The sequence below is a fragment of the Lissotriton vulgaris genome, chromosome 1_1, assembly GCF_964263255.1.
Source record: "Lissotriton vulgaris chromosome 1_1, aLisVul1.2, whole genome shotgun sequence".
Lineage (NCBI taxonomy): Eukaryota > Metazoa > Chordata > Amphibia > Caudata > Salamandridae > Lissotriton > Lissotriton vulgaris.
In genome coordinates, this window is record NC_141685.1 from 939,292,905 (window position 1) to 939,364,993 (window position 72,089).

The following is a 72,089-nucleotide window of genomic DNA, read 5'->3' on the forward strand; positions in this document are numbered from 1 at the left end:
CAACCTCAACATCATCTCCTACGCGGATGACACTCAACTAATCCTTTCTCTCACCAATGACCCCAGCACCGCCAAAACTAACCTACACGAAGGAATGAAAGAAGTTGCCGAATGGATGAAACAAAGCCGTCTGAAACTGAACTCAGACAAAACAGAAGTCCTCATCTTAGGTACATCCCCCTCTGCATGGGACGACTCCTGGTGGCCGGAAGCCCTCGGAAAGGCACCCATCCCGACAGACCACGCACGGAACTTAGGCATCATACTGGACTCTTCACTCTCAATGAATAGACAAGTCAGCGCCGTATCCTCTTCCTGCTTCAACATTCTTCGCATGCTGAGAAAAACATTTCGCTGGATCCCCACCGAAACAAGGAAAACAGTCACCCATGCTCTGGTCACGAGCCGACTGGACTACGGAAACACCCTCTACGCAGGCATTACCGCTAAACTCCAGAAGAAACTCCAACGAATCCAAAACGCCTCAGCCAGGATCATATTAGACATCCCACGCAACGAACACATCTCCGGTCACCTTAAAGACCTCCACTGGCTACCCGTCAATAAGAGGATCACTTTCCGACTGCTAACCCACGCACACAAATCACTCTACGACATCGGACCAGAATGCCTCAACTCATGACTGTCCTTCTACACCCCCTCCCGCCAACTACGTTCTTCCAGCCAAGCCCTCGCCACTGTACCTCGCATCAACAAGACCACCATGGGCGGCAGATCCTTCTCATACCTGGCTGCTAAAACATGGAACTCACTCCCCGCTTACCTTCGCCTTACCCAGAACCACCTAGCATTCAGAAAGCAGCTTAAAACGTGGATATTTGACAAGTAATCTTCCTCCCCTCTCTAAGCGCCTTGGGACCCTCTGGGTATGTAGTGCGCTATATAAATTCTCTGACTTGACTTGACTTGACTTAGGTTGAGCCCCCCCAGCAGATTTTTTTTAGACGTTGGGCCCCCCCCACCACCTGACAGAAATTTCTGGACTCGACCGCCACGCGCACATTCCGGGCATATTCAGCGAATAACATTCAATACAATAAGTGTTTAGTAAACTGCAGGTTTGTGAGTGGGTGTGGTGAAATGACTTGTGTACAGGGGTGAGTAAGGCGACCATATGAATTTAGGTGCGCATGTTAGTGCAGAGTGGAACAAATGAATGTATGGTTAGTGGTGGGCTTATTGGAGTGAGATTGAAAAGTGAGGGGGACAGGGGATTGAAGTGTCACAAGTGCAGGTTTAGTAGTGTGCTAGTGTGACTGCAGGGTTAGGTACAGGGTGAACAGCGCAAGTGCATTGTGAGTACAGAGTGATCACTGTGAGTGGAGGGTAAGTGGGTGAAAGGTGTGAGAATATGGTGATCAGCTGGGTGAGCAGATGAATGGTGTGAGTGCATGGTGATCAGTGTGAGCGCATTGTGATCGCTGTGAGTGCCAATTGCTGGATTACAGAGCACATTACAATTAAGGATATTAACTTGTAACTCTCCATTCTTCGGTTTTGACAAGCTGGTAGATATTACCATGATCTGATATTCAAAGAGGTGTTCACCTCGAAGACTAAGAAAGAGAAACAAAGCAGGAATGTCTGGAAGCACTTGGTAAGGTCTCACTGATAGAAGCTGGTTAGATAGTTGGGAATCTCCTGAGAGTTGTTACTGATGGCCTTCAATGTGTAAAGGAAGAAGGATGAACTCAAGGTTAAGCCCCAACGGCTGATTATCAATATTTTGATCCAAAACTTCCTGCTGCATCTCAGACAGAAGGGTAAACATTTCTATTAGATTCTGGTACAGATTTATAATTGAACTGTGTTTAGTGGTGAAAAGGAAGTTATAAAACTGAATGAGTCTGAAATTCAAAGTCAGCTAGTGTTTAAGCATGCAGCAGCGTGTTACACTCCCTTGGTATCACATGTCAACATTGGGACATGATATATAATTTGAATTTATATCTATTGGCAGAATATACATAGACTAAGACATGATAATTCAGGCTGACATGAGTTCATCTGCTTCATTATTACATTGTTCCTCTTCACAAGATAAGACTCTGTATTTCAGGGGCTTTTAAAGCTTTAGGAATGTTTCTACAGACTATCACTAAGCTAGGGTGTGATTGCATCAGAGGTTTCAATAATGGTCTCGGCAGGTGAGCACTGTACATCATAACTGTAGACTTGGGTCGCTGGAAGTGAAATAATTCACAGTAATCCTGAGTAGCACATCCTGCCATGCTGTACTGTATTGCAGCTTCACCGGGTATGGAGCCTGATCCAGAGAAGCGGATGCAGGTGGTATGCTCCCCGGTGCACTGAACTTCTCCAGGTGATGTGCAGGCGTCCAAGGACTGGTCAGTGTAGCAATCTTTACATTTTTATCCATTGGGGTCTTGTCTACAGCAGTCACTTCCATATCTTCTGTGTTGCAGAAGTCGGAGTCACAGCATATTCTACTGACCCAGTACAACATCAACGAGTTTCGAAGGTAGAACTCTCTTCCACAGACAGCTTGTTTAAGAGCATCCAGACAGTCCTTGAATGCAGTTAGAACAATATTACTCTCAACTGTGATGCTCCAGCCCTTAGACGCAGTGACTGACATCAGGAGAGCATTGTTTGAAGATACCTGAGCAGCAGCACACAGACTCGTTCGACTCTCCCAGGAGGGGGTTAATTCACAGAGCTGACCGCTTCAGCTGCAGTGGGAGGCAAGGAATCTCCTCTGCTAAAACCGAAAGCGTGTCTGTTTGTTTTCGGTTTTAGCAGAGGGGATTCCTTGCCTCGCACTGCTGTGAAAGCAGTCAGCTCTGTGAATTAACCCCCTCCTGGGAGAGTTAACAATACAAAAGAATGGGCACCTCGTGCCACGTCGATCTCCCCTCCCCCAAGAAGACTTGCACGGACAGAGTGAACAAAGGTCAGGTTTTAGAGTGGAGTGCGCGCCCCCCCTGGAATGGTGTCGAGCCCCCCCAAGGGGGCGCGCCCCACAGATTGAAGAACACTGCTCTACTATGACTCTCTGTGCTACTACTATTTATTAATATTAGTCTGTCTGTGTAGCTAGCTAAGCTTGCACAGTTGGCAAAAGGTGTTTAACAAAACTCCTATTCAGCAATAGCTCTAGGCACTGAGTGCAGTCTTCTGGGTTATCCATATTGTCTATTGAAGTCTTCTTAATGTTTAAGCTTTGACAATTCCCAACAATAAATGTCAATGGCCACCAAGAATAATATACTAGTTTACTTTTTGATTGTCTAGGAGGACATACTACTACTGTTGCAGGGACTATTCTGCACATACAGAGCTATGAACAAGAACTAGGGCATTGGTGATAATAGGCGCAGTTAGACTTTCCACATACCTCAGTCATAACAGAAGTTGAACCCCCAATCTCATTACTGACTAGCTAGCGTGTCAGAGTCATTATTTAGCTCCCGAATGCAGCGATGATCCTCAATGATTATACAACCCAGAACATAAGACTACGGAGTCAGAGTACCGACCTCTCAGAGTCACGGAATCATGCTTGCAAATTGCAAACCCTTTCGCTCACTCACTCATGATCAAATACCACAGAGTCTATGTAAGTTTTAAAGCTTTATTAAAAGTAAAACAACTAGCTCTGTGTGTACTCTTTATTAACTTTCAATTGTGCATTATATAAAAACATTTATTAAAATCAACTTCATAGAAGAGAAACGGTGAACTCTTGAAAACTGAACAGTGGCTGATTTTACACATTAATTGTGGGAGACCCCTCACCTGGTTGGAACTTAAAGTACTGGTGGTGAAGATGATGAGTAACATATTGCTCTTGTTCGTAGAAGGGAAGCTTCTGTCTGTTATGAGAAAAATGGTGTGTGTTAAAAAGCAAGCATTCATCAGTTGTGCCAAAAAGTGTAGCATGTTATGGCTAAGCATAAATAAAAACACCCTCCCCTTCCGAAAGGGGAATTTTTAGTTTAGACTAGAGAGTCACAAATAATTAGATTTGTTTATGTAGTAACATTTTTTTTCATTCCTAGACAAAATAGGAAGTGGTGTATATGGCATCTAAAAATATGAAATGTATTTTTTAGGCGGAACACCATCGGCACAGCACACCACCAGTGCTGGGGCCAGCGCGGAGGTGGTCACTCCAGGGGGGGATGCAGTGCCACCACTGCCAGCAGGAATTGCTGTGGAGGATTCCTCGGTAGTGGCAGGCAGTGGTAAGTTATTATATTCCTTACTTATTGAGCTTGCAGAGTAGGCTCGCTGCAGGGGTGTATAAGTTGTTACAGTACAAGTACACTTTACTGTTAAGAAGACTTACAAATTTAGAACTAAGTTTTTATCAACCAGGTAGAAGACAGTCACCCTTGGCTTCGCATTAGCAATAGCATTAGCTGCCGGAGTTGACAAGTAACCAATGGCCTCATCTAATTTTGACTTCAACTCAGCTGTGAAAGTTTTATCGAGAAGCCAAGTCAGATCAGAGATGAACTTGATGGATGGGATGAACCAAAAGGGAAAGAAGGGTGTAAGGAAGGACGAGCTAGTTAAATTAATGACTGGCAAAGAATGATACATGTTTTTGAATGCAGGCAGAGGTGGCTGGTAGGAATCGGATGCATGACCGGTTGAAGCAAGGATGGGTGGAAGGAGAAAGAAAGGAGGACTGCCTGGGTGGGTGAAATAGAAACCGTATGTGTGCCCAATATATCCTTTGGGTCAAATTCAAATGCAAGTCAAGCACGGATGCATGGGTGGCGGTTTACAAAATAAAATAAAAAGGGTGTTTTTCGGTGAGAAAAAGTAAGGTTTGTCCAGTTGAGACATTAAGAAGAATGATTGACATTTACTTTGAATGGATGGATGCCTGGATGGTATCTTCCTCATAGATAGCATAGGTGTATGTAGAGTAGACAGAGTAGACGGTCACTGGATGAAGAGTGTTAGTTTGAAGAGCATGTAACACCGTAGGTCCGTGCCAGAGTAGCAAAGCCGAGGAAAGTAGATGTTGTAATTTTTTAGAATACTCCCTTGACTAACAGTAGTTTGCAAGCACAGCATATATTGTGTATCTATATTGAATAGTTCACATTATCAAGTCAAGTCACAAGTGCCTTCCTCCGGCGATTACGGGGACCACTCACTACCTATGTTAATAATTTTTTTTCAACTCTGTCATTCATGTGTGGCCTATCGGTGTTCACTCGATCAATAAAAACAAAGCACCTAAAGTCATCCCTTATATAAGCAAATATCATGTGAAGGGAGGATAGATGATCATATTATCTTCTTCATTTTCCTTTTGTAGTAGTCAGGGCAGGGCAGGGTGAAAGTTAAATTAATTGAGCAGTAGCCCTTGTTGTAACTTGTAACAGAGTATGGCCAGTGCCACCCGTGATAGAAAAGTAAGAGCTTCCCCACCTGCATGTACTGGTAACAGTAACGCGAGTCTGCGTCATCTGTTTTTCTTGGGTGCAAGCTGACTGCGCTGGCATTATGCCGGCTTCCACAAGTTTACATACTAATTTTGCTAAACAAGAGAGAAGAAGAAGACTGGTGTACTGTCTGAGTCTAATGTAGTGAGTCCATAGTGCTAGTAGAATTCATTAAACTCCCACTAATGTTAGAGCAGAGGCCGACAAAGTGGGAGGTTAGATAGATACATGCCACAAATGTTATGTACTGTGCTTGCAAATTGCTAGTGCTACTGTGACACAACTTTCTGTTGAATTATTTTGTGTTAATCTTAAAGAGTATTTGTTACAGTATTTTTTCTTTCTTCATATAGATACTCCTTCTTAACTATCAAGGAAGGAGTTGGCTATCCGGGCCAAGCGACGGAAGCTGGAGGCAATTGTCGCCGGATATCGGCGGCTGGTGGCTCAGGAGGAGGAGGATGACTCTCAGTCAACAACAACAGCTGCATCCTCCGCCACTGCCCCTGGGTCATACAGCCAGCGCAATCCTCCAGCTGTACGGCGCCGTGGTCCGGCAGCCACCCGCCGCCGCCGAGCAGCAAAAACAACGGCTGCCCCCCACAGTACCTGCAAGGCGCGTGGGCACCGCCTAACCCTGCGAGTGGCCTACCTTGAGCAGGAGGTGGAGAGGTAGAAAGTCCTGCTCAAGGCCCTCCGGAGAGAGCTGCGTGACCACCTGGCTGCAGGACACCGCCGGCCAAAGTAGAGACTGTTCCTTACCCCTTTTTTAAAGACTTTTGGGGGGGTGGGAATTGGGAGCTGGGGTTTTTGGACTTTTGGGGACATTTCATGGACATTGGTTTGGGTTAGGGAGGGGGTGGGTCAGTTCTTGTGGGATAGTTTATTTTTGTTAGGGTTCAAATAATTATTTATTTTCCACTTATACATAGCATACGCGTTTTTACTGTTTTGTGAGGGAGGCAGGGAGGGGGGTTAACTGTACATTTGTTTTCCTGAAACTTAACTGGCTGGTTGATTCAAATTGTCTATGTGATCGCCCAAATTTGTACAAAAGTGTCACTGACAGAGTTAGTGAATTCAATTGTCCTACTACTTTACTAGTACTACCGTCAGTCTCTCCTCTCCTCCTACTCCATTATTCTTCCTCCCCCAAAATGCTTATCTCACCTGTGATTCGTGTTTGAGAATAGGGCCAGGCACAGGGCTAGCTGCATGGCAAATGGCGCTTAAGGTTGGCTATGGAATCCTGGACGGATAAAATGGGATTGTTGTGGTGGTAGTAGTAGTAGTGGTACACACTGGCAGTAGCAGCATATGAAAAAAATGTAAATGAGACATTGAGTGGCCTGAGAGGAGCATTAGAACAGTACGATAGTACTGTACACAAGAACAGTGCCATAAATTGTAGCCTAAGCAATGCTAAAGTATTCAATCAAAAGTTAACTACTAGATGCGTAGATTATGGCTACTACAAGAACTAGTACTGAAGGACACAGCAGCGAAAGCTTTCGTCACGTGTAGGAGGATGTTGTTGATGATGAATCCACTTGATGGTGGACATGAAATTCTGAATTGATTTGCAAATACTTATGGGTGTGTGTTAAGCAGAATAAGAATATATCTTCGGATTCCTTGACCTGCCTTGAGATTGATTTTCTGCTGCTTTTGACCTTATCCTCCCCAGCAAGCGTGTAGAATTATTGGTGTCATTTAGTCACACCTCAATGAAAACCACACAGCCCGGGGCAAGAGGGTTAGGGTTTGAAAAATGGATGGGAATGGGGTGTTTTGGGAAAGTTTTTTGGAGAGAGAAAAAAACCACAGCATGGACAAACAACAAATGAAGAAAAACAAATCTTTGGATACGAAGATATCCATAAATCTTTTAAGGGACATAAAGGTAGTGCATGCATGAAGTTGTTTGCTAAATGGATGGTTAGGTTACTGAAAAGTAGTACTTACTACAACTTACTAACTAGTACTAAACAATCTGCCCTCAGAGAGAAAGAACACTTAGTAGTACATTACATTAGTTTTGAAAATAGCAAAGAAACTTATCAAATAGCTGTAGGAATGAATTTGAAGCAGAGAGCAAACACACAGAGTCGCACTCATAGAAGTTCACAACAATAACATTATTTAAAAGATGAGGCAAGTGAAGTGGATACTGTAACTGTATAGTGTAGTTGTCCTGGTCAAATTGGGAAGTTGCATGCATGCAGCCACTCCTCTTATTCGCGGTACTCCTCCATTCCATTGGGCGCTCCGTCGATCACTCTTGGTGACCACACTGTCCACTGCCTGCCTGGCGGATGCGGAATTGCGGATTGCGATGGTAAGCCTGAGTTAATGTTTTTTCCTTTGCACATGGTAAGTGCCGGCCTGTAATTGTCAAAGGAAAAACAGAAAGGGATATTAAAAAACCCCAGAGGAAAAATATAAGGTATGGTGTGTAGTACGGTGTACGGTGTACGGTGTGTAATACGGTGTGTCGTGCAAAAATAACACTTTTTGTATTACATACATGTATCATTTCTAAAGTGCCTACTCTGAGTCTCTGTTTCCAGGATAATAATTAGCACACAGCAGCCCAGGGCCATGCAGACGGTCGAGGCAGGCACCACTGAGTGAACCAACCTCCATGTAGCATACCTCTTTGACACAGACAGGCAAAGCAGATCTAATTTTATACAACAAGCCACATAGCCGCAATTTTACATGAACCGCTGTCTGGACTCTGGCATAACACTACACTGGCTCGACCACTCCATACCACGACTAGACAGACATGTAGTTCTGCGGTGGTTGTTGTCGACTTGTTTACCTGCTTGCTACTCACGAAATGGTCATAGTTCTTCCGTAAATGAACGATGATGATCCATCCAAGCCAGTGAGTGACTGTAAAGATATTATGTAACTTTGGTCATCATGTCTCATCATCATCATGGTGTTGGCAAACTCAATGTTGTTCATGCAGTCACAGTCTACACACATGAGTCCAAGGACATTTTCCATATTAAAAAATGCAACGTTGTGGCCCCTGCAGTAGAAGTACAATTAGCATTAAACAAGGTAAACAGAGTAGACTTGAGTTACATTTAGTGTGTACAAGATTAAATAATAACAGAACACATAGGATTCATTTCATGCACAACAAACAAACAGCAATTGCTTTCATCAGAGCCAGACAGCCAGTGTTGTCCAGTGCATGCCATCTCATCATTCATTACCTGTTCCACTTTTTGTCAGCATTTTATTCTTAAGTGAAGGGCCACAGGGCAGCCTCTCGTGTCAATTTCAGAAGTAACAGTCAGCATAGTCAGTCATTCTAGTCCCACTTCTTTTGAGGGGACTCGTCTATGAAGCGACAGTTTCTTGAATCTGCGTATTCCGGCCATCTGCCTAGAGGGAAATGGATAGGGGGAGTCTGGAGGAGGAGGATAGAGGAACATGACTGAGTTGTGAACTTGTGAACTTCAGGAATGCAGACAGCGGCACCTTCAATAAGGAAATACGACGAAGACAGTGCTGCTGATGGATTTGTCGTGATTAGAGTTTTGTTGTACTAAAAGTTGCAAAGCAAAGAAAGACACACAGAAATAAAAGTGAATAAGGATGAAAAAAAAGTAAGTATTTCAAGCCTAGGTGTCAGGGAAGTAGAGCTCATCCTCAAACTCTGTGAATTGAAACAGGAGTAGGTCAGCTAACAGAGAAGAACTTCCGTCACCTAAGTTGGTGTCCTCTTCTTCCTGCGTGGATTCACGTATTTTGTAATCAGGTGGTATTATGTGCTGATTCATCTTGATCATTGTTAACCTGTCCACATTTATGGGTGAGAGGCGGGTCCTTTTTGAAGATACAATGACACCAGCAGCACTGAAAACACGTTCAGAAGACACAATTGCGAGTGGGCAAGCCAAATAATTTATAGCCAGCTTGGTGATCAGTGGCCATTGAAGCCTTCGGCCCATGCACCACTGAGTACCCCTGGGCATAATGGATGAAAGCAAGGCAAACTGTGTGCAGACCTGAGAACACTGCCTGGATTCAAAATGGCCCCTTGACCCCGACCACATGGCCAGGCCCTGCCTGTACCAGGCCTCAAAATTGCCCCCACCCACATGACCAGGCCCCAACAACCCACCAAAAAGTCAAAAAACACACAAAAATCACCCCAATCCATTGCCATCCATGCCCTCAATGATGTTTAAATTCAAGTCACCCCACAGAAAGACTTGGCCCATGCACTACTGAGTTCCCCTGGGCCTACTGGCTAGTGTGGCTTTACAGGCACCCCAAAATAAAAATGAAAATTCCACATATACCAGTGAGCTAAAATTCCATGACATAAATGAGATTTAAGTTCAACCAAACTCACAGAAACAATTGTATCATGCACCCATGACTAACCCTGGGCCTACTGGATACTGTGGCTACCCACAATATATATTTTTTTTAAGTTGTGAAAAAGTTTTAAAATTGTAGTTGCAGCAACTGCAATGCCCCAAAGAAACACACCAACTTACTTGTAAAATCTCAAATCAAAAAGTGATCCAAACTTCAAAGTTCCAAAAGTCCTCAAATACAAATATCCAGCAGCAGCCACAAAAAGTAATCCTTCCAGCTCCAGATCCAAATGAAAAGTGACCAGGACATGGACAAAGCACTGGGAGGAGCCTGCTGGACAGGAACAGGAAGTTGGAGACTCTGGGGCACCTCCTTCCTCCCAACCCCCCCAAAATGGACTCCTTGCACAAAAAAGTGCAGCCAAATGTCAATCTGAGGAGTTATTCTGATCAAAATCATCATTTTCAGAAGGTTTTTGCTGCCTACGGTGGATTTCTTGTGCAGATTTGCAATTTTTGCAAGTTCGGGAAAGCGAGCTGTCCAAATCTCCCGCCGGAAGTCAGCTGCGCGCTGCAGCTACGTGTTCGCAATTGTTTACTCCCGCGATGCGTGATTGCGGGCCCTTATGAGGTACTCCCGTTGTCAAACTCTCGCTGTGCAAGATGGCGGGCCGTGATGACGTACTAGCGGTCGAAAAACTCTCGGTCGGTCATGCAGCAAGATCCAAAATGGTGCAGCACACGCAAACCGGGAGAAAAACAACTCAGAGAACTCAGATTCACGGTAAGTCAACGCAGTGCGCACGATATTGCATTTTTCAAGTGCGACCAAGCAAAAAAATCCGCCAGCTTGCGAATTGCGGATTTTTGGGCAAATTTGCGCAATTCGCTGACTGCAAAATTGCCAAAAATCCGCAAATTCCACGAGCGGAACAGATTTTACGCCCATACTTACCCAAAACGTGTTTTCTTAATGTTAATTTCCATAGGAAAGTTTAGACACAGCTACATCCCGCACTGCTGAACGGAATTACACCAACTTTGGCAAAAAAGTAGCTTTTGGTCAAAAAAGCACGCTTTTCTTTAAATGGTGTAAATCCGGTCAGTAGTTTTTGAAAAATGTAAACATTTATAGATATTGATAGTTGAGAATTGTGAGATCTTATTGGCTGCACCCTCCTGATGAACAAGTTACTTACCTTCGGTAACGATATATCTGTAAGAAACAGTAGTTAGTATTAGATTCCTTACCTTAGAATATTCCCAGGCGTCAGACTGAATCCGGAAACTTTGCGTAGCAGTACCCTTGTGCTTCGGTAGGCGTCGTCTGTGGCTCCGCGTCCGTCATCGGCGTGGTGGGCGCCGTGATGATGTTGTCGGAGTACTTAGACGCCGCCTCCGCGCGCTGACGTCAGTTGTTAGATACAGCTTTTCTGCGCCAGAAAGGCAGAGCCATGTTAAAAACCAACACTGGTGCCATTGAAACAAGGGCCCTGAAAGGGGATGACCTTAACCCTAGATATCGGTTCGCAGAACGGGGAGGATGGGTGGGTCGGTAAGGAATCTAATACTAACTACTGTTTCTTACAGATATATCATTACCGAAGGTAAGTAACTTGTTCATCTGAAAGAAATAGGTTAGTATTAGATTCCTTACCTTAGAATAGATACCCCAGCAATACCAACCCCGGTGGTGGGTCTGCAAACCAATAATCACACCAGAAAGTCCTAGAGGACGGAACGGCCAAAGTAGCCATCCCTCCGGACTTGGGTGTCCAGGCAGTAGTGTCTTGCAAACGTGTGCAGCGATGCCCACGTAGCTGCCTGACAGATGTCCTGCAAGGGGACTCCCCGGCCCAGGGCAGTGGTAGCCGCCGTGGCCTGAGTGGAATGGGCCCTCAGCCCAACAGGAGGCTCCTTCTTCGCCAAGGAGTAACAAGCCTTGATACACAAGACGACCCACCAAGAGATGGTCCGCTTGTGCACCGCCCGTCCCTTCTTAGCGCCCACGTAACCAACAAAGAGTTGGTCATCCACCCGGAACTGGCGTGTGCGATCAATATAGAAGGAAATCGCACATTTTGGGTCCAGACGGTGGAGCCGCTCTTCCTCTTTTGACGGATGCAGTGGCGGAAAGAAGGTGGGCAAGGGGATAGACTGCCCGATGTGGAAGGCCGTGACAACCTTGGGCAGGAAAGAGGGTCTAGTCCGCAACACAACCTTGTCTGGATGGACAGAAAGGAAAGGAGATTTGGATGAAAGAGCCAGGAGCTCACTCACTCTCCTGGCAGAGGTAATGGCAACCAGGAAAGCAGTCTTCAGAGTAAGAAGGCGGAGAGGACAGTTGTGAAGTGGCTCTAAGGGAGCGCACATCAGATAGGTAAGGACAAGGTTCAAGTCCCACTAAGGCATCACAAACGGAACAGGAGGAAACATGTGTGTGATGCCCTTCAGAAAACGAGTTACAATAGGGGACTTGAACAAATAAGGTTGATCAGGCAGCCCTAGAAAGGCTGAAAGGGCAGAAAGGTAGCCCTTGACTTGCTGGGCAAGAGAAAGAAGGAAGAGAAGAACCTCAGAAAGAGGGGCAGAAAGAGGATCCACAGCCTTTGCTGTGCACCATGCCACAAATCTGTTCCACCTGCAGGCGTGTACCGACTTTGTGGAGGGACGCCTGGCTGCCAGAATAATATTACAGACTTCAGGAGGCAAGTCAAATGGCCTCAACTGTCGCCGCTCAATCTCCAAGCATGGAGGTGGAGACTGGACAGGTTCAGGTGGAGGACCGTCCCCTGCTGCTGTGACAGAAGGTCCTCCTGAAGAGGCAGAAGAACCGGGGGATCGACTAACATACTGAGTAGCTCTGGATACCAGTACCTTCGTGCCCAGTCCGGAGCCACAAGTATGACTTGGGCCCGGTCATGTTTGATCTTATTCAGCACTCTGGGCAGAAGTGGTATAGGCGGAAAGGCGTACAACAGACCGCAACTCCACTCGCGATGAAAAGCGTCTCCGAGCGAGTGCCGCCTTGGAAATTCAAACGCGCAGAACTGATGACATTGCGCGTTCTCTTCTGTGGCGAATAGATCTAACAAAGGCTCTTCCCACTGTAGAAAGAGACCTTGCGCCACGTCCGAGTTCAGACGCCATTCGTGATTCATCATGCACCGGCGGCTGAGTTTGTCTGCCCTGGCGTTCAAAGAATCTGCCAGGTGTTGAACCACCAGGGTCACACCCTGATGTCCCAGCCACTGCCAAAGGCGCAGAGCCTCTTGGCAGAGGGTCCACGACCCCACCCGCCCTGTTTGTTGCAGTACCACATGGCGGTGGTGTTGTCCGTGAACACCTGCACTACACTCCCCCGGACAGAGGGGAGGAATGCCTTCAGTGCTAGACGAATCGCCCACAGCTCCAAAAGGTTGATATGGAGCCAGGACTCCGCAGGAGACCAGAGGCCTCTGATCTCCGCCTCTTCCATGTGGCCTCCCCAGCCCTGGAGGGACGCGTCCGTCACAACCACGTGCTCCGGCTGGGGAAGGGAGAGGGATCTGCCGCTGACCCAATCGTGGTCCGTGAGCCACCACTACAGCTGTCTCGCAGTGCCCTCTGAGATCAGGACATGATCGGACAGGTTGCCCTGCTGCTGGGCCCACTTAAACTTCAGGTCCCACTGCAGAGCCCTCATCCGCCACCGGGTGTGATGCACCAGAAGGATGCAGGAGGCCATCAGCCTCAGAAGCCGCAGTGCCAACCTCACTGAGACCCGGGATAAAGGCTGAAAGAGTGGAATCAGAGCCTGAATATCCAGAACCCGCTGTTCGGGAGAGAAAACCCGAAACTGCGCAGAGTCGAGAACCGCTCCGATGAAGAGGAGCTTCTGAGAGGGGCACAGGTGTGACTTTGGCACATTGATGGAAAACCCCAGCTGGTGCAGGAGGTCTGCCGTTGTCTGGAGGTGGCTGACGACTGTCTGGGGCGAGCCCCCCTTCAACAACCAGTCATCGAGGTAGGGGAAGATTGAAACCCCTAACCTGCGCAGATGAGCTGCGACCACCGCCATCACCTTCGTGAACACCCGTGGGGCGCTGGTAAGGCCGAAGGGGAGCACGGTAAACTGAAAGTGCTCGTGGCCTACCGTGAACCGCAGGTATCGCCGGTGGGCCAGCAGGACGGGGATCTGGAAAGTCCTGCGTCCTGCAAGTCCAACGTTACCATCCAGTCTCCTGGGTCCAGGGCAGCTAAGACCTGAGCCAGTGTCAGCATTTTGAACTTCTCCTTCCGGAGGAAGCTGTTGACGTTCCGTAGATCCAAGATAGGGCGTAGGCCCCCTTTGCCCTTCTTGGGTACCAGAAAGTATTGGGAGTAGCAACCACATCCTACTTCTGGGCCAGGAACGCGCTCGATGGCCCCCTTGGCCAAGAGGGCCGTAACTTCCTCCTGTAGAAGTCACAAATGATCCCCCGATATGCGGTGGTATTGCGGTGGCATGTCTGGAGGGGTCGCCTCGAAAGGGAGGGAGTAGCCCCTTCGGACGATTTGCAGCACCCACCTGTCCGATGTGACAGTGGGCCAGTAAAGGAAGTGATGGCGAACCCTGCCCCCCACTGGCATCACATGGGCCTGAAAGCACGGACTAGGAGGGTTTTGAGGCGGATGCTGCGGGGGAAGGTGTGGACTGGCCTTGTCGTTGTCCCCGACTGCCTCCACGGTGGTTTCCACGGCCGCCACCGCATTGGATGTTAGTCTGTGGTGCGTGGCTGGCAGCACGTGTGGGGGCTCCCCTTCCTTGGCCACGAAAGGAGCGAAAGGCACCCGTTTGCTGGCGCGGGCCGAGAGGCCCAAGGACCTGGCCGTAGCCATGGAGTCCTTAAAGCGCTCAAGCGCATGGTCTGCCTTGTCGCCAAAAAGGCGACGGCCATCAAACGGCATGTCCATGAGGGTATTCTGGACATCGGCCGAAAAGTTGGTGGACCTCAACCAGGCGTGGCGACGAATCGCCACCGTCATTGCCATCGCTCTGCCCAGAGAGTCGGTGGTATCAAGCCCACACCGGATGGAAAAACGTGCTGCATCTCGACCCTCCGCAAAGGCTTGGGCGGGTTTAGCCTTGACCTCCGCCAGGCATTGTGTAGTTCCGTAGTTTGAGGGTCTGAGGTTCGATGGTACCGAACCCGTTCAATAAAGGTCGTCGGAAATAGACGATTTTGGTGTCAGCGGACCGCAAATCACGAGTGCGGTGTGTACGAGTGTTTTTGTCATAATCGGTCAATGAGAACACTACGTATTCAGGGATTTCGTTTGAACCCTCGGGTTCCATTTTGTGGACGGCAGCCATTTTGTGTGGTTGCCCTCACATAGGCCGATAACTGCGGCCAAACGAGTCCTTGGGACACGTACACCTTAGCTGACTTCTGAGTGACCTGGCCGAACTGACTTCCTTGCCCGAGGCTGACTTCGCTGAGCCAGTTCCTTGTTAAGCAGCTGGTCAGATAAAGATCAAAGAGCAGGACATGCCGAAGTTTATTGTACACTGCACCCACCTTTCTATATTACTTCCAATCTGTTTCTGCTCCTTCCTTTATGGCTTAATCATTGATTTGGGTTGAGGTTTTATGATGGGTTTGTCCTGCCTGATCGAACAGGAAAATGGAATGTGCTTGGTCATTTCTGGTGGGCTGGACAACGGAAAGTGGGTTTGTCGTCATGCGATATGTTTGAAATGTCACCATGTGATTGGTTAGTTTGTGTGTAACCGATCCTACCTTGGAATGTGATTTTTAGCATAAGAGACCATGCTCCGCTCATTGAAATTGTGCAGTCTCTAGCAAACCACCCATGTTGTGCTTCGTAGACCTCTGTTCCTGGTTGCAACCAATAAACTTTGGTCTTTGACGTCATCAAGAAGTGTCCCGTGTCTCTGTTTGCCAAGGCAGGGGAACTCGAAGGCATCATGCGTTTTCCCTGGCGCCGCTGGGTTCTAAAAACCTGGTCCTTCAATTGTGGCAGCACGTCTGTGACCATGTCCACAGGGAGTGGGTGTAACGGCCCAAGAGGCATGAGGTGTTGGAAGACTGCAGTCCCAGATTCAGGGAGGAGAATACCTTTTTACCGTATTGCTCATACCTCTTGGATTCCCTATTAGGCGGAGCTGATGGGAAGGCTGTCTGGGAATTTGAGGCCTGGATGACCAGGCTCTCGGGGTGGGGTGGGTGGACAGGAAACAAGGGTCGCCCGGTGCCGGGCGGTGGCGTCTGGCCACGTTCCTATCCACAGGCTGACCTGTGGCGGGCCTGGACCAAGTGCCCAAAAGAACGTCAGTCAAGGCCTCATTAAATGGCAGCAGAGGCTCAGCTGAGCTTGACTGCGGTCTAAGGACCTCAGTGAGGAGGTTAGTCCTAATGGCCGCGACGAGGAGCTCAAGGCCCAGGGCTTTGGCCGCCCGCGTCAACACCACACTGAAGGTTGCCCCCTCCTCTGTAGCCACGGTAGGAGGTGAGACAAAACCAGTGTCTGGTGAGGTGTCCAGACCACTGGCATCCCCAAGTCCACCTGTCCAGTCCTCCTGGGACTGACACTCACGTGTCAGAGGGTCTTCAGACCCCTCCCAATACTCCTCATCACCCATCTCCTGAAATCAGGGTTGTCAAATGATGGGGCCGGTTCATTGAAGTAAAGCTCCCCAAGCGGCGTCGAAAGCGGCACCCAGCGGCGCCGCTCTGATACCGGAACCGGACAGAGGGAGGCATCGGGGACATCTGAGGGACCGGCGCCGGTGAGGCCGCCAGGTCAACCGCCGACGATCCGGATCCAGAGCGGATCCAGTGGGGCCCTGCGGCGCCGGGCCCGAAGGCGCCGGCGGCATCGGGCCGAAGCACCGACGGCGTCAGGGCCGAAGCACCCGATCTGCTAGGGCCCCCAAACGGGTCCGCTGGGCCCGAAGGCACCGCTGACCCCGCCGGAGGAGTGAGGGACGTCATGGCCACGAGGAAGCGCTCTATCTCCTCCGGCGTCGCTTGCTGCCCAGGGACCGGAGGGTATGGGGCAGGTCGCGACGCCCGCGACTCCGACTGAGCCGCGTGAGCGGTATCACCCGAACCCCTGGCCGCGTCGCGCGAGTATCGGGGGGAGTCGGAAGAGCGATGACGTCTCTCCGACTTCTTGTGCTTACCTGACGACTTCGAACCTGAGGAGTGATGGCGACTCCCGGAGCTATGATGGCTCCGACCCCGCGACCGGTCCCTCGACCTCCATCCTGACCGGGACCTCTTGCAGCGCGGGCCAACTGTTGGAGTTCGAGCCACTTGCGGGACCGCTCCCGCCTAGCTTTCGAAGTCAGGGCCCGGCAGTCGGGCAGGTCTTGTCGTTGTGATCTACGCCGAGACAGTGGAGGCACCGGCCGTGAGGGTCGGTGCCCGACATCAGTCGGTCGCAGTCCTCACAGGGTTTAAAACCTGGCATCCCTACCAGCACCGATCGGAGTCGAGGACTCGAAAAACGAACAAAAGGGATTGTAAAAAGTTTAGTCAAAAAATGACTAAGGTACCACTTTTTCCAGATCTGCGCTGCTGGCGTGGAAAAAAGAAGAACTGACGTCAGCGCGCGGAGGCGGCGTCTAAGTACTCCGACAACGTCATCACAGCACCCACTACGCCGACGACGGACGCAGAGCCACAGACGACGCCTACCGACGCGCAAGGGTACTGCTACGCAAAAGTTTCCGGGTCCAGTCTGACGACTGGGGATATTCTAAGGTAAGGAATCTAATACTAACCTGTCTCTTTCAGATCACAAGCTTGTTTCTGATTGGCTGCCATATTTCAAACAAGGAAGTGTTGGTAGTCATCTTGTAACTGGGTACCGAGTCAGGAGCAAAAAGGTGGAAAAACATCTTTTTTAAAAAGAAAAGTGGGCAGGGTAAAAGCCCCCTGACCCCCTAGGCCTGGTCAGGGGTTCCCACAGGGACCCCAGGGCCCAAAAAAAGCATTTTTAAAAGAAATTATCCGGCTGGAGTCGCGTTGGGTGCGCAAATCCAGCAGAAAATGGGAAAAAAATAAGCGTGGTCTCTCGCGCTTAGCTTTTTTTTTTAAACCCCAGGTGGGCCAGGCACCAGGGGCAATGCACAATTATGTTGCGGGTCCCCCGCAGCCAAGGGTACCACCACCTCCCTGTGGCTTGTTAAAAAATAAATGTGTGGGGGGCTTTACTTTATTCAGGGTGGGGGGCCTCATGGGCATCCAAGCCCCGGGGACTGCCACCTCCCCTGAGCTACTTGTAGTAATAAGTGTAGGGGGGCTCGAGCCCCCCACACTGCCCCGGGGACCACCATATCCCCAGGGCACTAATTAGTCAAATATGAGGGTCCGTTGCTGATCTCCGGCCCCCGGACTGCCACCTCCCTGGGGCCTTAAATTAGTTGGGGGGGTGCCGTGCGGTCCCCCTCAGGAGCACTCCATGGCCCTGGGGATCGACACTGCCCCAGGGCCGGCTCCTGCAATGCCCCGGGATGCCCACCCCCGGGACATTGCAGTTTGCTATGGCATCGCGGGAGCACATCTCACGTCCTGTCATAGCAAACTCTGCTTCCATGAAGCAAAGCAGAATTGCTTTTGTACAAAGAGAGCTGAATGTCAGCTGCTCCCTTTGCCCAAAAGCAATGCCGCCTCCCACAGGAGGTGGGGAGCCGACTGGGACCGGGCACCTTGGGGCTCCCCCCACGGTCCTCAACGTGAGGCCAGATCTTTGGGGATGGGGTCCCCGCGTTCAAAAGTGACCCCCTCCAGAAAAAAATAAAATGAAAATAAGAGGCAAAGGCCTGGGGGATGGGGTCCCCGGGCCGAAAAAGGCCTCAGGAGGGGGCCACGCAGCCCCCCTCCTTTAATTGTAGTTTTAAAAAAAATTCCAAAACAAGAGGCCATGCCCCAGGGGATGGGGTCCCCGGGGCTGAAATCAGCTGAAATCAGCTTCGGGAGGGGGGCCGTGCAGCCCCCTTCCCATTTTTTTAAATAAATAATCATTTGAAAAATGGCTCCGGACCTTGGGGATGGGGTCCTCAGGGTGCAAAGAATATTAAGAGAAGATGGGCCACACAGCCCCCCTTCTAAAAATAAAAAGAAAGGAGAAGCCGGCATCTCACTGGAGGACCCGCCTCCTCCTTGCACCACTCTGCAAATGCGCCTCCTGGCACTTTCTGGGTTGGGGGTCTACGTCCCCTTGAATCTTAAGGGCGCTTAGGGGCCAACTTGCCCACCAGGTACCTACAGTAAGCCCCACACAGTGGGGTTGCTGAGAGGTGATCCGAGGTCTCGACCCTTTATACTCCACTCTGCAAACGTGCCTCTTGGCGCATTGCTGGTGGAGCGATGAGGTCCTCTTGTGTCCTGAGGACTTCATCCCCAAGCAGCAGTGCTCCAGGAGGCACGTTTGCAGAGTGGTGTAAAAAGGGGGCGTGGCCTTGGACGACTCCCAGTAATCCAGCTGTGTGGGGCTTACTAGAGATAACAGGCGGGCTGGTTGGCCCCCAGGTACCCTCAGGATGGGGTGTGGCTTGTGTCCAATTCTCAGCAATTCCACTTTCCATGGCTTACTGGAGGTATCAGGTAGGCTAGTTGTCCAGTAAGGACCCCCAAAAGCAAAGGGGTCTTCAATCACCATCGAAGAGCATGCCAGAAGGTGCATTTTCAGAGTGGTGCGCAAAGGGGGCATGGCCTGTTATGAGAACTTACCAATCCTGCTGTGTGGGACTTACTGTAGGTAATAGGAGGGGTAGTTGTCCCCCAAGGTTGTCCTTGGGGGTCAACTACCCCTCCTGTTACCTCCAGTAAGTCACACACTGTGGGATTGCTAAGAGGTCTTCGGAAGCCATGCTCACCTTTCTCAACCACTCTGCAAATGCGCCGCTTGGCACAGTACTACAGCCTGAACTCCGGGACGGAATTACTCCAGATTTGGCAGAATGGTGACTCTTGGTCCAGAAAGAGCCTTTTTGTGCTTTGGTGTAAATCCATTCTGTACTTTCCAAGCCTTTCCATATAAGTACGCCAACAGGAAGGCTGTGATTGGCTTTTCACAACCTGTGTAGAAAAGTGCAGCCTCCATTTTTTGTAACGGGACCTGAGGGCTGAAAATAAACAATGAGAGTGATAGAAGGGGTCAGGGTACAAGAACCCTGACCCTAAGGGTGGAATATAGAGGGTGTTTGTGGAACCCCTCATGTGTACATGTCAAAACCATTTTTTTTCATGTGCGATTTTCATGAACTCATCTTGAATATCACCTAATTTAAAAAATACATTAAGAACAAACTTAGACACTAATGTACTCATTCAGAGACCCACTCACCCTCTTACACCTACTCAAAGACCCGGGGCTGAAATCAGCTTCGGGAGGGGGGCCGTGCAGCCCCCTTCCCATTTTTTTAAATAAATAATCATTTGAAAAATGGCTCCGGACCTTGGGGATGGGGTCCTCAGGGTGCAAAGAATATTAAGAGAAGATGGGCCACACAGCCCCCCTTCTAAAAATAAAAAGAAAGGAGAAGCCGGCATCTCACTGGAGGACCCGCCTCCTCCTTGCACCACTCTGCAAATGCGCCTCCTGGCACTTTCTGGGTTGGGGGTCTACGTCCCCTTGAATCTTAAGGGCGCTTAGGGGCCAACTTGCCCACCAGGTACCTACAGTAAGCCCCACACAGTGGGGTTGCTGAGAGGTGATCCGAGGTCTCGACCCTTTATACTCCACTCTGCAAACGTGCCTCTTGGCGCATTGCTGGTGGAGCGATGAGGTCCTCTTGTGTCCTGAGGACTTCATCCCCAAGCAGCAGTGCTCCAGGAGGCACGTTTGCAGAGTGGTGTAAAAAGGGGGCGTGGCCTTGGACGACTCCCAGTAATCCAGCTGTGTGGGGCTTACTAGAGATAACAGGCAGGCTGGTTGGCCCCCAGGTACCCTCAGGATGGGGTGTGGCTTGTGTCCAATTCTCAGCAATTCCACTTTCCATGGCTTACTGGAGGTATCAGGTAGGCTAGTTGTCCAGTAAGGACCCCCAAAAGCAAAGGGGTCTTCAATCACCATCGAAGAGCATGCCAGAAGGTGCATTTTCAGAGTGGTGCGCAAAGGGGGCATGGCCTGTTATGAGAACTTACCAATCCTGCTGTGTGGGACTTACTGTAGGTAATAGGAGGGGTAGTTGTCCCCCAAGGTTGTCCTTGGGGGTCAACTACCCCTCCTGTTACCTCCAGTAAGTCACACACTGTGGGATTGCTAAGAGGTCTTCGGAAGCCATGCTCACCTTTCTCAACCACTCTGCAAATGCGCCGCTTGGCACAGTACTACAGCCTGAACTCCGGGACGGAATTACTCCAGATTTGGCAGAATGGTGACTCTTGGTCCAGAAAGAGCCTTTTTGTGCTTTGGTGTAAATCCATTCTGTACTTTCCAAGCCTTTCCATATAAGTACGCCAACAGGAAGGCTGTGATTGGCTTTTCACAACCTGTGTAGAAAAGTGCAGCCTCCATTTTTTGTAACGGGACCTGAGGGCTGAAAATAAACAATGAGAGTGATAGAAGGGGTCAGGGTACAAGAACCCTGACCCTAAGGGTGGAATATAGAGGGTGTTTGTGGAACCCCTCATGTGTACATGTCAAAACCATTTTTTTTCATGTGCGATTTTCATGAACTCATCTTGAATATCACCTAATTTAAAAAATACATTAAGAACAAACTTAGACACTAATGTACTCATTCAGAGACCCACTCACCCTCTTACACCTACTCAAAGACCCACTCAGAGACTCACACACCCAGTCACTGACCCACTCAGACACTCACGTACCATTCACAGACCCACCCAGAGACCGACACACCCACTCACAGACAAAGTCAGACTCTCACGTAACCACTCACAGACCTTCTCAGACACACATGCACCCACTCAGACACCCACTCAGAGACTCATGTACCTACTCATTTTTTTTTTTAAATCTGTTTTATTGAAACACTTGACGTACAATTACATTGCTTGTGTGCGTAATTGAAAGAGGAAACAACAATTGGAGAAGCTCGTACAGTATCATAGCGAATGTTGACGACTGTTAAAAATCCAGTAAATGCACTTGTTAATAAATAACACCATCAGTTGTCATGGGGGCAGTCACTGCATGCATCACACTGATCACTTCATCATTAAAGTACAGTTTAAATCGCAGTGTCGATCCTACCAAAGTGTTTGACCTTACCCATCAAGGCGGGCAGCCTGATGGTCAGCTGCATCCCCGGTGCCCACAACCCTCTGGCTAGTGATGTAGCGCGATGTCCCTCAACAGTGTAAATGACCAACCAGGCCCGGTGCCGGGCTACGTTTAAGGGTGCCGTGGACGGCTCGAATGTTCAGTGTTTTGCCGCCATGAGGTAGAGGGTTGTGGCTGTGGCTGTCATGTGTGCTGCACTCCCGTGTTTAGTCGCCATGTGTCAAAAGGAAAAGGTTTGAGTGAGAAAGGCAGAGCTAGCGTGGTCAACTGGGGGGCGACCTCTGCCGCAGGTGTCACTGATCCAATCGGGGGAGAACAGGAAGGAAAGTGGGGGTGTAATGAATCTTAACTCGGGGGGGGGAAGGGGTGCTGCAGTGTGGGTCCTGTCGTGGTAGGTCTGGGTGGGGTGGTTTCGCACGGTGCTGGCATCTAGTGCTCACGGGGAGGTGGTTTGAGTGGCGTGTGGTAGCTCTAAGTCCCGGGGTGGGGCTGCAATGTTGGAGTCGGCTGTGTGTGTGGCCCCTGCTGACAAGAGGGGGGGGGAGGGGGTGGGTGGGTGGAGAGGGTAGAGAAGTCGGGGGGGAAGGGGGAGGAGGAGGGGGGAGAGGGGGGGGGAAGGGGGGCTAGCGACGGGCCGTAGGGGTGGTATTTCATGTCTGTATGCGCATGGCACTCATTACACCCCTTTCTCGCTACGCAGCCTGCTGCCCAGACGTGTCTCCTCGTTTCACTGGGGGGGAGTGGGGGCGGGCTGGCCATCATCTCACATCACCCCTTTATCGTGGCAGGCCCTGGTGAATGTTCGTAGGAAGCCCTCCCAAATCTGGGCTATCGGTATGGCCCTTCTCCCCGCTGTCTCCTTCCTGCGTAGTACCGTGCCCTCTGCAGTCGCCCAGTAAATGAGGGAGGCACACCAGTGTTTCGTCAGGGGTGGTTCCGCGGCCTTCCAGTGACGAGTTATGAGTCTCTTGGCGGTTATCAGCCCCAGATCCCAGAACCTCATGTGGGCTTTGTTGTGTTTTGTCCTGGTGAGGAGGCCTAACACACAGGTGTCCCAGTCGTGACGTATTCCCAATGCCGTCCCTTTCGTCAACAGCGTGTTGACATCGTGCCAGTACGTCCGTAGCTTGGGACATGCCCACAGCATATGTAGGAGATCCGCGTTCAGTAGCGCGCATCGTGGGCAGCTGGAGGTATCCAGTCCAAAGTATCGGTTAATCTTGTCCGGGGACAGGTATGCCCTGTGTGTGATGTAGTACTGTATGATTCTGAATCTCGAGTTGCGGGGGATGTGTTGCGGTCCCTCTAGGATCCTTTCCCACTCCTTATCTGACCAGTCCTTCCCCCTGTCTGTCGTCCACCTGTCCCTGAGTGCCTGTAGTGAACTCATTGTGTGAGACCTCAGCGCCTGTGTTAGCCAGTGTACGACGTGTGACCCTGCCCCCATAACGTGTAGGTATTGTATCAAGAGATGTGTCTCGGGTTCCGCGGACATGTCGCCCCAGTGTTTCGTTAGGACCCGTATCATTGATGCATGCTGCAGGAACTGTCCCTGGCAGTCCTGGATTCTCCACTAGCCCCTCGAACAGTACCAGGGCCCCATCGTCATATAAATCTGCCATTGTCTCAAGTCCCACCTGCACCCAGTCGTGCAGACGCGCTGCAGTCACCACTCCCCCAGGCCTGGGCATACCCTCCAGTGGAAGTGTAGAAAATTAGAAATATTGATGTACATAAGCAACGTTCATTTCCCTTTTTCCCACTCCTCTCCCTGCACGCACCATGAATACCGTAAAGCATTGACTGCATCCCTCTGCCAGCAAAGGCATGTACCCATGTGTACATGACAGCCATTTTAGGCACCCTGGCCTTTTGCCCGCCTAAGATTAGAATCACCGGCTTCCCTTCTGTGCGTATTTGAAACCCCCCCCCCTCTCTCTCACATGCATAAACCATGAAACCCTCTCCCTCTGCGCGACCCTGCCCTGAAAGGCAGCCCTTCTGCTTGACCCACGCAAACCCCCCATTTCCTCTTGAAGAGGCATCCTTCGCCTCAGCTGACATAGCCCTCCCCAGCTGCACCTGACTGCCCCCGCTCTCTCATGCATGAGTCATAAGATCTCTCTCTCTGTGCGACTCTGTCCCTGTGCACACCCTGGCTCCCCCTTCCCCTTCTCCCTCACACGGGCAAGTCATAAACCTTCTTCTGCAAGACCCTGTCCTTGGGAGTCACGGCCGCGCCTGACCAACACCTCCTTTCCTTCCATGAATGCCCCTCTGTTGACAAGCCTTCCCTCCGCGCTCGATTGTCCACGCGGCATGAATACCACTCCTTTGATGACCCCTTCCCCCGAGTCCGACTGACCACACATGTCCAAGGCCATCGCCTAAGCCAGGAGATACCATTTACTGCCCTTTATTGTATGAAGTCACTCCTCTTCAAAGTACCCACTATTGATCCTGGCCACCCCACCCCCCTGGGCTATGATCAGGCGCACACATCCTAAACAGTTGACGGAACACTCAGCTGCGTGATTGCCCTCCCCTCTTATCAGCAGGTCAAGGGTCCCTATTGTGAACACATGTGGGGTAGGATTGACACGAGGATTATGGGGATGTCTTTTCCTTATTTCACAATATCGTGATTGTAATGCCAAGTGTTTTGTAAAGTATAAAAGACGGAGTCTCAGCTCACTTGTTAGAGCACCTCCCGATGACATCTTGTTTCATGTCTGAAATGACAGGCTCTCCTCATGAGTAATAAACTCTGTTCTTGTGATTCCTGCCACCAGCGCCCGTCTCTTTATTTGGTAACTATTCAGAATGGGAACTAAGAGGCGTCTTGCGCCAGCAGCCTGGGCATCGATGGTAATATGGGCTCCTGTTCCACAATTGGCGTCCCAACGCGGGGCCCATCAGTGACATAAGGTCCAGTAAGAGAGATCCAGACGATGAGGTGAACATCTAAATGATCGGAGTATACCTGCCTTGAGAGGGCCCTCGTCCGGCTGCCGATCGAAAGAACTTCACCGATTCTGAACGGACCTCTCTCGAGTGACCTACTGTCCTGACTGGAATCCCACAGGACTGCTGCGGTAAAATCATGGAGTAAGAGAACGATCGGGCGCTGGAAGGAGGAAGGCGAAGAACTGCCCACACGGTCCGGTCCGGGTAAGGTCGCATAAATGCGACAAATTGTGAAATGATTGTTTTGATTTGGATAATACTAGTATTACGCTTTGTTGGTACCTCTGGAGATTCACCGTCTGCAAACGGAGAAATAACAGGCTCTCCCTTTGCAAGCAGTGAAGGATAGGTAACGCAGACTTTTGTCCCCGTTGTAATCCGTCGTGCCTATCTTCCTCCCCCACTGTTTCCCGAACTGTCGTTCGTGGATTATTGTCTGGAGATTCTTTGTCTGCAAACAGGGAAGAACAAGGTCTCTCTTTGCAGGTAGAGAAAGAGTGGGTAACGCAAACCTTTTCGCACCCACTTATTCTCCCCACTGATTGTTTGATTGACCGAACATTGATTGTTCGGTATTGGTTCTTTTGAGGTATTCACCGCCTGCAAACAACGGAGAATAGAAATATTCTGTCTAGTCTTTGCCCGCCGTGATAAGATAGGTAGTGCAGACTTTTGTCCCCGTTGTAATCCGTCATGCCTATCTTCTCCCCACTGATTGGTAGCCTGTTTAGCCCGGACCGCTTATTAGAGATGAACCATCCAGCTCCACTGGAGGGCACACCTAATAAGGACATGTTCATTAAGTGTGGACTAGTCGCTATAGCTTATAATAGGTTATGGCATAAAAATACAAGAAAAAGAGTTGAGCGAAATCAGTAGGCCACTGATGAGTCATCAACTTCGCTAAAAATAAAATAAGAAACGTTAGAAATAACCTGCAATAAGAAACATAAAAATGGCGAGGGAAGACAAGCTTGACACCAAGGCAGCCACGAGGTAGCTAGGTTCCGTTGCCTATTCCTGCCCCAAACATGTCTGCCTCATTGCCCACCACGCCCAAATAACGGTCACATGAAATAGATACAAATCAATAGGTACCTACCCCCATTCCGGAAGCTCCCGAAGTGCAACAGGTCCGCGGTTACGCCCATCCGGAAGGCGAGGCCTCGATGCGTGCAGGGCTCGGCTGGCCGCAGTCGGAAGGGGAGGCTGTAGGGTGGACGGCCCGAGGAATCGTGGAGGTCTCTCCCTTTCCCCTCTTCTGCTGCCCTGCAGGCCACAGGGGGAGGGGAGCTGTCTTGCCTCAGCCACCGACCACCCCCCACCCCCTCTCTTGCCTGATCTGGCCATCGACGAGGACCGGAGCCAAGACAAGGTCGGACAACCCTGAGAGTTGCAGGTGGTCCCGCCACATGACCACGCCTGAAAATTACAGGTAGTCCCGCCACATGTCAGCGCCTGAGAGTGACAGGTAGTCCAGCCACACGGCAACGCCTGGACAGTTGCAGGTAGTCCCGCCACATGTCAAGGGGGGGATGTCTTGCCTCAGCCACCGACCCCCCCCCCCATCTTCAATAGCCGGCACGGCCAATACCGAAGCGGTGGAGCCGAGGAACGGCGCGGGGTTGCTGGAAGGGGGAGGCGGCGCGAACGAGCCTCCCCCACCTCCCTCCAGGTGGAGGCTTCCAGCGGCACCCCAACGCCCTTTGCTTAAAGAGGGTCCACATCGAAAAGCCCTCTTTTGCCCGGGACGAGCGCACGCCCCATGCCTTCTCTCCTCAACTTTGAAGATTCTATGAGAGCCGGGGGGCACCCCGATCCCTCCGCATGGGCGCCCCCGTCCCCCTCACTGGGAACCGCGACATCGGCGCACTCCTGCCAGCGCCAGCCTCAGTTTGGAAATGGCTAAAATACAGCCAAGGTACAGACTTGTTCAGTTCCGGTGGAACACCAGAATGACCTGGTAGGAAAGATTGTTGCCGCCCTCCCCACTCTTTGACTGATGGTCCATATTGTTAGACTGTTACCACATTGCGCAAAACTTTTTGAACTACCAACGGAAGGTTCTGGTCCAACCACGAGTCATTGGAGACATTCTGACTATGCTGGAACCTGCCTGACCTCGCCCAAAATGGCGCCGATACACGAAACAAAACTTTCAAACTCCCTGTTCACCCGGATTGCTCGAATCTTGATGCTCTGAGATACGTGTGCATTTTTGGACAATGAAAGTCGATAAGATGGATAGTGATTATGTGCTTAGAGAAGAAAGCAATACAGATATTGATCATATGTTTGGACAATGAACTGACTTAGGGTGGGTACTAATTATGATTTGGAAAATGAATTGGTGTAATTTAGACAGTGAATGAGCATTTGGATAATGAATTAATGAATTAATTGAAAAACTGAATTCTTGACATGCATCATGCTTGCTCTGTAGGGAAGTTTGATACGACTTTATTGCACTGCTGCACTTTATGCAATGAACTGCCACCAACTTCGTTCTTCTTATGTACAGTTCCAATCTGCTCCGTGGCCGGTCCACTGGGTTGTAGGCCTGTATTTATACATCAACACTTTTTTTATTAAAAGTATTTTGAAAAAGAAAGCATAGTTGTAGCGGTTGCATTAATGAGTTTTGGATGTTTTGCTACTGTGAGCGAAGAATAAGTATGATGAAAGCTGAAGGTTAAAAAGGACCAGATATTTAGCAGCTACCTTAATGTGTCACAGGCAGCCGGAAAAGTGTTTTAGACGCCCTTAAAACGACACCACAGAAATGCCACCTGACCGCCACCCTGGCACCCAACAAAAGGGGTTACGACCAAGTAACTCATGTAGATACGCAGATCGTCAATGATTATATATCTGACATTACTGGTCCCTCTGGGCTTAAACGCCGAGATGGTAAAGAAATACAGTGCGTGGAGATAGGTCGAGTATGTGGTAGGTAAAAACATTTTCGGACTACTGCATGCTGATGTGCTTTGAATGCTGCCCCCCCACCCCTTCTTTCTCCTCCCTTCTGCAGGTCACGTCAGAACGTCGGCTGAAGTGTGGGAGAGCGATGATCGAACCACCGACGAAAAGGGAAGGAGGGAATACGTGCATAGTCCTTATGACGATAAGTTTTTTAAAAAAAGAGACGTAGACTTAAACATGACTGTTCCTCCTTAGAACATAGCGACTGGGAGGATGGACTGACATAGAGACTTGACGGGTACTGTATGACGAAAATTGACTCGAAATAACACGTTAGAGAATGTAACTAAACGTTTGACTAGGTAGGGAAAGGACAAAAGAAAGGTGCACGGGTAAGGGTTACCAAGGCACCACCCGTCTGGGAAGTTAGAAATGTTGCTGATGTTCAAAATGTACTGCCCCCTTCTCACACTCTTATAGATCTAGCCAAGCTGTCCGACTGTTCTCCCGATCAATACTTGCCGTTGCCTCAGCCTGGAGAACTTCCCACCAAAGGAAGAAAACTGAAAAATGGTTTAAGATCGAACCATGGGTAAAAAGCACGACCAGGTTAATTTCTGATCGACTAACCGAGGTGTAAGTATTGGCAATTGAGAACGCTCGAAGAGATAACAAGCAAGAGGGAAAAGGAGGGAAAGGTAAAAAGAACTAAGCACGTAGATAAATAGGATAGTAAAGATAGGAAGGATATAAAAAAAAAAAAAATAATAATATGGATTTTGTTGGCCAACTATTGTTTTCTGTTTTGTCGTGAATGTCTTATATATATGTAATACATGTACTGTCTTCCTTCGTCTGAGTTTGTGTGTGTGTACTGTAGGGATTTATGTCCTCCCTCTGTTTGCGTCTCTCCGTTACCTGACCCCCCCCTCTGCTGTTCTGTGTTGTGAGCGCACTAAATGACCTATTTTCGTACACGTCTCTCTCTCTCTCTCTCTCTCCCCACCCCCTTATCTGTCTCTCTCTCTCTCTCTCTCTCTCCCTCTCTCTACATGTCATACGTGTACCGAATGGCTCGTTTAGATTGCGGACGACTCTCACTCTCTATGAGAGTCTCCCTATTTCCTCTCCCTCCTTGTGGTAAAATTGTGCCCCACCGGCACCAGTCTGATTGGATACTTATTGAACGCGAAGGTGTTCAGCGAAATTGACCGAAACTAAAATGATCGTATCTCGCCATATTACTACCTCTCCTTTCTGCAAAATGAATGAACTCGAATTGGCTGAGAAGGAAAGGACAGGTAAGACGACTAAAGTCCCCCAATCTGGCCTTTTATAGGGGAACTGTATGTCAATGGCACCTTATTTTTCTGTTCATCAGAGACGAACGCCAACGTCTAGATTGCCCCCCAATGCCCAGATTGCCCCACCCTCTTTTGCACCCAAGCGCGAGCGCCCGAAGCATCCCCGCCCCATTTGATAGACCGCAGCTGCTGTCCCGGATATAAACATGATCACCATGAGTAACTGTCGTCCCTCGAGAAAAAACTGTTTTACCTGACTCTTGATGATGGCGCCCCTGCCCTGTTTGAAAAGGTTAGCCAGCCTTGAAGGGAAATGTTCCGAAATATTGAATTTAATGAAATGCACAGTTGATGGGAATCTTATTTTATCACCATTTGAGTTATAAATGGGACGATGAATAAACTTGGCATGAACCCAATAAGAATGCCGACATATGCACTGCCTGGTAATAAGACCTCTGACTGTGACCGATGAGCGTATCTCCCAAGTGCGTAGGATTGAGGGAGGAATTCACATGCATAGATGTCTTCTTCTGCCAGTTCTCTAAAAACTTGTTTTGTACCTATTCAAAGATTCACGATCACCGAAGGAGAAGGGTCGGACGTGACGTACAGCCTGGCTGCAGATCTTGGGACACGTGTGACCTCGACCAAAGGTGGAGCTGCAGAGCAACTAGATACGGGACGAGACAGCAATTCCAAACGTGGAAAATGAAACTTGACGGGCTGCCCTGAAGCCCTCCGCCTAACCCACGTGTGCCTGGAGTCTCCGTCCCCCTTCTTTGGGCCCGATTGATGGGCCTGCCTGCTTGTTATCCTTTGCTCCCTTGGTCCCTTTTGTGTGTCCCAGGAACTCTGACCCAACTCCGCCCTCTCTCCTATCGACTATTTGAACCACACACCCTCTTTTCCACGTGACTTATTGCCGAGAGGAAGAACTGCATTCAAGTGGGAATAGGGTGTTGCCACGGAAATATAGGTGCCGAGCATAAGGCGCCGCTAAACGGATTGTTTAGGGAACAGGACTGTGGTCTAACAGCAGAGGACTGACTGCACCCTGCAACGCGTAAGGATAGACCCGAGCTGGACCTATAGCTCCACCACCGGTGCTCAACAGCGCCAACGAAAGGACACGGACTAGAGCCTACCAGTGATGGCTCACTGCTAAAAAGACACTGTGCCGAAGAGATCTTGTGTATTGAACTGAATTCCGCCCTCAACTACTTGGTCAAAATGTTCATTAGTCACATTTTTAAGTCAGAAAAATGTATGCTATGTAGTGCTTTGAAATGATAGGAACTCGACAAATGCAATCTCCTATGTGCTGCACTCTGCCAAACACATCAACTGTCCATGATTATATGCCATATGTTAGTATTGACAAATGCTAATTCTTCGACCGCACCTGTTTATATGTACCCTCATCGATTACGAAAATGAACTTTGCTATGTAAAAAGGGGCGACTGTAGAAAATTAGAAATATTGATGTACATAAGCAACGTTCATTTCCCTTTTTCCCACTCCTCTCCCTGCACGCACCATGAATACCGTAAAACATTGACTGCATCCCTCTGCCAGCAAAGGCATGTACCCATGTGTACATGACAGCCATTTTAGGCACCCTGGCCTTTTGCCCGCCTAAGATTAGAATCACCAGCTTCCCTTCTGCGCGTATTTGAAACCCCCCCCCTCTCTCTCACATGCATAAACCATGAAACCCTCTCCCTCTGCGCGACCCTGCCCTGAAAGGCAGCCCTTCTGCTTGACCCACGCAAACCCCCCATTTCCTCTTGAAGAGGCATCCTTCGCCTCAGCTGACATAGCCCTCCCCAGCTGCACCTGACTGCCCCCGCTCTCTCATGCATGAGTCATAAGATCTCTCTCTCTGTGCGACTCTGTCCCTGTGCACACCCTGACTCCCCCTTCCCCTTCTCCCTCACACGGGCAAGTCATAAACCTTCTTCTGCAAGACCCTGTCCTTGGGAGTCACGGCCGCGCCTGACCAACACCTCCTTTCCTTCCATGAATGCCCCTCTGTTGACAAGCCTTCCCTCCGCGCTCGATTGTCCACGCGGCATGAATACCACTCCTTTGATGACCCCTTCCCCCGAGTCCGACTGACCACACATGTCCAAGGCCATCGCCTAAGCCAGGAGATACCATTTACTGCCCTTTATTGTATGAAGTCACTCCTCTTCAAAGGACCCACTATTGATCCTGGCCACCCCACCCCCCTGGGCTATGATCAGGCGCACACATCCTAAACAGTTGACGGAACACTCAGCTGCGTGATTGCCCTCCCCTCTTATCAGCAGGTCAAGGGTCCCTATTGTGAACACATGTGGGGTAGGATTGACACGAGGATTATGGGGATGTCTTTTCCTTGTTTCACAATATCGTGATTGTAATGCGAAGTATTTTGTAAAGTATAAAAGACGGAGTCTCAGCTCACTTGTTAGAGCACCTCCCGATGACATCTTGTTTCATGTCTGAAATGACAGGCTCTCCTCATGAGTAATAAACTCTGTTCTTGTGATTCCTGCCTCCAGCGCCCGTCTCTTTATTTGGTAACTATTCAGAATGGGAACTAAGAGGCGTCTTGTGCCAGCAGCCTGGGCATCGATGGTAATATGGGCTCACCTTTTACAGAAGTGCTGGGGCGTAGGGTGTGGTCTCCTTGGTCAATTTTAGCGCACGCTTGTAGCATTGCAGTGCCACTGCTAGGTGCAGCTGCGTCTCGTGAGTTGTGCCTCTAAGGGGGTGGAACATTGCGAGAGCCTCCGCGTGGGTTAGGGCCGGGGCCATCGAGGCCGTGTCGTGTAGGTTTCTACCCGCGAGCCAGGCCACCACCCACTGGAGCTGCGCGGCAAGGTAGTAATGCTCATGGTTCGGGACCGCAAGTCCCCCCGTGGACGTCGGGGCATACAATTTCTTCAGGGCCACCGTTGGTCTCCCTGCATTCCATATAAGTGTTCGTGCTATGGTCTCCAGGTCTCTGAAGACCCGAGCAGGGACATACACCGGTATGTTTGAGTAGTAGTATAGCAGTCTAGGTAAGACTATCATTTTGGACGGGGTGATTCTGGCCGGGACATTAAGCGGGAGTGTGTTCCAGAATCGGATCTGGGCCCGCAAGGAGTTTATGGCTCGAATCAGGTTGCCATCCAATATATCCGCCGCGTTCCTGTAAATGTGAATGCCCAGGTATTTGAAGGTGCCGGCATACCATGCCAGTGTCGTGTCCCCTAGCTGTACTGCGCACTCCTGCATATCTGGGTGAAAGGGGTAAACCCCAGATTTTCCCCAGTTGACCCTCAGTCCCGAGTGTGTTGTGAATTTGCGGAGAGCACCGGTAAGCCCTGGGGGTATTCGCGTTAGGTCTCTGACGTAGAGGAGTAGATCGTCGGCGTACAGGGAAACCGTGTGTACACCATCTATCAGTGGGATGCCCCACTCGGCGCCCTGCATAATCAGTATCTCCGCCAGCGGCTCCATGGCTAACGAGAAGAGTAGAGGCGATAACGGGCAGCCCTGTCGCGTGCCCCGCCTCACCTGTATGGCATCCGATATCAGGCCCCCTATCCGGACCCGTACGGTGGGTGTTTGTTATAGGAGTCCCACCATGTCCAAATAAGCGTCACCTAGACCAAACTTCTGCATAACCATTCTGAGATACGGCCACTCCACCGAGTCAAATGCCTTTTCCAGGTCTAAAACTATGCAACCCGAATGTGGCCAAGGGTCTCTCGCGTACTCCTGCAACCTGAACAACCGGCGAATATTGAGCGATGTGCTACGTGTAGGTACGAACCCGTTCTGGTCAGAGTGGACCAGGGTAGGTGTGTATTGGGCCAGTCTCCTCGCCAGTGTAGAGGCTAATATTTTGTAGTCGGTGTTTAGGAGGGCGAGGGGCCTATACGAGCCCATAAGCGACCCCTCTTTACCTGGTTTTAAGAGGGAGACCAGGGTGGCTTCACTCAGAGAAGGGGGCAGGGAGGAATCTTCCAATGCCGTCTCATACAGTTTGACGAGTTCGGGGATCAGGAGGTCTTGGTATGCTTTATAGAACTCCGCTGGGAGTCCGTCGGGGCCAGGGGACTTTCCATTGGAAAGCGCCGCTATGACCTCCCGGAGTTCCTCAGGGGCAATGGGTGCTGCAAGGGCAGTTCGCTGGGCGTCGTTGAGTGACGGTAGCGGCACCTGGCTGAGATATTCCTCCGTGTCCGGGGGTGGGGCGTGTAGGCAAGAGCGATACAGTGTTTTGTAATGTGCGGTGAATGCTCCGTGAATCTCCGACTGTGTATGTAAGGGCGTCCCATTCGCACCCAGTACTTTCGTGACTGGTTTCGTCCGGTCTTCTCTGGCGATGAGCCACGATAGCAGCTTACCGGGTTTGTCCCCCCTATCGTGTGTGCGCGCCGCATGAGTCGCAAAATTCAGGCATCTGAGCCTCTCTAGCAGTCTTTCGTGAGTCGCCTGTGCAATTTGAAGCCCAGCAATGTTCCCTCCCACCGAGTCCCGCGCATGTCGACTCAATTCCTCCTCTACCTTATGTAGGTCCTTCTCCACCTGTTGTTTGAGATTCCCCTGTGTGCCTAAACACTGTCCCCTAATGACCACTTTGAACGCCTCCCATTCCATTTGTAGAGAGGTAGCAGAACCTGCGTTGTCCTCAAAGTAATGCACTATATGTGTAAATAGTGAATCCCGGAAGGGTGCGTCTAGCAGGAAGTCCGGTTGTAGTCTCCAATTGGGGACAGGGGGGCGAGCGCTTGTCCATGAGACAGTTAACATGTGTGGATTGTGGTCGGAGTGTGTCCTACCCATGTAAAGCGCTTCCGTTACTAGCGGGCGTAGATCATCAGTGAGCATGAATCTGTCTAATCGGGTGTGCAGGGTATGGGCTCCTGAGTAATAGGAATATATCTTGGCTGTCGGATTTCGGTGACGCCACACATCATGCAGGTTCCAGTGTGAGGCCCAGGCTATAAGAGCTTTCATGGCTCCCACTACCGGTGCATTGGGTAGCGGTGGGAATGAGCGGTCCAGTGTGGTATCCAATACACAATTGTAATCTCCCCCCAATATCCAGAGGATCCCATGCCAATGTGCTAGGGTCGTGGACACCGTTTCGAGGAAGCCCTGTTGTTCCGTGTTGGGGGCATATAGCGACGCCAACACCAGCGGCCGCCCATCCAGGCGTCCCTTCACTGCTACTAACCTCCCCTCCTTGTCTATGTGTGAGTCGTCAACCTCAAACGGGAGCCCTGGTCTCACCCATACCAATACCCCCTGGCGTGAGAGGAGAACCCAGTCGCATAGATCTGACCCCACCACCGCCTGCGTAGGGTGTGTACCTCAGGGGCCGTTAGGTGTGTCTCTTGAAGGAGTGCTATCTGCACCTTGTGTCTCTTCAGGTATGAATAAATCATGTATCTGCGTGAGGGTGTGTGTATTCCGCGTACGTTCCAGGTACACATTATGACCTTAGCCATCAGTATTCAACAAGTCAATCACACCTATTCTCCCCCCCGTTCCGTGCACCCCCTCAAGGAGCCCTCCTCCAACCAGTTTCAGAGCATCCCCACCCTTGACCGAACAACACTCGGAGAAGTCTAACGAGCACCCCCGCAGGCCATGTATGCAGCATTTCACAATAGGAAAAAGGAGGGTAAACATTAACTGGGGAGAATACCATCGGGTCGGTTGCCAAACGTGCAGCCGTCCAAACATTCTACAAAAAGTATGAACAATCCATTCTGGGGGGTTGCTGCCCATCACGCTGTCCAAGTAGCTGATGAGTGTCTGCTGAGCGTGAAGGCGTGAGTGCCCTTCCAGGGGGGTGAGAAATATTGGTCTCAGTGGCCGTCGGGCGGGCCCACCGCCTGTTGAGCAGCGTTTCCATAAAGACATGGGGCCACAACCCTGGTCCAGTTTGGAGCTAGTAACCATCGCCCACCCATAGGGACCCTGCAATGTTGTGGCCCATGTGTTGTGAGTGCCACAGGGCGTCTGCTCTACAGTAGACTATTGCTAGTGTGACATTGTCTTAACTTACTGCGTGTTCCGTGTCCGTCTCCACCGGGCAGAGCTGTGTCAATGCTTCTGTCTCGCTCACTTGTTCGATACCCTCCGGCCATCACCCCCTCTTGCTTCAAGGCTGTCGGTTTGCAGGAGTTGGGGCTGAGGGTGGGTGGGTGAGCGTAGTAGGGCGCTGTGAGTCCCGTGGTGCGGCACTTCATCAGCCAAACAGGTCCGACGTTTGTGGGGTGATGTCTGGCAGCCCACTAGAGAGTTGTGAGTCCGGGAGACCATAGATCGCTTCATCATCGCTCGGTGTCATCCTGGGGCTGGTGGCAGGCGGGGAACGTTGTGACGGGGAGCCGCTGAGCTCCGAGACCATCCGTAGGGCTTCCTGTTGTTCCCTGCGTATTTCCTCTTCCGGTGGACTCGCGCTGTGCTGGGTGCGCTGGCCGCTGGGGAGGGTGATCTGGCGCCACGTTTCCTCATGGACCTCCTGCGTCTCCTCGGCCTGTTCAGGTTTCCTGATCTCTCCGTTTTCTTGTCTGTCCCATTGTCCAGCCAGGCTTCCACGTCCTCTGAGGAGTCAAAGAAGTGCGTTTTGTCATTCGCTATCACTCTGAGCTTTGCTGGGAAGAGGAGGGAGTATGTAAGTCCCAGTTGGCGTAGCCTCCGCTTCACCATTAGGAATGACTGCCTCTGGCGCTGCACCTGGATCGTGTAATCTGGGAAAAACATTATGTTCGCATTTTCCACTTGTATTGTGCCCAGTTTACGAGTTTCTCTCAGAACAGCATCCCGGTCCCTGTAGTTCAGGATACGGATCAGAAAAGGGCGTGGGTTAGAGCCGGTGTGGAGTGGCCTGGTCGGGACTCTGTGGGCCCGTTCCACCACGAAATATGGCGAGAGGGTGCCTTCTGGTAACAAGGTGCGCAGCCAGTCCTCCACGTGTTTGGTCGGATCTTTGCCTTCCCATTTTTCGGGCAAACCCACTATGCGGACGTTGTTGCATCTCGCCCGCCCTTCTGCGTCCTCTGCCCTGTCCTCCAGGAACTCCACCCTGTTAAGGAGGTCTTTAATCTGTTTGTCCGACTGGGCAACACGAGGCTCCACGCCTGTCACTGTGGTTTCCAGGGTTTTGGTGCGCTCAGCTAGCTTCTTGTGGTCCTCCTTCAGGTGCGTGAGGTCTATGGCGACTCCGTCTATTTTCGCCTCCAAGGACGTCCGAGTGGACTGAATGGAATTTTCCAGGCGTTCCATGGCTGCCAGCACCGAGTCCAGTCTGGCCGTTACCGGATCCACGTCCGTCTGCTTCTGTGTCTTGTCCATTTTGTCCTTTTGGGACGTGCTCCCCGCTCCTGTGCGTTTCCCTGCACCTCCAGACATGGGCAGGAACTGGCTCGCGGAGGATCCGGGTGGAGGGGTGGTCTGTGCCCGCGTTGCTTGTCAGAGCCACTGACCGGGGAGTCGGCAGTGTTCCCAGGGTGAGATGTGTTGAGCGTGTTCGCCACTGAGTCTCTGGTGTGGCCTAGCTGCGTATGTCGCAGCGTGGTCCGATGGTGGCTGTTATTCCGCCCGGTACGTTTTCCGGTCTAGTCAATGGGTCATGTCATTCCGCTCCCGCGGTTGGGTATAGGTCGGGCTGCGTGCCGCCCTCCTGTTGTGTCGGGCGTCCAGTAACGCCGTGGACTCAGGGGCACCAGAGTCTGCTAGTGTCCAGCTGCGGGCATCGGTGGCTTGTGTAGCGTGCAGGAGGTGGTGTCTCCCCTCAGCGCTCACCCCACTCGGTAGTCCTTACTGTTCTGTGAACGTGATCAGCTGCGGGACCCTCTGGCTGGTCGTGGCAGTGGCGGGTGACGCGGTTAGTCGGTTCATGAGCTCGCTAGCCGGTCGATGGCTCCCTCTGACGCTACCCCACTGTTGTCTTGCATTGTGGGCCACTGATGCGGCCCACAGGGCGCCTTGGTAGGTGCGACTTAGCTGCCTGGTTGTCAGTTCTGGCTTGTGGTGCCGTAAGAGCCCGGGTCTGTTGGCTCCGCTGTACTGGGAGGGGTAAGTTCACTCTCGGTGCCCGTCGAACGGGTGTTCCTCCAGGTGCGCCTCGCGCCGCGCCACTCACCGCTCAGGGCCGCTGCTGGCGGCGTCGGGGGTCGGATCTCTGACTCGGGGGCCGTCCGAGTCCTTCGGGTGCAGCTCCGTGGGACCCTGGTGGGTGGTCAGCTCATCAGGTGTCCGGACTACTCCCGGATCCGCTCTCCCCAGCGCTGGTCCGCTCCACTAGTGTAGGCCGAGGGGGGGAGGGGCACCTCCTCGTGTCCCAGTTGGTCGCGGCAGCCCGGATGGCGACCCCGGTTCTCTGGCGTTGCGTCACTTCACTGTCATCCGGGAGCGGCCAGTCAGGTCGCCGTCACCTCCCCTAGTCTACCAAGGGTCGGTCTCCTGTAATGTGTCCCAGCTCCGCCGCCTCCGTCCGCTTCTCCCAGACGTCTGGTCCGTGCGGCCCTCACTTCCGGTTCCAACACCGGACTTGCCTGTCGGGTCTCGCCGAGTCCGTGATCTCTCCCTCGGCTATGGCGGCCGCACAAGTGCCGGTGCGGTTCCGGGGCTCGTTGGACCCTAAGACTCGGTCCGATGCTGCATCATCGCCCCATGGCCACTCGCTGCAGGTTTTGGCCGGCCAGGCGGTGATTTCTTTGGATAAATTAACCCCGGAGTGCGGGATCACGCCGGAGCTCTGCTAGGGTGCAGCCAGTCTCGCTGCGCGCGTAGCCACGCCCCCCCCTCATGTACCTACTCATAGACCCACTTAGGCACTCATGCTCCCATATACAGACCCACTCTGATACTCACACACCCACTCACAGGCCCCTTTATAGACTCACACACCCATTCATATAACCACTCAGACTCTCATGCACTATTCACAGACGCTCTCAGACACTCACACATCAACTAAGAGACCCTCACAGACAATCACACACCTACTCACAGCCTCCCTCCGAGACTCACACACTCACTCACATATCCACTAACAAAGTAATCACGAATATTGCCAAGAAATACATTCAGATACTCACTCAGACACTAATGTACTCACTCAGAGACACACCCACACTCTTACACCTACTCAGACACTACTCAGAGACTCACACGCTCACTTACAGATCCACTCAGAGACTCACTTACCCTCTCACAGGCCCACTCAGAGACTTACAAACCCATTTACAGATGCACCTAAACACTCATACTCCCAGACACAGAGCTACCTGCACTCTGACACCCACACAGGAACTCACACACACATTCACACACTTACACAGGCACTCGCAAACACACTCACACACCCACTCAGGTGCTCACAGACCTACGTACAGACCCACACAGACACTCATATACCCAGTCACACACCCACATTAGCACTCACACACCTACTCATAGAGAAACACAAACACACACCCACTCAGATACCGACTAAGAGAAGCACACTCACTCACAGACCCATACAGATCTCACGCACCCAATCACTGACCCATACAGCCATTCATACACCCATTACAGACCCATTCAGTTACTTACACATCCACTCACAGACCCATACTGTCACTCACACACCCGTAGATCCACTCATACACCCACTCACACACCGACCAAAACACTTGTACACCCATTCACAGATCACACACACACTCACTGACCTATACAGCCACTCACACACCCACTTTCAAAGGTGACAATTTACAGTTACAAAACAGTGTAAACTTAACTGAGAAATTCACTGTATAAAACAAAGATTACAGGAACATTATAGTTAGGAAATAACATTAAAAATCTTTGAAATTCACTGAAACAGGCAAAGGTTACAGGGACGTTATTGTTAGAGAATATGATTAAAAACATCTTAGAAATTCACTGGAAAAACAAAGGTTACGGGGACGTTATAGTTAGGCTTAGATTCCACTCCAACAAAACCAGTGAAATTTAGCAGGTAAAGTTAGTGGCTCTACAAATGAGATAGTGGTTGTATGAGTATTTTAGTGGGTGTATGAGTGGTTCTGTGGGGTGTGAGTAGGGATGTTACTGGTTCTATGGATGTTGTAATCAGTTTTGTCGTTTGAGATGTCATCAGTGATGTGACTGACCATTTCATGAGTGATGCACTATGTGAGGTCATGAGCAGTGTATTGAAGGGGCATAAGTTATAGTTAACTCAGTTAACTTTAACACTGGCTTTGTACGAGTGAAATCTGAGCCTAACTATATTATTTATTTATGTATGTATGTGTATATATATTAGGCATGGGCGGAAAATCCGTTCCGCTCGCGGATTTTGCGGATTTTCGGGAAATCCGCAGTCCGCGAAATTTGCGAATCTCCCGCAAAATCCGCAAATCCGCGAGCAGCGGATTTTGCTCGCACTGCTCGCACTGTTCGCGTGAGTTCGCGTGAGTTCGCGCCCCGCGAATAAGTGCAAAATTGCAGAAATACGATCTTAGCAAAACTGAAAGTAACTACTTACCAGGTTCAAAAGTTCAGGCTCATCATTAGTAGCCATTTCCTGTAGTGCTTTCTGAGGTGCCCCTCCAGAGTTCAGTTGCCAGTTGAAACTATTATGTGACCCTGCTCTGAACCTCAGAATAGTTACACATATGCCACAAAGGTCCTGAATTACAGCTAAGGGAGACAAGCAGGAGCCAGGCTGGAAGTTAAAATCCATTAATCAGCCCCTAATTCATTATTGTCAGTTGGGGCAGGGCAGGTGTTGTAACTAATTTTGCAACAATGAAAGCACTTAGCAAGTGCAAAAGATCACTAATCAGGGCGCACTAAGGAAGCAGGTGCCAGCTAAAAAAATATTCTGTGACACATTAATCAGCCCCAAATTAATTCAGGTCACTTGAGGCAGGGAAGGTGTGCTTTGCTTTGCCGAAAATAATGTACACTGGACAACCAGAGGGTGTGGTGATGAAACAGAGGGTGGCATGGGTGGGCCAGAGGGTGGCATGAGTAGTCAGAGAGTGGCAGTGGTGACAGAGAGTGGCAGTGATGAAGAAGAGTGTCCCAAACAGGCTGGACACGTAGAAACAACAAGTTCGCAAAACTTGCGACCCGACAGGTAAGTTCGCAAATTGCGAAATTGTAAAAACCCTCGCGAACTGGCAGAAACACGGGCGAACACAAAAAAAAAAAATCCGCAAATTCGCGGGAATTCGCGGATTTTGCGGATTGCGAATCCGCAAATCCGCAAAATTCGCGAACGCGAGATCCGCAAAATTCGCTCATGCCTAATATATATATATATATATATATATATATATATATATATATATATATATATATATATATATATATATATATATTATTTATTTATGTATGTATGTGTATATATATATATATATATATATATATATACAACCACACTTAACTTATATATACTTGCCTGATGTGTTGAAAAGTCATATTTGTGGTAAAGTTAATGCATGGTAAAAATATTATGTGGTAATAGATGTGTTGATATGTCGGTTTCCCAAACTAGATGACTCAAACAGCTGCCATAAAATCAATATCTAAGTTGTAATAAATTAAACGTTTCTTTTAAATCCAGGTCGATTTCAGGCTCTGCTCAGGTGGATATAGGGCAAGCAGGGGCTACTGGGCCACAGCGGTCATTGCTGGGGTTGTTTACCTCTAAAGTAGCAGGGTCTGTCCTACTATGACTCTGATACCCTGTCCAAGTACAACACTTTCAGCATTTGCCAATATGCTGTAGTGATGCTAAGCCTTTACAGGTTTCTCAGGGATGTTAGTGTGGGGGTACAACAGGCACACTACTCACATTTAAGACAATAAAGTAATGTATTATTTACATGATAAAACTTAACATTTAACAGTAATCAAATATCCTAATTACGGGCATGAGGCTAATACTTCCAGGTAAGGCTGTACCCTTTTCTCACTCTACACCCCCCCCACCCCTACCCCCCCCCCACCATTGTCTTCCCTTTACAATGGGTTTCTTCTGGTGGTTTGTGGGTAGTAGGACTGGTGAAGTGCTTTGCCCCCTAGGACCAGCCTTTGTCAGACCATCACTCAGTCTCTCACCCTTGTTCTGGGTCTATAATAGGCCTTGCATCGACCTTCCACTCTTAAGTCAATGTTGCTCCCTCACTGTGGAGGGAATGCAGTGCTGTGGCTGTGGCAGAATATTGCTCTGCTCCTAGTGGGAGGTGTAGCTTCACACGTGTCCTGGAGGCATCAGCTGCATGTGGGTACCTCTCGACAGCAGCCCTCTTTGGGGCTTCAGCAATAGGTGGACCATCCAAATGCAGTCTAGTTTCCTCTTTCCATGTGTGTAAGTCATGGGGCCAGTCATTTGGGCATAACTGGACTGGAGAATTGGTCAAGTCTCAAAGACTGGGATGCTTTGAGGTACTTCTGGGCAGCTGAGTCTGTATCTAGTTATGAGAGCTTAGGGCTAACGCTAAAGACAGCCACTCAATTGTGACAGGGGCTCATTACATTCATAGTACCTTAAGCACACTTGGGTAAGTGCTTTAAAGATTTCTTCTTCATTGGCGCCAACTCCTCAGTCACAAATAGGCAAGTGAAATGGCTACATTAGAGAGTCACTTCAGGCACACAAGCAAGTGCCACAAATCAGGGATGATCTGTTTTCAGCAACACAGATGGTAAGGGCACACATAGGCAAGTGCCCCAGCTGCAGCAGCAAAACTGATTGGCAGATCCGCCGGGCACACTTAAACAGTACTGCAAACCCTCCCCTTTAGCATCAGTGACCAGCTCCAATTTGGGAGCATGCCTGTCACGCTGTTTGCAAATCTCTGATGGACATACCTACAGCACCAATGCCAAATGCACTTGTCCGCATTAGCAAGCATCTTGTGGCTCAAGGATGACTTGTTCCTTACCTCTTCTTCAAAGTAGACTCAAGACATTTTAAGGAAGGGAAACAGTTCCTGGTTGTAATCAGATTGCAACTTTTGGAAACAGGCTATCAGGCAGATTACAGCTATGGTTTTGCAGTAGTCTTCTGGGTACTTTGTGGAGCAAACGCTCCTTGGTCAAAGACAACTTGGGACTGGAACATGTGGGTCAACAACTTCTAGTTTTATGCAGGGGTGGCAGACAGAAAATGTGTATTGGGCGTGAGTAACAAGTTTGCAATTGTATTTTTACTTGGAACCAAGGGCCATATTAGCAAGAAGCTCGTTAAAATTATTGCCGTTTTAGCAGCAGGAAACGGCAGCTAAAACGGCAATAATGGCCTTGCTAATATACGTTATGGAATTCCAATAGAAGCCCAGGTTAGATGTGCAGGACATCTAACCCGGGCTTCTATTGGAATTCTATAACGCATATTAGCAAGCCCATTATCGCCGTTTTAGCAGCAGTTTCCTGCCGCTAAAACGGCAATAATTTTAACGAGCTTCTTGCTAATATGACCCATGTTTCCCAATGAAACACTTGACTCTCTCAGGGTAGTAAAGTAGAGCAATCCAAGGACTTCTCAGGGGAGGTTGTGTGAGCTAGCAATACCAATATGCTGGCATACAACATCCGAACTCAATAACATAGTAGTCAGTGTTTTTTTTGTGTTAGAAAGAAAGCAAAACATTTATTCTACACACACTACTAAATATAATGCATTAAATTACAAATATATACATCAGGTATATGGAAATGACTTTGGTGCCACCATCATAACCATTTCAGACCTAGTGTATCCTGAACCCCATAATTACAATGCCCTCTACCGATAACACATGCAACATCACAATACAAGAGTGTATCATTTTAAATAACGTAGGCCTACGGGATTTGTTTGGACTTCATTGACTTACTATGAAATATGGAATGCAGGATATGTGCAGAAGATTAATATGACAAGAATTCAAAGTATATTGGGCAAGCGATTGTTACCTTGGTCCTTGTGATCATCTATAACTATTTTTCTGATTTTATTGGTGTTTGTTGTTATGTCTCATGGTACAAGTGATATATGTGGTCTGAAAGTTATCTATGTAGTATAAGGGATAGTATGACTGTTTGTTTTAGGTGGTAGTCTATGTATTTTCTCAGAGCGATTGTGCTTCTATATAAGTTGCGTCTTTGTTATATTTGTACCCTATGGGACACTCTATACATTCAAACCTTGGGGCATATTTACGAGCCCCCATCGCAAAAGTAAAGTAACTTTTAACGGCGTTCCAGTGGCAATAGGGGCTTTTCCTTATTTACAAGGTGGCGTTAAGCCACTTAATGTAACTTAACGCTGCCTTGTAAATAAGGCCTCCTTTCGTGCTACACTTAGCGTGAAAGGGGTGTGCAATGGGTGTTATGAAGGGCGATATGCCACAACAGCCATTGACTTTGACGCTGCCCCGTATTAACAAAGGTGACGTAACTAGGAGGCAGCCCCAAAATTAAGACCAGGGAAAGCCTGGTCTTAACATGGCATAAAGAGGAGAAATGCTATATTTCTCCCCGCTTTTGCTGTTTCTATGTGTGCTGCATTGTGCAGCACACATAGAAACAGCAAAATGCTATTCTGGGTTGTATCTGTGCAGGAAGGTGTCCTTTCCTGTCCATAAAAAATCATTTTAAAGATGTAGATTTACCACTTCTATGTGTACTGCACAATACGGCACATAAAGGAGTTACAAATCACCATTATGGATTGTTTATGTGAAGGAAGGTGTCCTTTCCTGCACATAAACAATCATTCCCACACAGCAGAAACCTTGCACTATGGTGGCACTAGGCAGCTGATTTTAGTTCCAGTGCAGGGAGAAATGCATGGGTGAGCTGCAATATTGTAAATACGGTGAAACTCTGCATTTCTAAATTAGGGGAATGCTGCGTTAGCAATTTTGGAGATAAACTGCACTCTGCCACTTGCTTGCAAATATGCCCCTTTGTGTTTACTTTAAATGCTTTATATAGAATATGAAAAGTTTGTAATAAACCCGATGTTTACCATTTTATGCAAAATTATTTGAGTTATGTTTTTGGGGGCATTTTGACTCACCTTGCTGTATTGTGGCTTTTAGCACTTTAAATTGTGGTGAGATATTCTGCCCATTTATTGAACCAGGCAGATTGTTCTTTGTTTTGTTTGTTGAGTAAGTTTCTTACCTTTGGTATCACTTTATCGGATAGAGACTCTATCTAGCATCATATTCATAAAGCAGAATATTTCCAAGGGTAAGACTAGATCCGCAGACTTTTCGAGCATTTCCTCTGCGCGCTGGTAGGTAGTGTCACTTGGCTCTGCATCGGCTGCACCGGAAAGGACATGTGTAGTGCCAACATAGGCAACCCCCAGTGCACCAACAACAGTTACTTTTCATGACCTTTCCATGCCAGGGAGGGTTGATAAGGAATCTGCGGCTAGAGAGTCTCTAACAGATTAAATGTTACCAAGGGTAAGTAACTTGTACGTCTGATGGAGACTTCTTTCCCATATTCCTTACCCTAGAATAGATACTCAAGCAATTCCTATCCAGACATGGGTCTGCAAATAGATTTAGACCAAGGAGTCCTGAAGGACCAAACCAGTTAAGTGCCCATCACAACTGACCTTACTGTCCAGACAGTAGTTTTTGTTAAATGTGCAGAGGCACCCACATTGCCACCTGACAAATGTCTTAGACAGGAACTCTGAATGCCTATGCAATTGTCTCAGACCTCACTCTGGTGGAATGAGCACACAAGCCGTCAGGGGGTTGCTTCTTGGCTAGTGCGTAGCATATGTTAAAGCAGAATGCAATGCTTCATGAGATGGCTTTCTGCCAGCCTTTAATTTCTTCACTCTAACAAACCCAATGAAGAGCTGATTGCTCAACTGAAACTCTCTGGTACGATCAATGTAGAACAACAACACTCGTTTTGGGTCCACTCTGTGGAGTCTCTCCTCCTCTTTGGAAGACTAAGGTAGAGCAAAGAAGGTAGGCAAGGTGATGGTCTGGCCCACATGAAAAGGTGTCACTACTTTCGGAAGAAAAGAGGTATGAGTTCTCTTTACCAGTTTGTTTGGGAAGAATATTGTGTAAGAAAGGAGAGTACAAAGAAAGTGCTTGTAGTTCACCAACCCTCCTGGCTGATGTAATGACCACTAGCAAGACAGTTTCTCATGGTCAACACATGAAGAGGATAATCGTGTAAAGGCTATAAGGGTGCACATTTCAAAAACGTCAAAACTCGGTTCAGATCCCATTGGGGCATGATGAAGGGTTTGGAGGAAAAGATGCTGTTGAGCTATTAGAAATCAAGTCACAGCAGATGGCTTAAGTGAAGAGAGCGGATCCAGCAGCTGTAAGAACACAAAATTTACTGCCGGATGCACTTTAAGTCCCTAAAACAAAGTGTTGCTTGAAAGAACAAATAACCTCTGACAAAGGTGCAAAAAGGGGATCAACGTTTTTGGTGGTGCACCAAGCCACAAATTTGACCAACAACCTGCGTATACTGTCTTCATTGAGGGGCGCCTGGCTGCCACAGTGTCATCACAAACTTCATCAGGGAGATCCAAAACTATAAATTGCCACGGCTCAATCTACATGCACAGGTTCGACCTAAGAGGGCAGCCTGATCGAGAACCGATGCTTATGCTCAGGATATTGTATTCTTTGGTCTAGTACGGGACCAAAAGAATAGCTTAGGCCCGGTTGTTCCTGATCTTCTCAAGAACCTTTGTAAGGAGTGGTCTCAGCGGTAAGGCTTATAGTGCCCTAAGCTCCATTCTAGATTTAAGATGTCTCTGAGTGAGAGTCGCCTTGGAAACTCCAGCGTGCAAAAGTACTGACATTACGCATTCTTGGTGTTGGCAAATAGATCTAACGAAGGTTTACCCCAAAACTCTGAAGAGACCTTGCATCACCTCCGTAGGAGCCACTATTTGTGATCCGCTAAGCATTGATGGCTGAGTTTATCTACTCTGGTGTTCCTGCCATGTCCAGCGGCGAAGAGCCACTTGAAACAGGGTCCACAACTAAGCATGGGCGAATTTTGCGAATCTGGCGTTCGCGAATTTTGCGAATTTGCGAACTCGCAATCCGCAAAATCCGCGAATTCTCGCGAATTTGCTGATTTTTTTTGTGTGTTCACAAGGATTTCTGCCAGTTCGCAAGGATTTCTGACAGTTCGCGAGGGTTTTGTAACAGTTCGCAATTGCAAACTTACATGTCGGCTCGCAACGGCCACAATTATGTTGTTTCTACGTCTGGTTCATCATCACAGGTTCCCAGCACCCTCTGTTTTACCCCTGCCACCCTCTGTTTCACCCATGCCACCCTCTGGAACATCAATGCCACCCTCTGGTTCATCATCACTGTAGATTATGGGGGGAAAAAGCAAGCACACCTGCCTGCTTCAACTGACATGAATTAATTTGGGGTTGATTTATTAATGTGTCACTGTTTTAAAATTCCAGTCTGGCACCTGCTTCCTTATCTGTAATTTGCTTTCTGTTGCAGTGCAATTTTTTTTTCCAGGACCTTTGTGGCCTACTTGTAGCTATTCTATGAGCCTGCTCTGAGGGTCAGAGCAGGGTCATACAATTGTTGCAACTAGCAACTGAACTCTGGAGGGGCCCTTGTCAGGAAGCACTACAGGGAACGGTTACTAATGATGAGTTTGAACTTTTGAACCTGCTTTCACTTTTGCAAAACTCGTTTTTTTGCAGAACAGCATTACAGCAACTGTAATGCCCCACCAAGCTTATATGAGAAAGTTGATTTCTAATCCAAAAGTTATCCAAAGAAAATCAAAAGGCCTAAAATCCAAAAAAGTGCAGGCAAATGTCAACCTGAGAAGTTATTCTGATAAAAATCATCATTTTCAGAAGGTCTATGCTGCTTGCTAGTAGATTTCTTGTGCAGAATTGCAATTTTTGTAATTTCGCGAGTGCAAGATTGTTGCTGCCCGCTGCACCTACATGTTCGCAATTGTGAACTTACACCGCAAGAAAAAAAAATCCGCGCGTACGAATTTGCGGATTTTTGGTAAATTCGCGAGCGTTCGCGGATTGTGAATTTACCGAAAATCCGCAAAATCCGCAAGCGTAACGGATTTTCCGCCCATGCTTATCCACAACCCCACTCCACCCTGCTTGTTGCAATACCACATGGTGGTGGGTTGTCTGCGAACACCTGAACCCAAATTCTCTTGATGGAAGGGAGAAAGGGTTTCAATGCCAATTGGATCGCTCTCTGCTCCAGTAGGTTAAAATTGAGTTGAGACTCCGCTGGAGACCAGAGTGCTTTAATATCGGCCTCTCCAGATGGCCACCCCAGTCTTGGAGAGATGCAACTGTCACTACAGTTCGCTCTAGGTGGGGAAGGGAGAGGGTTCTGCCGCTGACTAAATAGCATTTTGTCAGCCAGCAGTGCAGGTCTTTTGGAGTTTCCTCCAATATCTGTACCAGATCAGATAGATTCCCATGAAGCTTTGAACACTGGGACTTAAGGTCCCACAGCAGAGACTCCATATGGCAGCGGATATGAGTTAACAGCAGGATGTAGGAGGCCATGACTCTCAGCAGCCTCAAAGTCAGTCTCACAGAAATCCAGGTTAGAGGCTGAAACAACAGAATCACAAACTCAAAACCCTGAATTTACCATTCTAGAGGATAGGCCTGAAACTGCACTGCATTCAGAACAGCTCAGAGGAAGGGGAGTGTCTAATAGGGAGTCAGGTGTGACTTTGGAATGCTTATAGTGAACCCCAGAGAATGCAGGATGCCTACTGTATTCTGAAGTTGGGAGACGACTGCCTTGGGCAAGTCGGCCTTCAACAGCTAATTGTCTGGTAGAGGAAGACCAGAAACCCTGACCTTGGTAAGTGTGCTCCAGCCACCCTCATAACCTTGGTGAACACCCGAGGGGCAATGGTGAGGCCAAAAGGGAACACAGTGAACTGATCATGCTCAGAGCCCACCATGAACCACAGGTAGCGTCTGTGGGCAGGCAGGATGGGAACATATGGGATTAGGTGTCCTACAAGTCCAATACCACCATCCAGTCTTCAAGGACTAGGGCATACAGAACATGAACTAACGTGAGCATCTTGAATTTCTGTTTCTTCGGGAAGAAATTGAGAGGGTGCAGGACTAAAATTGGAAGGGGGCCTTCATCTTTCCTGGGCACCATACCGTAGTAGAATCTACTATGACCTACTTCTGATGCCTGCACCCTCTGGATGGAACGGGGATGGTGGCATGAGTGGAGGAGCTTGTAACAAAGGGATGGGGTTAACCTGCTGAGCAATTTCTAGTACCCGTTTGTCTGATGTTATCACCTGTTAGCAAAGCAGCTGATGATGGATCCTGCTACCAACTGGGTGCACATGCTTGATTAGGGCAAATTAAAGTGGTTTTGAGACTGCAGGGGTGGTAGACTAGCTGGACCTTTGGCTCAGTGTCACACAATGCTTTTGGGACCCCTGTGCACAGCCATGAAAGTACTGAGGAGTTTGTTGGCCTTGGTGGCTGGGCTGGAATGGACACAGTTGGTAGCCCTACCATAGCCACAGAAGGAGCGAAAAGCAGAATGGGGTTGGCTTGGCGACATAGGGAGGTGCAAGGCCCTTCGAACAGTAGCAGCACCCCCTCAGCGCCTTGAGACCCTCACGGGTAAGTAGTGCACTTTACAAGTTGCCTGATTGATTGATTGAAGAGCCAGGCCATAACTCTGCTGTCCTTACAGCACTTCAGTGCGGAATCTGTCTTATCTTTGAAGAGATGGGTGATTTTTAAAGGCATTTGTATTTGTATTTGTGGGTATTTATTAAGCGCAGCCTTTCGCTCCGGAAGGAGCATCTTGGCGCTGAGCGAGCGTGTATGAGATTGGATGATAAAGGATCTAGATGGCTGCCATCACATAGGTATCGGATTGCTGATAGACCCAAGTCTTCAGTTGTTTCCTGAAAAGACTTTCAGTCTCAATCAGTCTGAGGTTTACGGGCAGGTTGTTCCAAGCCCTTGCAGCAAGGACTGTGAAAGTTTTTCCACCCCTGGTTTTATATTTATACCTTGGGATCTTGCAGCCTGATTCATCAATCTCCCGTTTTGCGAGGCCCTAATAGCGAATTATAGCGATTCGCTATTAAGGACTCGCAAAACGGGATTCATGTAGGATTAGCAAAATTTATTGCGATTCCTACTGATTCCTTATTTGCGATTAGCAAATTGCTAATCGCAAATAAGGAAAAACTCCCCATTCATTCCTATGGGCCAAAAGGCCCATAGGAATGAATGGGGAGTATTCCTTATTTGCGATTAGCAATTTGCTAATCGCAAATAAGATTGAGATTTGAAGGGTGCCAGGGGTGTCCAAAGGACACCCTGTAGCACCCCTCAAATGACATTTGACACAGGTGTTGCACACACACATGTCCAAAGGACATGTGTGTGTGTAACATGCAACTCAGAAAAATGCATTTTAATGCATTTTTCTGAGTTTTCGCAATTTACCACGAGGTCTGAACTCGCGGTAAATTGCGGCCAGAAATTGCGAATTCGCAAATTAAAATTGCATGATGAATTACATTTAAGGAATCTCAAATTGAGATTCCTTAAATGTAAATTCTCGCAAAATTGCGAGATCGCAATTAGCTATTTTTGCATTTGGGATGATGAATCCCAAATGCAAAAATCGCACTCGCAAAGGGCCAGATTCTCAGAATCTGGCCCTTTGCGAGCCGATTTAGGCTTCATGAATTAGGCTGCTGGTGAGGTTGGTCCCTGAGGATCTCAGACAGCGTGCGGGGTCATAGTGGATAAAACGGTTGGCGAGGTATTTAGGACCTATGTTTTTCAGGGCTTCAAAAACTGTTAGTAAGAGTTTGAAAAGGATTCTTTTATGCAGAGGCAACCAGTTGAGAAAATTTAATGCTGCTGAGGCTGAAGATTTCCTGGGTAGTTTTAACACTAATCTTGCAGCAGCGTGCGGTACACTTTGCAACTTCTTCAGAGTGGACATTTTACTCCGGCCATCAACCCATTGCAATAATCGAGTCGGGAGAGTATTAATGCAACCACAACCGATTTCCTAGAAGCAATGGAGAGGAAGTCAAAAAAATTTCTTGGAGATTTGATGAGTCCGAAACAGCAACCGGCTGTAATCCTGACGTGATCGTCAAAGGAGAGGGTTGCGTCAAATTGCACGCCCAGGTTGCGAGCAGAAGTCACTGCACTAGGCGGGGCCTCTGAATCTTTGGGCCACCAATCCTTAGGGCAAAAGAGTAAATCTTTCCCTAATGGTATGATTTCAGTTTTCCCGCTGTTGCACTTCAAGTGGTTTGTATTCAACCACTGAAATACCTCCGTGAGACAATTCTGAAACCGCAGCTCTGTATCCGTGCAGTTTTTGTCGATAGAGACGACGAGTTGGGTGTCGTCAGCATATGACGTGACAAGGATCCCATAAGACTCTATCACAGCCAGGAGGGGTGCCATATAGATATTAAAAAGTAATGGGCTTAATATGGACCCCTGCGGTACTCCCGATGTAATGTTTTTTTCGCTGGATAGGTAGGGACCCAAAGACACTGATTGGGACCTATTGGTCAGGAAAGATTTTACCCATGCCAAAGCTGTGTCTGTCACGCCAATCTCACGCATCCTATCAATCAGGATGGCATGAGAGATTGTATCGAACGCTGCTGTGAGATCAAGCAGGATGAGGACGGCTTTCCTTCCCTCATCCTGCAAGAACTTGATGGAATCGGAGAGTTGTCCACAAGGCATGTCCACGAGGGCTACCTGAGCAACCCCTAAAAGCCAGTTGACCTCAGCTGAACGTGGTGTCCAAGTTCCACTGACAATGCAATCTCACTGCCTTGGGAGTTGGTAGTAACAAGGTTACACTGAATGGTGAACTTTGCTGCATCCATACCATCAGCAGTTGCTTGGGAGCGTATGGCTCATGCCTCCCCTGAGACCATAAGCAGAACTTGTACAACTGAAAGGCACATGCTGTCCATCAACTGCAGTGCAAGACTGACAGAAGTGAACATCTTCTTTCCAAAGGTATACAGCCTCTTGGCTTCCCTATCCAGTGGAATGTGCCAGAGCTAACTTTGAAAGAGGAGGCCTGGACAACCAGGCTCTCTGAGGTGGGGTGCTGGGTGAGTAATGTTCAGTCCCCCTGAGCGGGGCGATGGTGGCAGGCAATTGTCATGTGCACAGGCGCCCCTGTGCAGGACCTGGCCAAGACCCAAGCAGGGCATCTGTGAGGGATTCATTAAAAGGGATGAGAGGTTCTGTATGGGTGACTGCCAGCTGAAGCACCTCTACAACTCTGCCAAGACATTTGTCTTGACTGTCACTGAAGGCAGAGTAAGACTGAAGACCTCTGCTGCCCTCCTCACCACCATGATAAAGCAGACCCTTCCTCCATAGCTACTCTAGGAACAGAGACCGGGTCAGTGTCTGGGAAGTGTTTAGACCACTGACATCCCTCAGTTCCTCATACCAGCTATCTTCCACCTCGTCACTGGGGTTGTTGTGTCCATAATGATCCTCAGATCCTCCCCAACCATACTCCCCTCCAGGCCTCTCAAAAAAAGGAAGGCACTTGACTCTGACTCAGAATGTCTAGTTCTAGCCGGCACCAGATTCACGGTAGGGTGAAACTGATCCAGCTCCATTTCGGAGTCAATTATGAGTATGAGTTTGGCGCTACCTTGGAGCGTCAGTGGCACAGGGAACAATGGCCCTTGAATGGGCTCCTAGGAAAGTCATAGTCTCACAATCAGAGTTGTTCCACATCTGGAATCGGATCCAAGGGCCCTCAGAAATTCAGTGGGGGCACCAACCAAACACATGGGGCCTAAAGACACTCCAGAAGGTTCGGCCTTCCCAGAAATTAGGTATGTGGCCTCATAAAACTCTTGGGTGTTGGGCAGGGATTGCTCCTGCTCAAGGAAATTCAGGGAGGTGTGGAGCCAACCCAGAGGCAGGCTTCGCATGAGAGCAGGACCTAGAGTGACTTTGTTTCTGTGTATTGCCCGAAGATTTAGACTGGCACAGTGAAGCAGATGAGTGCTTAAACTTCTTATATTTTTAGGATTTCTTGAGGGCCAACTTTGAATGTGATGACAAGTGCCTGGTTTTAATTTGTGAACAGGCCTAGGACATTCCTTGTGACTGTGTCCTGGATCATCATAGAGGCGACTGCCACTGGGTGATAATACACTTCAAGAAGCGCTCCTTTGGTGCCTTGGTTCAGGGCTTGGCAGTCCTCCCAAGTCTTGGATTCATGGTCCATCTCCAATCCCCAAAGACAGAGCTGGATAGGCCTGTCAGAGATGTCTCTCCTTACAAGAACCAGAGAGCTTAAACCCCACCGGTGTTTTAGGTCACAGTGGGTGACTACGTTTAAAAAAAAAAAGGAACAAAACGTTGAAAAAAGTCAGTAAAAAATGATTGAAGGTAGCTCTCTCTGATTCTGCACTGACTGGCGCGGAAAGAAAAGAAGTGATGTTGGTGAACTGGGGTGGCATGCATGTAGGCACTGCACACATCATTTCTGGTGCAGATGCCGCCAACGCCTAGTCGAATAATGTCACCTAGCAGTGCGCAGAGGTACTACTCTAAAGTTTCCCAGTCTATGTTGATGCTAGTAGAATATTCTGAGATAAAGAATCTGTAGGTAGAAGTCTTTATCAGATAAAGAGCTACTACATTAATATATAAGGTATGCTTACTAGATTTGTCAGGGTGTCATCCCTATAAAGCACCCAGCTATATATCAGGCTTTATCTTTATAGCACCATTAGAATCAATGGGATCAACTTAGACATAAGTTAATAATCATAAGCATAAGCATTGCAGTTTTCCTCAATATTTTACCATTACCTCCTTGCATGCGGGGCTCATTCCCCCGCTGTGCTGGGGGAGGGGGAGGGGGCACAGCGCCCCGGTGCTCATGACGAGCTCAGCTCGTCATGAGCCACGGTGGTCGTGTACTCATGATGAGCTGAGCTCGTCATGACCACACCCATTTGTGTAGAACGTTCGCATAGCAGGGGAATTAGTCCAGCGTGCGAGCGTTCCAACGGTCATGACGAGCTGAGCTTGTCAAGAGCACACGAGCACCGTGGCTCATGATGAGCTGAGCTCGTCATGAGCGTTCAAGGGGTTAAAGTATGCATTTTCAAAACAAATACAAACATGTGTTAAAGTGTTTTGTTTTTATTCTCTTCAAGCCACAAAAAGCAGCCATATGACCAACAACAAGGGAACCCAGCACTCCAGAGCCTAAGAACAAAAGCTCCAGTGATAAGAATGCTTGGAACAAATAAAAGCCTCTCCTTGGGTCATGGGCATTAGGCCTGTTAAACCTGGTATCTTTTGACGTGTTTCCCCAGTCTTTTTGCTTTCTGACCTCCTGTTTTTTACTCTGTTTTTGCTGGTTTAGTGTCTCTGCGCACTTTCGCCTCTGTTCAGTGTTAAAGTCCAAGTGCTCCTACTGTAAGTTATGCTATGGATTGCTGTTTCCATGTTTGGCATGTTTGATTTACTGGTAAGTCCCTAGTAAGGTGCACTTAGAGTGCCAGGTCCTGTAAATCAAATGCTACTAGTGGGCCTGCAGCACTGGTTGTCCCACCCACAGAGGTAGCCCTGTAAAGGCATCTCAGCCCTCCAACTGTAGTGTCTGCGCACAGTTTTTACTGCCATGTCGACTTGGCAAGTGCACCCACTTGCCAAGCCCTAACTTTCCCTTTTATCACATATAAGTCACCCCTAATGTATGTCCAAGGTACCCCTACAGGCAGGGTGCAGTCTAGGTGAAAGGTAGGACATGTACTGGTGTGTGTGATATGTCCTGATAGTGAAATGCAGTGTATTTCGTGTTTCACTATTGAAAGGCTATCTGTCCTATAGGATAGAATGTGAGATACGTTACAACAAGTATAACTTCCCATTGGGACAAGATAGAGAAATGGAGTTGAGTATGCCAGAAATCAAATTGTAAAAATGCATCTTTTAGTAAAGATAATGTTTATATTGTGTGGTTGAAAATGCCACTTTTTGAAAGTGATCATTTTCTTGCTTAACCTTCCTGTGTGACTCAGGTGGATTGTGGATTGACTGTCTGGCTTTGGAGTGAGAGGAGCTTGGGATGAGCATACACTTTAGATAGCCACTGGGGGGGGGGGCTGAAGTGTATCCTGCATTTCATGGATGAGTCAGGGCTGGGCTGAATTGACCTGGACTGCCTTACACAATGCTGTCTCCACCTCCTGCCAGGAAGCTAGACCAGAGAGGACATAACTGGTTTGGACTAAGCACAAAGACTCTGTGCCACAAAAGAACAACAGAAAAGGCTGTATAAATATTGGGGCCCAGACCCCAAATCTTTAGAGCACTTTTGGACTCAGAAACCTGCCAAGAAGAAGAGCTGGAAAAGCTGTGAGAAGGAATTACCACTTTGCTGTGTGCTATGCCCTGTTGGCCTGCAGTGGCTGCTTCTGCCTTTGGCAAAGAAAGGACTGGACTAAAGTTTCTGCTACTTCTTTGAGTTTCTCCAAGGGGGAGGTGGAGCTTGCCCCTGTTCAAGAAGTCTCAAGAACAGCAAAGACTTCACCTTCCTCTGGGTACCGCCTATGAGACTCAGTTGCCTTAGAGGGGAACTGCAACCCAATGCCGTCACCAACACTGCCAGTGGTCCCGTTACCTGAAGGCACTGTAGAAGGCACCGCCGCACCTTGCACCGCAACCCTGGTCTCACCGAGGAAGACAACCACCGCCGCCACTGAGCCGCTGCTCGTGCTGCGACCTGTGGGGTCCGCACTTGCCACAGCCTCCCTTCACTCCGTCACCCTGATTTCCCCGACGACACGGTTGCCAGCTGACAGCACTGCTGTGGTCTGCACCTTGGTCTGGGGGCACCGCTCACATGCTACACGCAGCACCGCCCCATACCACACTGCAGCCCACCAACACCAGCCCCATCGACCTCCGATCTTTGACGGCCACCAAAGCTTGCAGTGTGACCACAGCCCTGGTCTCACTGACGCCGCAGGACGACTGCCATCAAGCTGCTAACGGCAATACGACCTGAGGGCACCGCACGCTGCATGGCTCTGCTTCACACCGCAACCTTGATGACCGCTGCCGCAGCCCACACCACTGCGTTCGGCCGGAGCAAAAGGTACTGTGTACAAGTCTTCGAACACCAATGCCGGTCCACACTGATGCGGTTGACTTACACTGTGGATTTGGTTGTTTTCAGCTCCGTGTTATCACTGGATGGAGCTACCGACTTCAAGGAACTGCATCTTTACGGTTATTCTTGCAATGTGCATATTTTAATTATTGATTAGTAGATTTTTATTGTTTTATACAGATACATATTGGAAAGATTTTCGGAACTGGTGTGGTGTCCTTTTGTAGTGTTTTCACTAACTTACAGTATATTCTGTGCAAGTGCTTTACACACTGCCTCAGAGATAAGCTTGACTGCTCGTGCCAAGCTACCCAAGGGGTGAGCAGGGGTTATTTCAGTAGTGTATCCCCCTTATCCTAACTATGAAGATGGGTCCCTACTTGGACAGGGTAACAACCAGCCAACTAGAGACACCGATTTCTAACAAGGTCAATGAAGACTCAAGCCCAGGATGGAAGCCCCAAGACCCACAAGGCCGAGCCAGCTCCCCAACTCAGCACCCATCCTCTGGTGATGCCCAGGAGCCAGCCATAGTTTGTTTGTGCTTCCACCAGACGGCGGGAGCAACTATTATTTCTGGCTTCATCCAGCATCAGGAGCCTTGTTGAATCCTCTGTCCGTGAGGAGCACGGGTAGGACAGCAGATGGCCAGCGCAACCTGCCTACCGTGAGCACGGGGTCAGGAAATGCACATGGCACTCTATACTTCATGCCCTGGGAAGATTGGGTTCCCTGGCAATGCATAATGCGTCGGGCCCTGGGGTCTCTGGGTCCAAAGTCCTGTTTGGGGAGAGGGCACAAAGCATACCCTCTCCCCATCTAAATAAGATTAAGGGGCTTTTTGCAACTCTTGGAGGATTGACCCTCCCCAAAGGCAATCTAAAGAATATTGCAGAGCACCACATGGTCGTTCTCTTTTACTTTTAGTGCCAAACTTTCAAGGCCCAGTTGCTGCCTGCTCTACTCAGTCCAGATGGCCTCCTTGTGATCTAACAGAGCACATGAGGCAGTGGAATCAAGGTCTTCCCCTAACTGGTACTCAGGGAGCAGAATGGGGAGGGTGTTCTAGCCTTCGAGAGACCCTTTCTATTCCTGGGGGGTCAGCTGGTGCCAAAGTCTTTAGTCCATCTTGGTAAAACGTGAGCTGGCTTCTCTTTCCAGCTGTTCATCCTTTACGTTGTTACTGCCTCCCAGGTCCTGGGTCTTCTCAACTGTCTCTCCCTTGAGCAGGGTTTTTAAGTGGGGGTGGAAAGTTTAAATGGCAGGCACTCCGGGCCAATCGCAGGATGCCACGTCATCCCTTCACCACTGTAGCAATCTTGCTGCATAGCATTTTTGGGCAATACATCATGGCAGCTTGAAGTTTTCACTAGAAAGAGCACATCTGAGGGCCTCAGCTATGCCGCTAGCGGACATCACTGGCAGATTTCTCCTCTGCCGGAGGTCTGAGCTTGCTACTTTGTTCAGTGAGCCTGGACTGTCACAGTCCGGTGTGATGAGTTAATTATCAGATGCAGATTTTCCTGCTCGCCCCTTCCTTTCCCAGGATTTGAGTTAAACATTGATAGTTGCTCCTATGTGCAACTATCAATGTTTAGAGTGTGTAGAGAACTTCAGGGGTGGATGTAATTCGTGTAAATTGCTGTAGTGTAATTACATGAAATTATAGCAAAATTATACAAGATTATGATGAAATTTCCCAGGACCATTACTGTGCTTTTAACACTGTTTTATTTGCGCAAAAAACACTCTTAGATTCAAAATGGACTTATGGAGGCATTTACTACTAAGAAAATATCCATAAGTGCGAGAAAACAGGAACAGCAGCAGCCAGCATCCGCTCGCAATCTGTTGCTGTACTCTTGGGTCGTCATTTTGCCTCAAATTATGCAAAAATTACGCAAACAGGGAAAATTACATAGTTTTCAGTAATTTTGCATCACAAGAGTAACATAAATTTCCAACATTACTCTGATTACTATGGCATAATTAAAGTAATACCAAGGCCTAGAGGCCTTTGTTTCCTCTGCTGGGAAGCAGAATAATTAACTTGACCCAATAGGGGCTACAATGGGCTGGCATGTGATTATGAGCTGAATCAGAGAAATATGACAATTCCTGGAGCCCCAAAAGCTGTCAATTTAGTGTGTTGGAACTACAATTTCAAACAAAGTATGCTTATTTAACCTCCATTTTTAAATCTTGATGGTCCGTGCAAAGCTAAGTGGAGCAAAAATGTTCTGTAGAGCAGATTTTGTCTATAAGTATAGCACAGTGGGAGCACTACACATTTTCCATTAAGCCCTAATTGACCTATCTAAGAATGGCAACAAATATTATAAAGACTTCCCCCGGTCAGCACCAATCCATGCAGAGTCCCTTCTGCACCTAGCCACCTTTGTGCAATTATCATGCTGGGCATCATGGTAGTCTCACACGTACAGCCCACACATGGTGCACATTTGTTGATGTGTAACATCCTAGTGCCCCTTACCCTAGCTGTGCCGCAGGTACCTTATAATAAAATGCAGACACTGATGGTAAACACGCTCAGTCCATTACTGTGACCTTCTACTCAGGAAGCACTACTCAGGAAGTGAGACTCACCCACACTAAAGGTCAAAAATAGAGTAGTCAAAAGCAAAATATCCTAGTGGACAAAATGAGCAGAACCTATTTGCTACACCCCTCTATCAAAAGTACCTGAATAAATTTCTAAGGGGAAGCCTTTCTCATTCTTCTGCTATATCAATGTCTAGGTGTCTTCAACCTCAGGAATGTCAACAGTACACCCCCACTGCCTTGGAAAGTATCATCACCACCATCTTGTGCACATGACAAGGCAAGGTACTTCCAAAATGGAACCTGCAGGCCTGTGCCACTCTGGTTCACTGAAAAAATAATTGTGTGTGTACCAGGAATACCACACACAACATATACCTAGCCACAGAGTCAGAATCTCAGCACTACTCAATGAGCAGCATGGGCACTAGAATCTGGGGTTACCAGCAGCCAAGCAACTTTGAACAAGTGGACCAGTAGGCCTTCACTCTCATGACAAAGACAAAAAGGTCCAGTCACTCTTCAAATGCTACTTATCACGGTATGCTGCAACCACTGTTGCTCTATGCACATAAACCTGTGACAGGGACTGTGTTCCTCTTCAATGATGGGTGACATGCTTGGTGCCCCCCACCATCTTCAGGACCAGACTTTTTATCACAATCAGGTCTAAGTCAACACATGTCGTAATGTAGCATAAGGCTGGAGCCAAAACCTAAAAACCATAATACCAGATACTCACTGTTTCAGCATGTAAGGCAGGGTACACAAAGGTACGCTACGAATGGGGCATCCCTTTTCAAAATAGATTATTTCCTGATTTGAGCAAAGGGTATACAACCTAGGAGCGAGTGATAGGTACCTCCATAGTGTCAAGTGAGACAAGATAAAATAAGGTAGCAGTGGGCTGGTGTGGACAGAAAAATGTAAATCACAATCACACATTCCCTTGCAATGTCTATTATAACCAGCTTTTGAACATCTCTTTCCTCACAGCCTTCTCCTGAGGACAAGTTTTTGAAGCTTATGAAAAGGGATTTGATCTTTGCCAAGAATGTTTATACAACTGATTTGTAAGTAGAAACTCCATGTTGATTTGCTCCATTTTCCTCTAAAGCCACTCTACCAAAAAACACACACACTGTACAGTAGCAGGCAATGCTGGCAGTTTGCGGCAGTTGGCTATCACAAGCTGCTTGCTGAAGGGTGAAAACGACAAGATTTGGACTCTGTAATTCACTGTATTTTGGTTACCACTGTCCTGGTTTAATTCGGTACACAGTATGTTAGTCATGGGTTTCAACAGTGATTAGTCAGGGGAATATATATGAATGCAGGTGTAAGTATAAGAGTAAGAAATACACCTGCAGCTGAGCTGATCTGAATCAACTCACGTTGTTTTAATTTTAGCACACCTGCCTTTAGTTTCTTGATTTTATCTCTCATATAAACATGTTTTACACTTCGCTAAGTGCTGTTTGTGTTAAGCACAAATTTTGAAATACAGGTGGGTGTGATCAGAATAGAGGAGAACAATTACACTGAAGATCTCCCATGATATGACGGATGCCTCAGGCACCAGAACATGGTAATATGTCAGAATAGTTGTATTGCCATCTCTGGTTGACCTGGAAAATCCAGCAATTCAATTAAAAAATACGAAGCCTTCTGCTGTGAACAGATGCATTTTTGGTCTAGTCCATAAAGTGGCGGTCATGTGCGCTGGATGTGCCTGAGTTATGTAGTTACGTTGCCATAGGTATGAGAATTTTGTTGGATTTAAGATATTAAATGCTTTTATTTTAGACTGTGTTAGAGTTAGCAGAATGCTTTAGAGTGCATATGTTATTTAATTTTTACCATGATTATGATACATACATATCGCTTGTGATTAAGGACCAACTATGGTGACATAAGTGGGGAAATGTACATACCATGGAACTCATTATTTATGAGCTTTGTGTTACTCTCGACTGGCCGATTATAATACTGACTGGGCCCTTCAAAACAAACAAGTCATTTGGTAACTCCTCTTCTTTGATGTTGTTTTACAATTGATATTGAAACACTTCATGTTTTGTATGCTTTGGGTGAATCCAGGAAGGAACCTACACTTAGGGAACTTTGTTACCCTTTTAGCCCTTCTTTGTTACCAATTTTCACTCCTCCTGTGGCATTGATAGAGGGGTTAGTAACTTTTAGGTTGCTATCTAAATATGTCCCACAAACACCAATGGATAACATAGATGTATTTTGTGAAATGGTCGCTAATTATATACTTACAATTTTTTTTTTGTAAAATTTTTATTTGTATTTTGCAAAGTTGAAAGTAGAAAAAGAGAGGAATAGAAAAAAGGGACAAGAAGAAGGAGAAGGCGAAAAAAAAGGAACAGGCGACATTCTGCCATATAGCCCCACACAGGGGGTGCTGAAGAACATTATTGTAAAAAAAATAAAAGGAAACCCAGAAAGTACAGCAAAAGGGACGGCAGCCAACAGAGTAAATAGGAGTGCTAATGATATGGAACTTCAGTCCACATTGTCCGAAGTACGCATTCAAGTCCCAGCGGCTAATGCATAGTTCTCAGAAGAAGAAGGGTGTTCCAATCTCGCTCATAATCATAGAGGAAAAAAAAGAAAAAGGGCCAGGCCGTCCGCCTGCAAAATTGCATCAAGTCGCAACTAAGAGAAAAACAACAACCCTAACCAACGCCCCACCTCCCCCTTCTTCCCCCCCTACCCCCCACCCCCCCCCCAGTGGTGGCGACCAACACACAGTCAGAACATCATCATACACACAGGTGATTAAATTTGAAAGAGGTGAAGCGCACGCAGCGCCGAAGGGCAAACTGCCGAAGGCAACCCACGTGACAAAAACCTTACCAAGGGGCCCCAATTGAACATGAAGTTTTTAAAGTTCCCCAGGAAGATATCTGAAAGTCGCTCCATACTCAGTAGTCGCCATAGCCGTGCATGCCACAAAGAAATGGCAGGAGCAGTCGGGCTTTTCCAAGCGGCTGCCAAAGTCAGCTTGGCCGCCCCCAGACACAGCCACATAATGCGCTTATCAGCTCTAGTTTGGTGTTCAATCTGCGGATCCCTGAGGCCCAACAAGACAAAGTCCATTGAGTCTGGGAGTGGGTATCCCAGCACATCCTTGATGTGGGAGAGGATCTCGGACCAAAAGGGCCGGATGGTGGGGCAGTCCCACCAGATGTGGCTGAAGTCACCCAACATCCCGCAGCCTCGCCAACACTTATCTGAGGTAGTCGGGAATATTCGGTGCAACTTGGACGGATACAAATACCAGTCGAAGATAAGCTTCATATGAGCCTCTCTGAGATCAGTAGAATGATTATGTGCCGTCACATCCCGCCATAAGTTCCTCCATTCGCTGTCGGAAATGTCCCTCCCAAGTGTACTCTCCCAGTGATCCATATAGCGAGGTCGAGGGGACATCGCGGTGTCTAATAGCATCCCATACAAAAAAGAAATCACCCCCTTCATGGTGGATGTGCGAAGAATAAAGGTTTCAAATTTCGTCAAAGGTCTAGTAGCTGCATCCACCAACCAGGGGACGTCGCCCAAGGAAGGAGCTGAAGATGACGTTAAGCGTTCGGATGGCAGAACACCGTAGTCCCTCATACAATTATGGAAAGTAAGAGGTGTGGCACCGTGGAACAGGTGGGTGAGGGCCCTACAGCCACCCTCCCTCCAGACACCAAAGGGTCCCTCCGTCAACGCCGGAGGGAAGGCCGGGTTGAAATGGATAGGGGTGAATGGGGACGGGAATGTGGTCCACCGATCATCGCCACTGACCGTGTCCCAGACCTTTAACACCGTGCTAGTGGGGGTGCTAATGTACGCGTTTCTGGGCCGGTCCACCTTAGGTTTCCAAGCTAGATCCCAGATGGATCGCCCCGCAACGCTCCGATCCATATGGAGCCAGTGCTTCTCCGAAAGCTGCTGGGACCATTCCACCAGAACTCTCAATTGGGCAGCCTTATAATACAAGTGCATGTCCGGGAACCCCACCCCCCCTCCATTCGTGGGCGTCGGAGAACCGCATATGAAAGTCGCGCCCGACCACCTTGCCAGACGTATTTCAACATCAAGGTCTTAAGCCTACGGAAGTAATCTACTCCTACCGGAATGGGTAGAGCTTGGTAGAGGTACAGGAGTTTAGGCAGGAGGACCATTTTAAGCGCATGAATCCTACCCAACTACGAGATATATTTCGGTTTCCATCTCTCCAATTCCGCACGTATCGACGCCAGCATCGGAGGGAAGTTGGCCTGAAATAGTGCACCTACGGTAGAGGTCAGCCGTACGCCCAAATATAGCAAGGAGGAGGTTGACCACAAGAGTGGGGTAAGCGACCGGATCTGGTGCACCTCTCCAGGCGGTAGGGTTAAGTTCAAAATGTATGATTTATCAAAGTCAACTTTGAACCCCGCCACCGTTTCAAACTCAGAGAGCACTGCATGGATATGGGGTAACGACAACGCCGGATCTCGAATTGACAGTAATACGTCATCAGCGAAGAGCGAAATCTTATGTTGCTCACCCGTAAAGGGGAGGCCCAGGATCCGCTCGTTCTCTCGAATCGCTAATGCCAATGGTTCTATGCTAAGCGCAAAGAGAAGTGGCAAGAGCGGACAGCCCTGACGCGTTCCGCGGGAGTGGTGGAAACTCCCAGACCTGTGACCGTTAACCAGCACCCGAGAGGTGGGACTGTTGTAATTGGCCTCAAGCATTCTTATGAATCGGGGTGAGAACCCGAAGGCCACCAACGTGCGGTGTAAAAAACCCCAATCAACGCGATCAAAGGCTTTTTCCGCGTCAAGCCCTACTAACACCGCCGGTATGTGAAACCGCTCAGCCTTCTCAATCAAATGGATTATGCGCCGCAAGTTGTCGTGAGTCTGTCGACCTGTTATAAACCCAGACTGGTCCGGGTGGATCAGAGCCGGCATCAATTCCTGCAGCCTGCGAGCAAGAATAGACGAATACAACTTAGCGTCCAGGTTAAGGAGCGCTATCGGGCGATAAGATGCGCAGTTGGTAAGATCCTTCCCTGGTTTGGGGATAATAGTGATCAAGGCCTTAGCCATGGTGTCCGAGGTTCTACCCTCAGAAGCCATCGCGTTGAAAAGGGAGACCAGGTAGTCGCAGATGTCTGACGCGAATGTTTTGTAAAATAGGGCCGTGTAACCGTCAGGACCCGGGGCCTTGTGTAGTTTCAGAGCCTTAATGGCGTCCAGTACCTCCTCCCTAGAGATGGGGGAAGACAGCAACTCGTTCCATTCCCTGGAGACCTGTGGGATAGGAAGACCTCCCAAAAACGCAGACTAGGCCTCTGGATCCAGGGCGTTGCTCGAGTAGAGATCCGCGTAGAAGCGACCAAAAATGTCCGCCTTGTCTACATCCTTATGCCGAATAGAACCTGTATGGTCCTGTATGCCCCCGATGTAATCCCGCTCGCGCTTGTCTCGAAGCTGCCGGGCAAGGTGACGTCCAACCTTATTCCCCTGGGAGTAGGAGATGCGTCTGAGACGTAAGAGGGTAAATTCAGCCCGGTTGTTGTAGTGGGCTTTCAATTTCCCCCGTACCGCCGTAAGCGGGCGGAGGGTCACCCTAGAGGGGTTCGACTTGTGCGCCTGCTCCAGGGCCGCAAGCTCCGATTCCAGAGCCTCCCTCTCCTTCCGCCGAAGCTTATTAAGATTCGCGTTAAGGGCGAGGCACGTACCCCGTATTGAGGCCTTGCACGCATCCCATGTGGTATACACTGACGTATCAGAAGGTGGGTTAAGAGCAAAAAAGTCTCCTATAGCCTTTCGTAGCTCCTTACAGGACACTTCATCCCGCACCAACGCAGCCGGGAAGTACCACTTCCGCTAGCCGTCCCCCCCTACAGACCAATGCAATCCAAGCACCACTAAACTATGGTCCAACGATGAGAGCGGAAAGATATCAGCCATTCGAATATCTCCCCTGAGGGCCTGGCTAACAAAAATGTGGTCTATGCGGGAGTACGAGCGATGGACGTGAGAAAAGAAAGTATAATCCTTGGCCCGAGTGTGTACGAAGCGCCAACTATCCACCAGACCCAATTCGCCTACTTGACGTTGCGTTTCCTCCTAGAAGATACCAGTATCTGCCCTGCGTGCCCCGAGCTATCTAAATCCCTGTCCCACACCATGTTGAAATCCCCTAGCAGTATCAAGTGCCAATCCACAAAGTCCCCCATCTTATCCATCAAGCATTGCAAAAAACCATTCTGGCCCGCATTCGGAGCATAAACCACAACAAATGTACACTGGCGGCCATATAATGACCCCTTCACCATTAGCCAACGGCCCTCCTTATCACCGCTCACCCCCAGGGGTTGAAAGTGGAGAGAGGCCCGAAAGAGGAGGGCCACCCCTCTATGCTTCGTGGGCGCAGACGCCCTGTAGATAAGGGGGAAATTCCTATGACGGAGTCTCAGTTCGTCTCTCCTGGCCAAGTGGGTCTCCTGGAGGGCAACTACATCCAGGTGGTGATCTGAAAGATACTTCCAGAGCTTCTGGCGTTTCTGCGGGGAATTGAGACCCTTCACGTTCCAGGTACCTATACTGACTGGTATGATGACGACATGAGTCTCCGTTCTATGCGATTGCTAAAGTACCCAGAGTCCAACCCCCGACCCCCGCCATTTACCAGTCCACACCCCCCTGGATCAGGCCCCCTCCCAACAATCCCCCCGTAGTCTGGGCCATCCCTCCCACTTCAGTGACTCCAGCGTACCCCACCTCCGAACCTCCCCGGCAGGACGACAGGTTAAATTCTGCATACTGAAAGTAATTGTACAAAGACAGCAAGGGTGAAGCCCCAAGTACCCACCGTTCATGGGGAACCGCATACACCCCCCCCCCAGCATCCTAGAGAGGCCTCCCCCTACGAATCATAAGAAATGGGAAGGTCACCTTGTAGTACAAGATAAGAAGTGCAAAGAAGAACACCACTAGTGCCAACAACATTACATACACACCATCCTCGGTCGCCACCACACCCCCCCTCCCCACCAACCCCAACCCCAACAGTTTCCCCGTAGTACCAACCCCCAGGACTCCCTCCTTCCCACCCCTCCCCAACAACCCAAAAAACCAGAAGACAGAGCTCAAGGCACTAAACCTGAACCAAACACTCAGCAGTTCCAATGGGCCACGGGTCACAAGGTCCACATCAGACTGGAATCGGGGTGGGGGCACCAGTTCGGGGGCCCCCAGGGCCACGGCCCGGGGTGTCTTCTCCAAAAGTACCAGAGTACCCGGGGACCTTAGGGCCAGAGACCCTCCGGCGACCAACCATCAAGTAAATCGGGGATCATGCTGCTCCAGAGCTCTGCTGAGTATCTGCTAGCGCGGCCGAAGCCACCGATGCCACCGCAGCTCCCCTCTCGTGCAAACTAACAGTGCGGTCCGGACGCCCCCTGTCCGGGGAAGAGCCAATTCGATGCCATGAGGAAGATCGATGCCGTCGCCTCGATGGGGAGGGATGCGCCGCCTGAGAGGAAGGAACGCCCTCCAGCCCCAGAAGATCCTTCGCGCCCTGTAGGGAGCGGATTTGCGCCAGCCTGTTCTGCCATCGGAATATTATACGGAAGGGGTGCCCCCAGGAGTACGAGATGTTACGTTCCCGCAAGAAAGCAGTCACTGGGCGGAATTCTCTCCTCTTCTGAAGCGTAGATGCCGCCAAGTCCTGGTAGAGTTGCGGACGGTGGTCTCTGAATTGTAAGGAGATGATGGCTCTAGCTTTCCGTAGGATACATTCCTTCATTTGAAAGTCATGCACACATACGAGGATGTCCGGGGGGGGGCACCCCTTCGTCTAGGCAGGCCGACCCTGTGCACCCTATCCATTTTAATTTCTTGCACGTCCTCCTCGTCCAAGATCTGCAAGAACAGGGCCTGGACATACTCTCGCAGATCTCCAGCCTCACCGTCCCAAGGGACCGCCCTAATACGGATGTTGTTTCTCCTGGAGCGATTCTCCAAGTCCTCCGCGTGGGCCTGCAGGTCCAAATTCTGTTCCGTAAGGCGAATAATATCCTGTTGTAGTTGGTGCACATCATTCGCCACACTCAAGTCGTGATCTTCCAGGGTTGCCACCCGTTCACCAATACCATCGACATCCCTCCGCACCTCCCGGAGATCCGATGCCAGCTGGGCGCGAAGCTCAGAAATGTCCTCCTTGATAGAGGCGAACAGCTCCGTCATGAAGGCCTTGGTGGCGGGCGCCTCCTCGTCCGACTGCCTAGACGAATCACTGGCCCCTGGGTAAGATGGCTGCTGCGATGATTTGGAGGCCCCGTCCTTAACCGTCCTCCCTTTGCGTGGTACATTGGCCATCTCGGAGATCCGGCTGTGCCGCAGCACCAAGGCTATCGTACCTTCACCGGGGACGAGGAGTGCTCAGGTGTAGCGTGAGGGCTCACTAGGAATGCAGGCCTCCCCGCTGCCGCGCAACTGCGCCACGGCGGCGGCCGCCTGATCAAGATGGCGGCTCAGAAGTTTCCCGCCAGAGTCTAAAAGTCAATGCAGGGACAGTGTCGTCCGGCAAGCAATCCCGGGTCCTTCGCCTCCGTCAATCGGGGCCACAAAGGCAGACCCCCTGCTCCAGCCACGTGTCCCCGCTGATCCCCCAAATTATGCTGCGGCCGCCAGTGAGGGGACAGCGCAGACCAGACAGTCTGCTCGTATGGCAGAATAGGCCTCTAGTTCCGCTCACACGCCGGACCGGGGCCCACAGCGCAGGGCCAGTGCCTTCGGTTCATAGCTGCTGCACGCCACGGGCACCATCTCAGAGTGTTAGGCTGCTTGCGGGGCCGAAGAGGACATCCCGCTTCACCAGTAGTTGCAGGTCGCCGTCGCTGCACCGTCCAGTAATAGCCGCTCCCGGGCTCGCACAGCTCCGCCGATAGTCCGAGGTACACCCTCCACGTGGCCGGTCGTCTGTCGAGGTCCTCGGGTCCGTTGCAACAGAGCGCCCAATATCGCCTCAGTGCTCCGATAGTGCACAACAACACTGGCAGCGAAAAGAGGGCAGGAATGATCCACTGTTCCGCGATGCCACGCCCAGCCGGCGCCGGCTCCTCTGCACTCACAGGCTGGCTTCCCCCTCACGCAAGACCGATGCGTAGTAGGCCGGGTGATGACCCTCTCGCAATGGCGCTCTCCGGTCTCCTATGGCCTCGCCGGGGGCTCCGGACCTCTCCACTCGAAGCCGGTGGTCTCTGCGGGTATCTCAGAGTCGATTGGGACCCCGTAGGCGATGCTATACAATGCTTAGCAGGTCGGGCGCCGGAGCGACTCAAAAGCACGTCTTACTCCGACGCCATCTTGGCCACGCCGCATACTTACAATTTTTGATAAGGTCCCTAACAGACACAATGTAATGAAAGACCAATGGGGAACAGTAACTGCTTTACAGAAAGATCAAAACCTGGTGATAAATCCTTCCGTTAAGTGAAGGAATGTACTCCTGATGAACAGAGAGGAATAAGTAAGAGAAGCATACATACAACTAGGTAACACTGCATGTTAGACGAAGGTTGCCAAAACATATTTATAGAACCTACAATCCATGTATATAGACCTATTGTAAGGTTGGTATAATAACCAGATACTTATCTGGGACAATTTACAACTCTTGAAAAATGATACACCCACAGCTTCTAACCTGCATTTGCTTCTCAAAGTCCACAAAAGCTTGACTAATCCATTGAGACATCCAATTGTCTCATAAAAAAATAGCCTTTTGTAAACACCTCAACTTAGGTTGACAACTTTCTGTTTCTTTTTGTAACTAGCTTAAATTCCTAAGTGAGGGATATCAAAGAGTCTTTACAAAAACTACAGAATCTCCATTGGGGAAAACAAGTTGGATGGCTTGTTTGGGCGTAGAGAGCCTCTTCACGAGTAAAAAGCATATTGATGGCCTAAATGCCTGTAAATATTTCCTACGAGCCTGAAGCATTAACTTCTTGGAACACACACATATGATCCTTAAAATGATTGAGGTTTTCCTTTCTGAGAACATTTTTATATTTTAAAATGAAGTAGTGTTTAAACAGATTCGGGGTACTGCGATGAGCACCTGCTTCAACCCAAGCTATACAAATTTGGCAATCGGCTGGTGGGAGGAGCCGGTGCTCTGGGGCAGTGACATGGGATACTGACAGTGAAGATCAGTGTTTGGTTGCGGTACATCGACTATGTTTTTTTTAGTTGGGATGGCACTGAAACTGAAATGAACACTTTTGGACTAGCCTTGAATAAGAACAATGTGAATTTGAGGTTGACAATGCAGAATAACCAGAGCATGATTGATTTCTCAGACATTAGACTTATGATTGTAGATGAGGTTTTAAACACCGAACTATTTATAAAACAGACTGCAGGTAATTTGATTTTACACGTGTGTAGTTGTCACCCACCCAGCTATAGATGGAGTTTCCCCTACAGTGAGTATCTCCAAGCAAAAAGTAACTGTAGTTCTGTACAAAATTACCTGAGGATAAAAGATGAGATGACAAAGAGATTACTAGCCAGGGATTATCCACGTAGGGCACTGAAACAGTCAAGAGAGAGGAAGAACTGTTCTGCTCTCCCACTACCAAGTGCCAGTTGAGCAATGAACCAATACAGTTCAAAACCAAATGCACTAGCAAGGCAGGGAAACTTAGAGGGATTTGGAAAAACAGTTGGGAAATTCTGGGGCAGGGCAACATCTTAAGCGAAAAAATTGGAAAACCACTCACAATGGCTTATCAAAAGAATGTGTCTTTAAAGAATTTGTTGTACACAGCCATTTAAATGCAAGAGCAACTTAGACAGGGCAAGGGCTCCCGTCGCTGTGGCCAATGTAAAGCTTGTCAATATAGTTTTAAAGTCCAAGAGGTCATGCTTCAAAGCCTGAATAGAAAATGTAGCATCCCTAAAATGAAAACATGTAAAACTAACTTTGTGATTTAAGTCATAGTATGTCCTTGTGTAAAATTGTATATTTGATCAATGACTTTTCCAGTATAAAAAACACATATTAGAGCATTGGAGAGCCATAACAAACAACAAGCAGAGTTACAGTACAGTCAAACACTTCAATGAGGACACAATGGGAACTGGATGACGGCCAGATTTATTGGTGTTGATACAGTTCCTAAATACTCAAGAGGTGGCAACAGAGTGACTGAATCATGCAGACTTGAATCTTGAATAATTTTGCAGGCTGGATGCATCACCCCAGTGGGGATGAATGTAGATGAGGAGATACACTCATATCTTTAAAAAGGGTATATAGAAAAGCCTCTTTTTATGGATAATGTTTGGTGCATTTCCTTATTTTTCAACTTGTTTTGATTTGGTGGAGGGGGTTTGGATGTGATGTTGGAAAACAAAAAGGTTCATGATATCATTAGATCCTTCGGGATCGTTTCAGTTTAGTTGAGGCAGTTATTTGTATGACTTACTGCATTAGAATCTGTTTAACATAATTATATATTTATTGTTCTACAGTATCTTGGGGCACTGTGTGCAGAAGACCTGAGACTAGTAACGTTAAAGACAGTTAATCTGCACAGGAGAGATGTACTGCATAGCAGTGGAACTCTTTTTCCCTTGTGTGAGGTCAGCAAACGTGAAGAGGATAGTGATAGCATTATGTATTAATGGGGACATTATTTCTTATTAGGTTAGTGAACCCACAACTGCTGAGGAATATCAGTGAAACATTGTTGGTAGAGCTTATTCTGTTTCAAATATCGGACTCTGTTTTTATGTACATTAACAAAAGCAACATTACAACTGAATTTGTCATAATGGAATGGGAATGATTTACTGTCTTAGTTTCTCGAATGGGTACTTTACACTTGAAATAATGTTTAGATTTAATGCTTGAGCCCAATTTGAATACACAGTATATGAACAGGCTATCTTTAGCCTTGCAAGACTATCTCTTTGTATGAACAGTTGTCCAAATTATTTAAAGGGCGCATCACCCTTGAAACAATGTCTATGATGTATGATGCCTGATTCAATTCCAATGTATTTTGCACTAATCAGCTATCTTTAACTCGCAAATTGATTTATATTTATATATATTTTTTACTTTTGCTTATCACTTTACTTATGCATGGAACGATGCTATGACAAGCAACATTGCTTTATTTAAGTTTATAGGAACAGAATGAGAGTTACAAAAAACCGTTTAGTTTTTGCATTGTAACCAATGTTGACTTACCCATCGAGTATGACGTGGCTTAAAGTGAACTGAGGTGGACTTGAGGTCATGTGATCAAGACCACGATTTGCTCAAAATTGATTAATTTCCATCTCCGCAGAACTAAAGCTCTGCTATAACATAGTTGATATGGAGTGGCTCATTCTTCACCAGGAACTGAGTGAGAGTGTACTTTGCATATATTAGCAGTGGCGACCGATACTGAGCCCCAACTTGCCTGGCTGGGCGTTTTAGCTAAACTCCAACGTCATTTGAAATTAACTTTTTATTATACATACAGAAAAACAAACATGAAGCATGGAAGGCTTAGTGTGAGGATAGGGATTCTAGAACCGACCCATATGTTTTTGCAGCAAAATATTATTAGCACTCCGGTCTTTATAACAAAAACAATTTTAAAAAACGACTCTGTGACTAGAGCAGAGGCGCCCCCGATCATGACCATGCTACTCAAGAATGCCCCAGAATAGGGTAAGTAGTGTTGACACAAGTTATGAATTAAAGTTTCACTTGTATGGACATTCATAATTTTTTGTGGTTTGCAGTGTCATCTGAGACACAACAGATATGCACTCTGCTTGTTGGTTTGCAGTATGGGCTATTGTGGTGAGAGCATTTTGGGAGAACATGTCCTCAATTACAATTAGCTGAATTCAGAAGGGTTTCAATAAATGTTATGAAGTCCACAGAATTTACATATTCCTTTTATCTTTTGTTTGTTATGATTAGGTTATCAGAAGGTGTCCAAATCAATTGAATAAGACCGGTGTGAAAGCCTTAAAATTCATTAATATGCATGGAATATATGCAGAAGGTTGACAGCGAGGTTTGAGGCCCTGAAGAAGACCGTTGACCTCTGATGGGTTTTGTACCAGGTCAAAACATATTGGCAATACTAAGTGGATGTTTGAATCATTGCATTTAATTAGATATCCATTTAGACAATTTTAACCGTATCCAGGGTACTTGCTAATAAAGGGAACACCTAGGGTATAACCTGATGTATTTTTTCTTTCCGCATAGATCCCTGCGTTAGTCCAGGCTAAAATTAAATAAGAACTCCTGAAACACATGAGTCTGCTGGGGACTTATTTACTTACCATGGCATGGAGAGATGCAGATGATGAACCATGCTACGATAAGTTATCTTTTGGATTATTTCAGCAGACACATACAGAGGACAATTAACACACAACTATACAGAGGACAATTAACACACAACAAACTTTAGTGTAGGTTAATGTCCCAGCGTAAGCACCATTTGTGATAATAATGCAAATAGTCTAAACCACTAACCATCACTTTGGGTAGCATTCCTACATAGTGGGCCTGGTTCGCAAGGGCAAGTTACACTTTTGAGTAATTTTACACTTTGTAGTAAGTTTACTAGTTTCGATATTCACAAACTTTGAGAATACGCTTAAAACAAAATTGTAAGTTAAATGTTCCCACACCAGACTACGGCAGTTTGCTTACTCTTGCCTGGGTGGGTGATACCCCTCCCTAGACTTCTTCCTGACCTTCACTAAACCCCTCTGACTACTCTCTAATCCCATTCCCTTTGGTAGTAGTATGTCTGTCTTTCCCACCCACTCCCCTGTGCCCCTCCCACATTAATACTAAATCTATAATTACTTGTGGGGAGACTCAACAGTCGAGGTGGAAAAATCTGTGCACATGAGTATAGGAAAAACTTAAATTTTGTAGTATGTTTTGTAGTATTGCAAAACTTACTACAAAGTGCATTTTGTGAGTCAGGCCCATAGTGTTTTGTTCACTCTGTCACTCTAGATAGAGGC

General features: G+C 48.6%; 1 pseudogene; it reads right to left on the reverse strand.

Annotated features, from left to right (window-relative positions):
* Positions 1-2,124: 2,124 nt before the first annotated feature.
* Positions 2,125-36,586, reverse strand: LOC147748223 (phospholipase A2 inhibitor and Ly6/PLAUR domain-containing protein-like; annotated as a pseudogene).
* Positions 36,587-72,089: the final 35,503 nt, after the last annotated feature.